The sequence below is a fragment of the Saccoglossus kowalevskii genome, chromosome 20, assembly GCF_978046115.1.
Source record: "Saccoglossus kowalevskii chromosome 20, keSacKowa6.1, whole genome shotgun sequence".
Taxonomy (NCBI): domain Eukaryota; kingdom Metazoa; phylum Hemichordata; class Enteropneusta; family Harrimaniidae; genus Saccoglossus; species Saccoglossus kowalevskii.
Window position 1 is genome coordinate 10947702 of NC_140660.1, and position 72089 is coordinate 11019790.

At 35.4% G+C, this 72089-nt stretch overlaps 3 protein-coding genes and 1 pseudogene across 3 annotated transcripts in view; 2 read left to right on the forward strand and 2 right to left on the reverse strand.

Annotated features, from left to right (window-relative positions):
• Positions 1 to 5509, forward strand: part of LOC102806417 (BMP-binding endothelial regulator protein-like) — a 7480-nt gene extending 1971 nt beyond the window's left edge. The window contains exons 2-7 of the mRNA XM_085494172.1: positions 754 to 844; positions 1587 to 1608; positions 2012 to 2335; positions 3214 to 3449; positions 3551 to 3837; positions 5307 to 5509. Coding sequence (XP_085350298.1) covers positions 785 to 844; positions 1587 to 1608; positions 2012 to 2335; positions 3214 to 3449; positions 3551 to 3837; positions 5307 to 5316 — 939 coding nt within the window. The 5' untranslated portion in view covers positions 754 to 784 and the 3' untranslated portion in view covers positions 5317 to 5509. The remainder of the gene's footprint in view (positions 1 to 753; positions 845 to 1586; positions 1609 to 2011; positions 2336 to 3213; positions 3450 to 3550; positions 3838 to 5306) is intronic.
• A 19018-nt stretch (positions 5510 to 24527) lies between these two features.
• Positions 24528 to 36661, forward strand: LOC100374639 (arylsulfatase B-like). The gene is made up of 14 exons (XM_085494368.1): positions 24528 to 24533; positions 24667 to 24809; positions 28840 to 28891; positions 30785 to 30888; positions 31411 to 31529; positions 32287 to 32363; positions 32486 to 32587; positions 33434 to 33494; positions 33885 to 33982; positions 34098 to 34200; positions 35232 to 35349; positions 35511 to 35590; positions 36040 to 36138; positions 36483 to 36661. Exons 1-14 carry the CDS (start codon positions 24528 to 24530, stop codon positions 36659 to 36661), a joined length of 1341 nt encoding a protein of 446 aa, XP_085350494.1.
• A 10705-nt stretch (positions 36662 to 47366) lies between these two features.
• Positions 47367 to 54852, reverse strand: LOC146729995 (cartilage intermediate layer protein 1-like). Its single transcript, XM_085494369.1, has 7 exons — positions 54690 to 54852; positions 52421 to 52783; positions 51426 to 51542; positions 50963 to 51283; positions 50750 to 50858; positions 50074 to 50231; positions 47367 to 49639 (listed from the first exon to the last, which is right to left on the reverse strand). The coding sequence occupies exons 1-7, from the start codon at positions 54850 to 54852 to the stop codon at positions 47367 to 47369; spliced, it is 3504 nt and encodes a 1167-aa protein (XP_085350495.1).
• Positions 54853 to 69060: 14208 nt separating this feature from the next.
• Positions 69061 to 72089, reverse strand: part of LOC146729996 (cartilage intermediate layer protein 1-like) — a 12609-nt pseudogene continuing 9580 nt past the window's right edge.

The following is a 72089-nucleotide window of genomic DNA, read 5'->3' on the forward strand; positions in this document are numbered from 1 at the left end:
ATTGCCGTTTCCTCATCTGAGTTCTAAGCTCGGTTAAGCTCCTATCTGATTGTAAATACATTGGTTAAATCGGTTAAAATAATTGTAATAATCTGGCAGTACTAAATGTAAGATAAGATAATTCTTAATTACAACCATATTAAAAGGAATTCAATTTAGGTCAATACGATTGTAATAATGCTATTACAATATATTAAAAAAACTAAAGCTATACTTATCATAAAAATACAGGAAAGAAATATTACTGGTAAAGTGTAGCTCATCAGTAGTATTACATTTTGCACATTTTCTATCTTCAACTTTTATTTTTTGTTTTTGGTGTCTTCAAGATTCAATAATTAGTTTATGTGCACTTAGTCTTAGTCTGGAAATGAGGCCAGTATCTTCTTTGGTTTGTACTGTTTTTAAGTATTCGGTAATTTCAATCTTTTTTTTTTAATAATTGATATGTTTATAGTTTAGAGTGTGGATCATTATTGCTCAAGTTTCACTTTGTTTCTTAGTATTCTTTAGTTTTCTATATATATTTTCAATTATATATAAGTCAATGAACGCATCCAAAACAATTAACAGTTGTTGAAGTCAGTTGCATTGCAATATAAATCACTCATACTTCTGGTACACGAGTATATTTTAATGTATACTCATAATCTATTGCTTTGGATTGATATCACTTTATACAATATTATTATTTTTTTCTCGATTTGTAATACAATTTTGAACTGCTAAGATATTTTTTCTGTCTGCCTGTAGAAACTTTCCTAAGATCATTGAGTTAAATAAGATGTTGTGTTTGATAGTAATTATTTCAATAGCCAGCGTCACTTATGCTGTTCCACAGGAGGTAGGTTTTAATCATTAAACAATTATATAAATTACTTAAGATATTAGGCTTATCAATGTAATTATTGCACTTGATTTATCCAAATTATTATTCTGAAGAACTATGTTGGAGCAGGTTAAGTTCTTCTCACACTAAAATTAAAATCTTTAAATACGGCAACATGTAAATTTGATGTGTTGAATTTAAAATATGAAAAATGAAGATTTATTACCATTCAGTTTATTCTTATTTCAAAACCACAAGCATGCACATAGAATATTTAACATTTTTTATTACGAATTTTTTATTACGAGTACGAATCGTGTGAATGTATATACAAACCAACACGGACGTAAAACCTGGTCGTGTGCGAACTCTTCAACTATGACTTCGATGTATTTAAAAGTCGATGTTGTCTACAAAGATTATATTACATATAATCAATTAAAAGAGTACTAATTCAAATTGATCTAATTTCATATGTTCAAACCATCGCAATAACGTTTAACGTTAAAGCTTGATATTTTAAATCTGGAGTTTAATATTTAATCTTAAATGCCCAATTTTTTTTCAAATTTAAAAGCGCATAATGGATGGATTACATATGGCGGTTCATTTAATAATAAGCTTCTATATCTATAATATGTTCGATTTCGTTTATGAATTTCATCATCTGAAGCATCACACACGCCACACAAATACACTGTATGTTTTGTATACATGTTGATATTTACTATTTTATTCTATTATTTATGCTTTCTAGAAGTTGGTTAAAAAACAAGTAGGTATGTATAGTTCTTAAATTATGAACGGTTATTAATTGTTCATATCAAGCAACAATATAAACAACATTACAAGCTTTAGTAATCACCCACCTATGCTTGGTCACACGTGACCTCTTTTTATTTTTATCAATTATCTTAATGAACTACATATATAATGACATGTAATTGCCATTCAAATGGATCATGTCCTTATAAATGAATAGTATCCATAACAACTAGTTGTCAATCATTAATAGCAAATCGTAATTTGTTATTTATGGGTGACCACAGAGGAGAGTAAGTAACACTTTTTCACCCTTACTATTAGTCACTGAACAGTTTTCTATAATAATAGAAATAAGAATCTAGAAATAACAATATATATAATCCATTCACTAATTAAAATGTATATGATTTTTGACAGATACTTGTGGGGAGAACTATAACATAAATGAAGGCCAGGAACAAACAATCACTAGTCCTCATTATCCATCTAATTATGAAGATTATCTCGTCTGTCATTGGACCATCACAACCAATCCTGGAAATAGCCTCGTTGTGAATGTTGTAGATTTTCATACGCAAGAATTATTTGATGTGTTAGAAATCGATGATGGGTCTAATAATATTGGAGAATGGTCTGGTGACTCTGGACCGCCAAACTTTACATCACTTAGCAACGAAGTATCTATAATATTCAAGACTGATTCTATGGTAAATGAAAAGGGATTTAAGATAATTATTACAGGTAAGCTAAGTAAAAAAGAAAATGATTTGTATATTCTTCATATAAAAAGGTCAAATTTATATTTATACCATGTTCGTGTAATCTTAATTACAATCTGATGGTATTCTTGATTTGCATGTGCTTCATTTAGGATATGAAGTTTTTTGGATCTGGTGGCAATAAGATAAACCACCGAGTGAAATATGTGAATAATTAATGATATTCTATATCGTTAAACAAACAATGGACAAGGGCATGTATATGTAGTGTAATGTGCATTCTGTGCCACTATTATTGTATTTATAAAATGCACTGTCGTTTTTAGGTCGTCGGGCATATTTTACACAGCAGTTCTCGAGTTGCATAGCCCCTTCGCACTTATTGTATTTTTCCGGCACATCGCTTGTAATTGATTATGTAATGGCTCTATTCTGACAACTGTTCAGCAGTAAGAGTACTATCACAAAACTCTAATTTTCCAAACCCTATCAAACTAACATTTCTTGGGATATTCGCTCTTATGTATTAACAGAGAATTTAATATTTCAAGTTAGTCAAGTTCACAACAAGTGGTCTCTAACAACTTGTACGTTAATGTTAAATTCGAATAGTAGGCTAAACCAAAGTATAAAAAATTTTGATTTGTGATTTTAAATAACAACATACTAGCTTGTTTTCACATACCTGCGATTTGTGAAGATGTTTGTTAGAAGACAGACTATGACATATACGGGCATACAATGATTTTTGAAGATTAACTAGGAAAACTGTATTTCGTGATTGACAACAACATTTTGTATTGACTGATATATTACAGGTAAAGGTGAACCATGAAATTACCAAATTGTGAATACGATGTTTATATTCATTTACCATTATATATATTATTTACTATATAGTGTCAGGCGGAAGTGGTTCAGGAGACCCTCACATGATAACATTTGATGGTCGTCGATACAGTTTCCAAGGTCAATGCTGGTATACATTCTTCAAAGACTGCAGTGCACACCCCGATTTTGAAGTTATTACTAAGTTTGCACCAAGAGATGATATTAAGGACAAAACAAGAACGGTTTCTTTCAAAGCTACTGTCGGAGACCAATATGCACTCGTTAATGGTCATGATGTTGTTAAAGTAAGTTATATCATATAATTGATTAATCATTCAATTAGTCTGCTAAATCGAACTATTTAAATTTAATAGTGCTCAGAATAATATATTATTATATATTTCAGGGAAGCAAAAGTAATGGACACGTGAACTCCTCTGTCATACATGTGGAAAAAAATAATGACGTCATAACACTGACGTTCACCTCCAAGGTTACAACATTCACTCTTGAATGGACACCAAGAAAGCATCTGCTGAAAGCATCATTCTCTGGCACTGATTACAATGGCAAGCTCTGTGGTTTGCTGGGTAATGCTGATGGTGATACACGTAATGATTTTCAGACGCCCAAAGGTATTGAATTAAAGGACGTTACTGCATTTGGCGAAAGCTGGAAGTTGAACGGAGAAGTGTAAGTTTGCTATTTCTTGTTTTAAAAGTAGTTGTACCGTTATTTATTTAGATCACTGAATCTCAAGGACAGTATTATTATTATTATTATTATTGAGACAGAGTTCATATAAAAATAATTAAGAGAAAGGGAATATAGTACTATTGATTTACAGCCATTAAGTTTTTGCTATATAATCAGAAAGTTCAACGTTAACCTACTGTGACTTCAACCGTATGTCGCTATTAGATATTTCCAAGACAATGCAATTAGTGGAGGTATAAACGCATTAAGTAAATAAAGATACTAACTTTCTCTTAGGCAATGGAATGTTTGTATTCGAATCACAACACACATTGTTGTGTCACTGCAGTCACATTATGGTATCCAAAAAAAAATCCGAAAACTATTTGTATAAGAAAACCTCATGGCACTAAATGTAATCTTTCAAAACAAACACCACTATTGAGAGCAATTAAAATTAACAGTAAGTTTTGAATAGCAATTGCTTAACTTCAGTGCTACAACAGATTAGCACGAACACAAAACAAACGTCTCTTGTGATCAAACTCGTTTTTAGGATCAGGAGTGTTTTTTGACACAAATAATAAAATAACTAAACAAATTCTAATTATTGACTACATAAACATAAGTACGGGTGGTATATTACCCAGTTTATGACGGCCAGGAAAAACAAATATTTTGTGTACATAATGGTATAATAATGTCATGATCGCATATAGCTCATTTGTATTTAAGCGTTTACGTAGGCCTTTGATAGAGAAGCAATGAGACAATGAGACATATGTCGTCTGCATAAATTAAATTATTAACAATTTTGGTGTCAAACTGACAACCACATGAACACATGTTTGAGGGAATTTCCCAATGCACAAGTTCTTTGAACAACGTTCCAAAGATTTACTCTATCGAAAGCCTTGGAAGCATCGAGGAAACGCGTGTTATAATGAGAACAAGAGTACACAAACCAGTTGAGTGTTTCTTCTTAAAGCCGAATTGGTTATCTAGTGTACAATGTAAAATTTATACCGCACAAGCAGTACTTGCTCCAAAACTGATATTATTGAGAGATAATTGTCCTGCTCTTAATTATTGGCACTAAAAGCTTTTAACTACGGACAGCAATATTTGTTGATGGGCTGATTAGTCATTACATTTTAATAACAGCTGAAATTACCTTAGATATATCGCTATTTCTTAGTGACCTTTGACACTACAGTTGATATAATTGAAAATCATGTTTGATCACTTTAATTGTGTCAATAATTGAAAAATCTGCCATTGCTGAATTTTTCATATGATATAATGTTAAAATTACAGTTGAACGTGAGCCTTGTTTGTTTGTTTTATAGAACTTTTGTTCAGATTAAAATTTTTTGGAAATTAATTTTGACCAATTCTACATTTGAAAACACACAATTTTTTTAATTTACAACATATTAAAACAATGCAATTTTTTTACATTACAGGTGTGATTAATAGTCTTCTAATAACAGATTATCGACACAGGCAAAGCATGTAATTTTAATTTTAAATTAATTTGCTGTCGTATTGTTGGCTATTCATGAGTACTATATTAGAAGGGTGGTGGCAAAAAAGGGTTATATAGAAGCAAGCTTCAATTTAATGTTCAGCATAATATTATTGAGAAATAAATGGTGAAAGATTGGAACTCTGAGTAACTTTTTTTCTAAGTATGAGAACGGACTTGATATACACAGCCTAATATCTATTACGATATAATTGATACTATTATATTGCCTTTGCAAAATCATTTCAGTGTTCACTTTGCTCGATATTTGCTGCCATGAACTATTTTGAAAGCTTTCGTAACTTCTATACTGTTTGATCAAAATAAAGGGCAATAATATGCGCCAATGGAGGGGAGATCGCTTAAAAATAAACTGAAGGAATTGGGAAATGTCTGCGATAATGTAAACTCGGATTCAATACTTATTGTCTGTGTGATAATCAAGGGGTGATAAACACCCTTTCAAAACGTTTGTCACCTGATTTACATACTCAACAATAACTTGACGTACTGGAGTATGTGCAATTATAGATTACAGATCGGTGGATGACATCATGGCGTATGGATAATGGCCGTTGTAGCGTAACTGGTATCACGCTGATCAGCACACTGTATTGAGTACACTTCTTATAAACGAAACCATCGTTTGAACAACAAGGTTGTCAGCAAGCAAAAATCAGAGTTCCAACTTAGTGTGACTTTACGAATGGACATTAACTAACTGAAACTTCAAGCGCAGGCACCATATATTGAATGAGCCATATTAATCACTCACTTGGCATACAAGTAATCGAAGTATTAAGTACTTGCCGATTATAAAAAAATGCGATTATGACAACATCAACATATAAAAGCTAGATGCACTCCAGTTTAGTCAAATGTGAGTGCGCTATCGTGGGCTTCCGAAGGAAAATCTGTAAAAGTACTGAGTACCCATTATACAATGTACGTTGCACTTGTGTAAACAGTTTATGTGGCTTCATTTAGACTACACAAAAAACTTGTGACTGTAAGCCTAGCCTGTGTTTCAGCAGTTTAAATGCAAATAACAGACGAAAAACAAATTATAATTTTTTGGGGGGAATTGTTGCTGCTTTTTCATATTTCGCTTTACTTCCAAATTACTAATAGTCAAATGACTTTCTATGTCGGCTACATAATATTGTTGTTTCTCAACAAGTGATCTCTAACAATGTGTACTTTAATGTTATATTCAAAAAGTCGGCTAAGCCCAAAAATAAAACTAAAAATAATAATTTTGGAAGGAGTGTCGCATTTAGAAGTTAAAAGAAATTCTTATCAGTATAATACGTGTAGAGTAACCTAATTAGTGTTCAATTCCTCTATACTAAAAAATTTATTGCAATCATCACATTATATTGAAATGATTTTGTTTTCTGTAGGTGTTTCAGAAGTTGGGATTCAGTATAATTTTTAGCTAAGTTGTATGAAAATGTGGGGTGGCCTACAAAGACAAAACGTCATTTATGGTGGTTCCTGTATCGCTTGCTTCTGAATTTAAATGGCAGTTTATTATACGCACTGTGTTACTTTTACCGGGGTGATTGTGACGTTCATGGCAACCTACTTGCTTCTATTTTCATTCCTGCAAAACGTATGAGTAGTTAAAGTTACATTATAGACGACTGTGGTGGCGCTGTTCATAATTGATTTGATGATGTTATAATGAAATTTGATAACGTCACAATTGGATCCGTGCGTAAATTAGCATAAATGATGACGTCACAATGGAACCCGTGCATAAATTAGCATAAATGACCGTGAAAGGATAATTTGCATAAGGATGATGTGAATGAATTTGCTTCAATGAAAAAAAAATATACAAGGGAGTATGCGATCGTCGTGAATACATTTTCACAAATTACCACAATTCTTTTTTTTTAAATTAGACGAGCATTGACGCAACTAAGGATTTTTTGAATGTATCGTGAAGAGCGTTCACGCAAACACACACACACACACACCCATTCACGCTGCTTACGCTAATACATACACGGCATTTTGAAAACTAACGCAGTTTATAAAAGATTAAAACATGGATGAAATACTTACATGTAGTATACATTTATGGCGTGCTTGAGAATTTTTTCTAACGCCCCGAAATAATTGTTCAGCGTGTAAATGTATAGCATGATTAAATATTTCTTTGTTAACAGCTCGAAAACTATGTAAATAACGTGTATTGGCGTGGTTAAATTTCTTTTTTTACGCCACGAAAAATACGAGTACATAAACGATTCGATTGAGGAACATAGAAAAAAGGGTAGTCAATAATAATCAATGATAAATAAAAAATAATTAATTCTATATATAAATATTTTGTTGTTTTTTATAATTCTTACTTCCTTCCAATGAGTCTGTACACTTTTTTAAAATCCCATCACTCTAATCAGAATCCCTCATTTGTCGTAGAATCAAAAAAGAGAGAGACAGTAATCTTAAAAAACCGATAGTTATATATGGAGGGTATGTCATCTGGTGAAAATGCGGTCACTGAGTTAACATTGAAACGTAACGATTTTCCCCCACGTAGAAAATATATACTAGCCTCTTTGTTGAAGATTCAACAGCGGTACACCAAGCTTGACCTGTCGTGAAGGAATCATCTCATCGACATCTGCACAACGAGTAATGCAGGATGTATTGGCCACATCACATCAAAGTATTTGTTAATTATAGATTCACGAACGAGGATTCTCTTAAATTTCGTGTGATGACTACGTACGAGTCAAAACATTCTTCGTGGTAAGGGTATTTCAGACGTGTTACTCGAACACACTCTCTGTGAATGCCAGTCCGAACTAAATCACAAGATTCAATGTAAGCGCATAAGATTATTTGTAACTCGTTCATTATAAGTGTTCCCACGTAATATGCAATTCACTTCTGTGGTCGAGTGTACGGTAGACCACTAGTTATGTTAACCGGAAGTGAAAGAGAAAGGAGACAGTTTGACTTTCTGGTAGATTCGGAAGAGGCTGCTGGAATGACAGCCACATGCTAGATGAATGGTATGGGACTACTGGCAGGGAAACCAAAACTTATGTTTTTTTATGTCAATGATATGATTGTTAGACTAGCACACAGTCTACTTGTTGGTGTTTTTTTCAATAAGAGAACAGTTATTTGTATTGTAGTGTAGTAAGTTGTACTTTGGTGCATCCAGTCCAATAAAAACGTTTCTATAGCAGCGTTAACTGATTTTATGTTATTCTATTACTTATCACTCTTGCGAAATAGAGTTCATTCAATAGTTGATTTATTCGAGTATAATCAACAATACACACGAATAACAATTCCGTGCACGTTTACACATATCTATGCTCTGCATTCTACATCTTGTCATATGGGTATCACATTTCCAGTTTGTTTGCTTCACAGTCCTGTACTTTGAGTTACATTGAATAAGATAGAAAGCAAGTTCTAACACCATCCAGGTGTCCAATAACCACCGAAATTAGCCGGGTTTCCTCTCGGGTCCATGCCATCTGGAAACCAGTATGGCGGAGCACTCGCTCTATACTCATCGAGGCGCTGCTTCATTTCATTTATAATATCTTGTTTGTCAGGATCATTGAACAGATTATTAGTTTCCAATGGATCCTCTGAAATATGAAATTAAGTCGATTAAGTTAAGAATAGAACTGACAGTAAAGTTGACTGCTTGTCTTTTTTTTCCTTTTCAAATCATATATAATGCTTTGACTCAACATGAAAACATGAGATTGATTTGAAACGTGCATTACATGCATGTACCACATGTTGTTGTTTAGTTCATTTCCTGTTGCACATATTTGTATCAGCTTGAATACTACCCATACAAAAGCTCACCCTTCAAGTTGAACAAATATCTATTGTTTACGTTCTCCGTTACCAATGGTGCGCCTGGTACTGTGACATTCAGACTTTCTGCTGGTGTAAACCACCGATCTGTGAATTTGCAAAATATACTATGTATTACATATGAGTGGGGTGTATGTGTGTGTTTGTGAAAGGTGTAAACCGTGGACATTGTTTTTAATATATACCAACTTACCGAGAACATATACACCAACCAAGAACCTTTTTCATATTCCTCGGTTAACATAATTTTTATGAATAGCTAATTTGATTATTAATATTATTAATACGTTTTGCGTAGCTTAGGTTTAGTGAAGGGGAAGGCATGGTACAGTTTATATTAATATTAATATAAATTTAAGCTTTGCTGACATTTCTATGTTCGGTCTCTGAATATTCAACTTTCATTTAATTAAACATTGTAATTGAGTTTAATTAAAGTCCAACTAAAACGCAACCAGTTTTTATCGAGTTCATATCGCAACTATTTTAAAAGTTAAAGGCAACTATATATTACACGTTAATCAAATGAAGTCGTCGGATCACACAGAATACGAGAATGTATTTAAGTAATGTACTAAACTGATATGACGATAATAAAAAAATAGATAACGAATTTAAAATATCAATGTACTAAAATATATTTTTAGAGACACACCATAAGGACGTTTAGTTCAATACCGTCGAAACACGTGCTACTCAAATGACGTTGAGATGTGTATTAGGAAAATAACTTGCCTGCAAAGGTACGTCTACCTACATCATTCAAGTCAACGCGGTTTTCAAATCCTTTTGGAGCCTGCGATAAAGAATTTGATTCACAGATAAATAAAAAAAGCTGTTTTTTTCATGTTTTACTATACTTCGCGAGATCATTTATATTGAATTAGTTGATTTACAATATGATTTTGTTCCACAAGCGTATGGGTCAAATACCTTCATATTTAGTGGCTTGAAATTGTGTGACGAAAGTTCACGCTCTATTTACCCTAAATCATAAGTTTGCATCTTTGAATTACATTGTTGCATTTCCACAGAGATGCGACTCTAAGTATGCACGAAGACAGTACAGTGGAAGTATCGATCGACGCGCAGCGGTGAGTGCAGATTTTGAGGTGTCCTCGTAATAACCTTATTATTGTACATCTTTTCCTTCAAGGGAATGCCGATATCCAAAATATGTGGAACAGAATCAGTGAATTTCCTTGTGTAGAGTGTGGCCAACCCTGCCATGTCATGTTTATTATTAGAGGACGCTTACGTGCGTAATAATTCCATATTTGGAGTTTCTTAATGCAGTAGGGTGAAAATACGCCTTAAAATACCGCAACATTATGGCATGCTGTAACTTATGGCATTATAGTGACAGTGTTATTTATAGTTTATAGTGTAAATTTGAATTGTCATAAACTACTTGACTTTCAATTATTGCTAAATTGCTAATTAGCCAAATACAAAATGGCTGAAAGCTAAAATGAATATCAAGAAGTAATAACTCATACTCACTTGGAGAGGGAAATGTGGTGCCATGAAGGGAACATAGAGAAAAAGTGGGGATTCTGGGTTATGATTTCTTACAATTCTCTCTGCTCTCTCTGAAAATAACATATATGGTTAAAAAAGAAAAAAAAAATATTTTACTGTCGAGTGAACCTAAACTTCTCTCTTCACGTAAGCTTACATAAAAATAATCCTCTGGTCCTCTGACTGCAAATTTAAAGTCATGGACATCCATTACAAATGCAGGTTTGGCTCATATTTTTGAAGCGTACGTCTTCGATGAAAACAAACATATTTCAAAGTAACAACGTCAATTGTCAATGATTCATTATCAAGGACTACAGCCAAGAAAACATTATTGTTGTTGTTTTTGTTGTTCAAACTTAGTAAGTTTATTATGTTCATTAATATACTAACCCAGTAAAGTGTAATATTGCCCAGATCGGCAATGCAGAAATTGTCATGTTTCACAATTGAATAAAGAGATTGATAAAGTGTTGCTTTGAACCTGCCAAGTATGCAGTAGCGTCACTAATAGATTGAGAGATCATAATATCGCTTGATCACTTACATGGCCAAATAACAACGTGTGATTCATAATCAGCCGTGCCACCTTCGTAGCATCCGTAATGCGAATCAAATCCACGCCACAATGGTGTCACTGACCATTTGCAGTCACCGAGATGCCATCTGTTTTTATACAAATCAATATAAATATTTAAAAAAACTAACGTTAAAATCGTCAAACTATAATATATTGGAAACACGTAACTAAAACGTAAACATAACGTAACTAATTATGTATGGTGCTTCAACATCAACAAAATGACAAAAAAAAAGCATTTTTTAATCCTATTGTTTACTGTATTGATTTTGTTTTAATTTCAGCTGTTATATTTCAGACAAAACATCATTACTGGTAGTGATATTCATCATGGCAATATGCGACAAATCAAAATAATATCAGCATTTGTATAGTTGTCATTCGTGTGTACATGCGTGCATTTTCTATCCCTCAAATAAATAAATATATACCACTTGTCATGTCGAATATACGTACTTTCCAACTATATGATTCATGTATCCTTGCTCTTTTAGTTTATCTGCCAGTGTTGAATAGTTAAGAGGCAAATAGTAGGGCTGCATTGGTAGAATCACGAGATGCTGGAAGAAAAAAAATTGCCATGGTTACAAGTACTGTCAGATAAATATTTTCTCTTCGCCACATTATTCAGTAATAACAATAATAATAACAACAATTCCGACAGCATTTTTACAAAAGTATAAACATCGTCTGTTCCATGAACAACACGCTTATAATGTAGAGAACAGATATAGTTAATAATGTTATATAGACTGGGCAGTTGAACTGAACACTCGACTATTTCATTTTTTTCAAATAGATTACATCATTGGCGCACCTGCATATTGGCTTTTGCTGGATATCTGCCAGTCATTAAAGCAACACGTGACCTATAAAAACATATGTGGTACATGTGATATCAATGTCATTGTCGAACAAAATGTCAGTACAAGTGTCATTTTCTGAAATAAATACATGGAATGATATGAATTGATATGAATGTTATAAATTTCAACTTCAATGGACGATTTCTGAGTTACTAGAACTTAGGGGCTGATTTCTCGCTAGCGGAATTCATTTGCAGGCGTCTTTTAAAATTGTATCATATCGCAAAATATAATATGTAAATTGTTTCAGATCATTCTCACGGTGTGCAAATTGGCTGTGAATACATATTCTTGAAAACAACGCCTTCATTAGCAAGATTATTCAAATTTGGAGTAGGAATAAAATCATTGTGCCAACCAACATCGTTCCAGCCTTTAATATGTAAGTAATTATTAGAAAATGCACTATTTGTTATATGACAAAATTAAAGTCGGCGTTTTTACACATAGTACTTCGTCAGTGATATTTGTACAACTGAAAAACTATAATATTGACAGTGTCGATATTACAAATACATGTACATATTTATCTTGTTATCTTCTCAATACTACAAATGAATTATTAGCATAATCTCATCAAAATTCATAATTTATTTGATGCGGACACTCAGCTGAACATATTAATTGTGATTACGTGCTTTGCTTATAAAAACAAGTTTCACTGTAAAAAGTACAGGTTTCATACCTGCATCGTCAATTAATACAAATACTATATGAGGTGATTTCCCACTAAGATCACATGAATCATCATCATTATCATCATCATCATCATCATCATCATCATCGTCTTTAGTGTTTCCATCTTCATTATCAGAATTGATGCTGTTCTCTTCTGAAATTGAATACTAGAGTGTAAATTTAAATAGGTGATTTTCCGAACAATTGCGAGATCTCGCGAGATGCATGAAAGACGCGCGTCGAACGTCTGCCGCAAAAATCGAACGATTTGATTTTGAACTAGAATTTCTTTATTTCGCAGCTTACATTGACCGGCCGATCTTCGACAGAGGAATATTGCTTCCGAATACCCTCACTTAATCGAAATTGCCTATCATCAAATGTGGACAGCACATTATTAAGCATGGAAATGTCCCCGAAATACTTTCGCGTTTGTCGAATCCCACGCGATGTTTGACGCGACTACGACGCTATGACCTTTGTTTGTCCTGTTTTTACGTTCGATTTCACGCATAACGCGTGATTCTCGCAGTGTACGGAAAATGGTCTATTCCAAAACAACATTCACTGCAAATGTTACATGTTGCCTCAAAATTTGAAAATTATGTCATAGCAGTTTTAACGTTCGAGATCAACAGTATTACCATATATCATGACTGGCATCATCAGAGGATTGCTATGTAACTCTATCTGAAAAACATTTGACACTGATCCCGAGGTGCAATTATATTATAATTTTGAAAGTGTACAACTTAAAATTACTGTACTGCATTATCTTGGGCACATGTATTACATCATGAAAGTATGAAATATATGTGATATGTATATGCCACATTTTAAATAGATTTAGATCGAATCGACACATGTTTTCATACTTACCTCATTACCTTAATATGCACTTGAGCAACTATTATACAGATAATGAGACATTACTAATGAATAAATAAATATGCTAGTATTATAAGTTTAATTACCCGAATTTGTGCCATCCTGTCTTTTCATAACATCTATAAATAATTTATAGATAGTGATTATTATCGCGATGGTAAATAATCCACAGGAGTCTTCTAATACAGTGCCATATGTACATTACTTGACTATATAACTAAAAAAATAACTACCTGGATTATTCACGCCCTTGGAGACTTTCTTTAAATCAAAATGTTTTTTTCCATCAACTTAAAAAGAATAAATATAACATGATCAGTACGGAGTAATTGCATAAATACACAAGCTAATTAAATTAGACCACCAGAGGGCGATTACAGTGAGTAACCATTGCATAATACACTTTACCATGTGTACACTGGTAAGTTATTTCTGACCTACCCTTGGTCGCTTATTGTTACATATACTTATAGAAGCCAAGTTAAATGTCCCAGCTTTGGAATTGGGTATCAAAACTGGTTGCTGGCTGTTCACTTTCAATGCAATCAGATGGGACAGCGATTCTTAAAACCACTCAGTACCACACAGTGATAATAAGGGCGTAATGATAACCTTATACCTGAAAGTATAGAAAGACTACATGGTGGCTGTTTACAGCGGTTAACAATGGATGGCCTCAAGAGCTCAGCAAATGAAGACACACATTCCAACACTGTTTTTTTTAATGTACTTGCTTACAGTCACCTTTGAGATATTTAAAGACTATTCTTGAACTTAATTTTGCATTTTAGTAGTGACGTGATGAATGTAGTCACCACATGAGAACTACTTGTACCTATAAAAAGCGTTTACCTGTTCTGAACATGTATCAAACAGGAAAATCACTTGATGTTGTACCTACCCCAAAAACTCTGCAAATTGATTACAGGAAATGTGTAAGTTTGTCCCACATATTGAACAAATAACACCTTTTGGTCACGTGAGTCAGTTGTCATTGTGAATACATTGACCTACATTTGTAATATATAATATAGCCCAACAACTATTCTTTTACTCCATTGTTACTGGTTCGATTTTATTCGTCTAATATTCTACCTACTTGCTTATTTGTATCGTTTTGATTTACACTATCCACTTATTTGAAACTTGTTATGTAAATTTTCCAATTATATGATTCCAATTCAATTTCTGGACACCGATTGAACTTCTTATTCACATTCTATTAGGCTTGTATCCGGGTTGGAAATTCAATTTAAGATTGCAGATTCAGCTTCCGTGTCAAAACTTGATTACTAATTCAGCTGTTATTCCTTTAATGAGATATTCATAACATATGTTTTAATCGGTATGTCAGAAAGATATTAGCTGTGCCAGATGTTCTTTGCAGATTCAGCTTCCGTGTCAAAACTTGATTACTGATTCAGCTGTTATTCCTTTAATGAGATATTCAGAATATCTGTTATAATCGGTAAGTCAGAAAGATATTAGCTGTGCCAGATGTTCTTTGAGGGATGTTGCTAGACATTAATTAGTCAGAACAAAACAAAATAGCTATATTTTGCTTTTGTATATATCCTGCTGATATGTCCCAGTATAATGACTGTGTTATGAATTTCGACAGTAAACCAGACTAATTTAGTATTGGCCATTATTCAAAGTGTGCACTATGTACAACAGCAATGTACCGAGCTGGCAACATAAAAATTAAACTGTCATGGCCAGCCCAACACAATTTGTTAGCATAGAATAATCGCCCATATGTTTACTAAAATAATGGCTGTGCCAGATTGGGTCACGTCATAGAAGATGTGCGCTATGCATTATACAGCTATGTGCTAGGCCGGCACAGGATTATTGACCGTGGTGCAGTTCAAATCTAAATACCTATATGTTGAACTGACGAGAGAATGGTAAAACGATTTTGCAAAGATCGAATTACAACACAATACAAGTATACTTTTACTTCAATCTCTTCTCTGGGATTATACGTGTCTATATTTCGACCACATGCTTATCAGCAAAGCTTTTTCACGCTTTTATACATACGAGAAATGGAACTAATATTTGTCAGATGACACAGTAGTAATGAAAGAGCGTTTTCCACAGAATTCCTTTTCACCGAATTTTAGCCGACTTTTTTCACAAAAATTGTGCCCATCAATATGAACTTTGCATATAATTACTCTAGGTACATTCATTTCAATTGGTATATCTACACAATAGGCTCATTGTAAGCCCTTATAAAATAAATCTAAAAGACCTCAGATATATTGCTGCGACTCACACGTACAAAGGTTTGTTCTTTCTGATAGAATGCATTGAAGTGACCGACTACCTGCCAGGTTACCCAAATCCGAAGCTGAAATTACAGATTCCAATCATATTACATATGTTTCTCAGTCAAATCCGTTTGAACAGAAAATTTTACCAACTAATAATAACTTATTTGGAGCAAAATCCTGCTTACCAGAATCAGCAATCACCAATAGAAACAAACAGATCATTCCAACTATAACCATTGTGCCTATCACGGTATTGGGCTTTTCGTGTCTTTCCTACAAAACAAGAACGGTGTGTCTATATATGGTTGATTTTTCTTTGCAATTCATTATGTATGAACCCTGTTTATTGTTTCTTATATACAAGATTACATAAATGAACATTCACTGAATGTAATGCAATTTTTTTTAAATATAAAAATTATGACATTTTCATTCAATGTCACTGATAAAATAAATGAAAATATATTCATGAATAAATTAAAATGACAATATTCGTTTATCATTTTGAACATTAGATTTTGACAAATTGTTAGGTGATAATATGTTTAAAGGCATTAAACCATAACAATGAAAGCATGAAAAAATTATAATGACAAGTTTGTCAGAATGCCTTTAATTTGGATATAATGCGAGTGACATTACTTGTCTGAATAATGAATAAAATTGCAGGAATGTAACATCACGTTTTTATCAGACTGAATATATAAACTGTGCAGAAACGTCACCGAAAAAATCGTATAATTTGATTTTGAAGCTCAATTTTTTTTATAGTTCAATATCAGACACGAATATGACGCCAGCATTCACATCAGCAAAATTGAAACAATAGTTCTGCATATCTCATAATTGAGCATCAAAATGCTCCAAATAATAATTTAGCGTTTTTCGAATCCTTCGCGAAGTTTTGACGTTACTACGGCGCTATGTTTGTTTCGTTTTCACGTTCGATTGCACGCATAACAATACTGATGAAAATACACTGTGCGTATCACACAGGCTTGTCAATGTTCGAGTAAATACGTTTTGTTTAGGTCACTTGCCTTCATATTTCCCTCGTCGTGAAATTATTAACAGCAGAAAATAAATTCTTCATATACGTTCACCTATCGAAATGCGTAATACAAATTAATAATTAAAACACATCCAAACACGAAATATAACTTGGAAAGAATTGATAACAGATATGAATCATCCCGGGCACAGAACAACAAAAAGGGTCTAAAACTGAAAAAAATAATGCATGTGAAGAATAAAATCAGGCAGATAGGTGATTTTCCGTACAATTGCGAGTTCTCGCGAGATGGATGAAAGACGCGCGACGAACGTCTGCCTTAAAAATCGAACGATTTGATTTTGAACTAGAATTTCTTTATTTCGTAGCTTACATTGACCGGCCGATCTTCGACGTAGGAATATTGCTTCCGAATACCCTTACTTAATCGAAATTGCCTATCATCAAATGTGGACAACACATTATTAAGCATGGAAATGTCCCCGAAATACTTTCGCGTTTGTCGAATCCCACGCGATGTTTGACGCGACTACGACGCTATGACCTTTGTTTGTCCTGTTTTTACGTTCGATTTCACGCATAACGCGTGATTCTCGCAGTGAACGGAAAATGGTCTATTGATTCGCAGTATGAATTATTGATATATAATTATCATATTATTAATTATATGAACATTCAATAACAGTAATTTCAGTTCAGACATTTTAGTATGATTACGGTTTAATGTCTATAAATATAAAAGAGATCACTATGAACCATTAGATTACCAGCAACTAACATGTACTGTGTTCAGCTTTGTACCTAAACAACAGTATAAGGCAGACATAGAACAATTGAACATATCAAAAATAATCCACTTACAAGAGCTGTTTTTAATTATTAACTGATCGTCATGAATTCGAATTGATGTTCACACTGTGTGTTTATTTATTTCACTGCACTTTGAATGTCAAATGGGAAATGAAAACATCGTGATATGCCAGCGTGTATCCGTTCTTATTGTCGTGGATACTTATCCACTTGTGTTTTTCCTCATTGATTCATATTTGTTCTTGTTTATTCAGTTTTATTATTTTGTATTCGCAATTTAGTTATATTATTAGATCATGTTTTGCTATTCGTCTATTCGTCTTTATTTTGTTCAATTACATGCTATATTAGCAGAGATACAACAATCGAAAGTTGTTACATGCCTGAAACTATACCGTAATGCATGTATCTCTATTGTAAAGAAACACAGATTCGGTTTACATAAGCCATTTAGTAATAACTACTTGCAGCACGAACGCAATAGGAATCAGTTGCAAGGTCGATTTTAAGCTGATGTGCCAATATTGAAATCCAATCACTGTGTTTCCCTCATATTTTAATCCATAGGTGTGAATCCGGCTCAACCCTATAAAAAGGGCATTCTATCGTGTATTTATCAGTTGCCTTCTTGTTACATTGTAGTTTCTTTGTTGTAACATTGTCATAATAAACAGTGTATTGTTTAAATGTACATTACGCTTCCTTTTCACTACGATCCAATGCATGCAGTTTGAACCTGATCGAATGTGAGCGAATATCATCCACACTTATCTACCATTCTTATTTTATACATACATTCATTACCACTAATAAAAATTTAAACGCAGAATTAGAAGTTGTTTAAAACAGTTTATACGTAAAAGTGAAAAATACAAATCATCCAGTTCCGACTACAATTGCAAATAAAAGTCACGTGATTCAATATTAGTTATTAGTTTTGCCATGGGCAGTAAAGTAATGCATTTTTGTGCACAAAATAAACAGCTGAAGAAGATTGCATTCATTTATCCGTGGTTACAACTAAACAATAATACATTAATACGAGGCTCTGATCTATGAATGTGGGAGTAAATCCAAAACAAGCTTACCTGCATACATGCAGTTTAACTCCGCGTGAACATTTGTTTAATTGAATTATGCTCACAACATGTTCGGATTGAATTTTTATCAGAGTACAATATCAAATCCACTATGTAAATAGATGCTGCATTTACTAATAAATTCGAACGTCGTTGATATATCCTATTACATTATTATTAATCTTCCTCTCAATCATTTGTTAGGGTCAACTTTCGTCCAATATATGTACCAATACAGAAGTATATCACAATCTTACAAGCTTATTGGAGGCAAATTGTATCTGTACTAGGGCATGTCTCACATAGATCTACCTCTACCGGCATTGTCTACATTGTCCAAGTCAAGGGTTTCTTACAGCCGATTTGCCGCAAAGTTGCTTGACGCATAGCGTGCCTCTCACGTCAACCATACATCAAGTGAAACTTTTTACGCAATATATAATTCATTACGATATATATTGGAATACAATTCGTTCCATATATGTATAGTTGGGAATACTCACTTATACCTGCTATCAAAGTATAGTATTAAAGTCGAGTTTTCATATGCATATGGAAATCCCACACACAATTGATGTCTAATTAACATATCTTCACTTCACGGTTTATGGCACTGCCAACACAATAACACAATGTGTAAGGGTGTTTTATACATCATTTCGTCGATGGAATGCTCTCGAACTTCAACCGGATGTTTTTTTTTTCATTATGTGAATGTGTATTACAGAAACGTATTAACTAACATATAAATATAAGACTAATCAATGATATATGTTCAGCGCATTGATGTAAATATTACAACCTTTGTAAAGACCATGACATACCTGTTTTGTAAATGTTCTACAAATGACGATTACAATGCTATTGCATTGACATCCGGCTGGCAAATGGTCTGGAGTGCACAGCTGCTAAAAGTGCATAGTTGACCGAACCAATTACAAATGTCGGTGTAAATATAATCCATATAGAAAAAGCAATGTTGGATTATTTTGGATTAATTTCATGTAATCAAGATTAAAATATTTTTACCAAATTATTTATTGCTGTTGTAACGAATTACACAGCAGTAAAGGAACAATGGTATATTTCTTTTAGTCTAAATTACTAATAAATATCGGTATATATATTGTATATATTCTCTAAAACAGCACAGAAACACTGATGTCATTGAAAATCAAGACTCTCCTCTTTTGCATCTAGACCATGTTTTTTTTCAAATTAGCTTAATGATGTTATCAATTGATATTTTTTACCCAGCCGTGCATCCGCTTGCCCTGTCGACTGTTCGTTTTTTTGGACCGTTATGTGTTGTTACAACCCATTAACTCAGGGTGCTCACCCATTCCTTGTGATTAGAATACCGAAACTATAACCGCCATCACAGACGCAATAAAACTTTTACTACACAAACTTTTCTTATTAGAAAGCTTTTGCGCTGTTTTCTTACTGCTGGTAAACAAAATTTAAAAGTGTAGCTGATCATGAGTCATTTGTAAACGCAACGAAGAAGTTGTAAATTACAAAAAATTAATAATTTTACAATGGAATAACGGTTACTAAGGTATTATCAACGGACCGTTCGTGCGATTTCCAGGCAACGAAATATAAACGGATCGTCCCACTGCTCACTCTGATTTTGCTGCATGAAATACAGATAAGTATCTCAATTTGAAAACACTCAGAATCTACAAATATCGCTTGTGCTTTCAGGGGACATCTTTAAAAGAAGTACCACTATGCCGCCTAGCAAAACACCTAATAGGCAATGAAACAAAACACATTGGAATACTTAAGACGGATATGTTATAGCAAGTAAAGACAGTTGCACAGTTCTCCTCTAAATGACCCAGCTTTTAATATTCATTTCATGTGTGTATCGGATGTATGTTCTACAATGCACAACCACTAATATTCTGTCCATGTAATGTAGGATAAATCATCAAAACACATATTGATTTTGAGATAATCCAAAGTGTTAACATTTGTGTTTGTCGGTGTCCTGTGAAATCTACCGAGTCATGCAAATATGGATTATAGTATTGGCAATAAGGTGTGACCAGAGGTTGTGTATCTCCGCAGTTGTGTGATTGGATTATGGTCAGCAACACGTAGCAACACCCAACACGCAGTGAGTAATATATTTCACATTATTAGTAACCTGCACATGATATTGATATGTATTGTCATGCAATCATTTCCTTTATGGCGATTCGCGTCCGTCATCTGTGAAACTATGAAACATACACATATGCGTACAAGCTCGTGTTATGAGCCAGTAACTTACACGTACGACGTAAATATCACCAAACATAAACAGAGAGAGATGTTAAAAATCACTCGTCAAGGACAGGCTCCAGGTTGATTTTGAAATCATTCTGTACTGGCGTCAAGTGCGCAGTTTGGGATAAACTCTTCCGGCGTTAAAACATGATAAAGGGCTATATATAGAATATCAGATCATAATGATAGTATGTTGGTTCCATCAGTTGAATTGAGTTGGTAGCAAAATAATAATTGCCATATATAGTACAGGGAATGTTTACACTTTCTGAGCAACTGGTCTCAAGCCCGTTTTTTTTTGTGTTCCTTAATAAAATATCAGATACGTATTTGTATTATTTTTCTGACTTCAGTGTTGACCAGATTTTGGGGTTCTGTTTTATGGTTTGTTGCTGTTGGGCATAGGTATAAATAAACCACATATAATTGTAATTGAAAAAAAAAGTTATATTGCATCTTAGACAAGAGGGATGATTTGTTCCTATTTGTTGAATCATTACACTGCTTGTTCAGGGAATAGTCAAGCAAACTGGCGCAAATTGATGTTGCACGTCATATAAATAAGGTAATGAAGCCTCCTGAAAAATAATGTAAAAAAAAGTGATGTTGTTGTCAAGTACGGACATTTTCTTTTATAAATTCCACATTTAAATGTATATAACTAGCAATTGTTAATTAATGAATGTATGGCATCATTAATAGCTATATGTTTCAACTATAAAACTTTCCTGGTTGTCATCATTGTCATGGTAACATAAACATGATGTTTTATTTTACATGCCTTGTGGAACGGTATGCTAAATATGTTGGTTTGTAATAACTTCATGGGCAAACTTGGGTGTTCGATTTCACATTTATACCACACGCAATATAGTCTAGCACTTGTTAAGTTGTCTTCGTAATTATTATAAACGTGAAGTTGTAACGTTGAGTTTTGTTTATAATTGAAATAAACTTTCCTACTAATTATCAAATAAGAACAAAATTTTAGTCGGATTAATGGGCAAATTTCACGTTATATCTCTATCGGTAGGTTTCCGTGTGGGAATGGGAGGTGGATTTTGTGAATCCAGAAGTTTATTCGCTAGTTGCCTTGGTTCCCCATGTTAAAGAACAACTACGCGATATGACAAAATTCGCTGATAGAATTAATTTAAAAGTCAATTTTACGAATGTGTTTCTAAAACCGGAAATATATTGATTTCCTCATTAATAAATGAATTGTTTAGCGGTGGCTATACAGTATATAACAAAACGAGTGTATAAGATAAATAACATCTTCAGTTTCGTACCGTGTGATACTGGATTGAATGTATATATTTAATCACGGTGTAGGTATGGAATTTGTGAATTGGTCCTCCCTAATTAATGCGTGTTGGTTTTATTCCCTTTGTATGTCCAAATGTCAAATACAACTAATCTGAAACTACTTACTGTTACAATAACTATGACCTGACACAATACAGTTATCTCAACTATAATTGAACAGAAATAACACTTGTGTGTACCTTGTCTACAGTTTCTTATGTGTATAATGGATTGTTTTTGTAACATGATGGTACTATTTATATGCGTTGGTAAATATTGTTATGTCACAATAACATGAACCGTATCGCAAATAGATTATGACGTTGATTTGATTTATTCAATAGTGTTCAGCAAAACACAGATAAAACTATTGTTTATACTACAAACATTATTGTATGCGTGCCATTTGCATATAAATGTTTCTCAACACAATATGTCACTAGGTTAGTTTGCTTCAATGTTTTGATCTAATTAAGAATGAGTCAATCCCTCCTCATGTGCTTTTAAATCAGGCATCTGACATATTTATTTAGTTATGTAATTCATCTTGATTTTTACACATTTGAGTGTGTTGCAAACCTTCCACAACTTGCAAAATAGGAATTGACACGTTATTTTAAATATAATAGTTCAAGTCAAGTGTTCAACATTATCGGTGTCTGAAAGATTAAGCTTTCTTAACTGATTTTTCCATTAGCTCCATAAATGTTTACTCTTTTTACTGATTTGACTTTGTTGTTTAATGTACTTGTCAGTTAATTGTTTTGTTCTTGTAGTTTTTTTTTATTGTCAGTCATTTGTTTTGTACTCTTAAACTTTTAAATTTTCTTATTTTAAGCGATTTATAATTTGGTATGTTTTTTTTTCTATTTTTTCTATTAAATTAGCAGTGGCATATATTAATTTGGCAACGTTCTACCTGCAACCTTGGAAAATGTGTTGTGCTATTTTGATACAATAATTCATCTATCATTCATCATATGTTTTGATGTTCTTTCTACGCTCTATATTGAGATTTCAGTTGGCATCATAATTTGCTCCTACTGTGCATTACTTCTGTTTTGACCCCACTTCTTTACATAAAAAAATTGAACCATAGTTTGTATAACTAAAACACACAACAGTCCTATCGTAAAGATGTATTTTACAGAATGTGCTATGACGCCAAACTTATTTTAAAAATAGTAAATAAATAAATACTGATCAGACCAATAGACATGATATATAGTAGATCGATAACGAGCAATTGCTCGATACGTCTAGATATTTTCAAATAGATACTTAGGACAAAGTGGTAAGTGCGTCCTCATGTAGTGGCGAGGCGCTACGCCATGTACCAGAGTTCAAATCCTTGATGCGTGAAGTTATGTGAATATTTACCTGCCTGCAAATTATTTACATTTCCGCAGCTGATTGTCTCTGCTTGTCGACATTATTTGTCCAGGGGATAAGTTGAGTGGTTCATATTTTATCGTGAATACTAAGCTTTATGTGTGTGTAGTAATTTCATGAATTATTTGTGTTGTCCGGAATTCTACCTGCCTATTTTTATCTAGTCGTTGTGAGGGCGTATTAACACTGAGGGCAATTTCGAGCTGACTTGATTGGTTTGGTTAGGATGGTTGAGTGGTTAGCTTTTCTGTCCGCAACAATGAGGTCCTATTAAGTGTCAGCAACTTTGAATTTTGTGCTGTCTCTTTTATATGAATGTTCTTTCGCCTTTAATTATACTTCGGTACATATCCACCATTCAAATGTAAATACAACTGTGATTGATTAAACGTCTAAATGGTGTTTGAAGAAATCGCATACGAGTAATCGCCACATTAGCAAAACCAATGTACTTTGTAAAACCCGCTTGTCAATGAATTTATATATTCATAAACAAATCTTAGTGTAATATATAACATTACAGTACTCATTACAGGTTTATTTACAAGAACCACATACAAGTACTCATCTTCTGAAGCTCTCTAGTGTACCTCGAGAAGATGCAGGTGAGTCACTTAAACAAATCAGTATGTCTACTCTTTTATTCTGATGTAAATGCACTAGTTTGTATAGAAGACTAAATGTATGTAAATCATTTTATCTTCAGGGTATTAATCATTAACTATATTTTTGTTACAGGAAAAGCCTGAGAAATGGGACGATGCTACAAAACGTGAATTCATTGGAAGTGCTTTTGAGAATGGGTATTGCAAGAAAAAGTGTAGTTTATTGGTTCTGATTGCAATGATTTGCATCATTATTCTGACGGATTTCTGCTTCTGGTGAGTAGCGGTTGCGTTGAGCAATTAATTTCATTGAAATTGGAGATAAGTTTATCACAATGATACCGATAATGCTAGTCATATCATGTCATAAAATATTCAATTTTCAGTCGATGGTAAAACACTGGGCGACATGAAAAACTTCAATGGAATGACTAAAACAGGTAGATATCATTTATTTATAATACAGTCATGTATGAAAACAAATATCTTATATTAATATCATTTTATTGGCAAAAGACAAAACCAAAAATTGTATTCATTTGCGTAAAAGTGGGTATTACGTCAAATGTACATCTTGAAACGATTCATGTATATGTAGCAATAAATTTGATGACCATGAATTTGACATACTGCTCTCGTATTTATAACTGTTTACCACTGTAGGTGTATTGAAGAGAGAAGATGTCACAACAGGTATTGAGATTTAGTTTAAAATAACATTGATGTTATTGCCACACCCTCTCTGATTTTGATAAAGAAATCAAATGATCAACACTTAGCTGCTACAGCATGCTGAACTGTTAAAACCTTACCTTGACACCCCCACATAATCATCACAATCAACACAGTGACACAGTCAAATTGTCTCCCTCTATTGGGAAGATGGGCAATTAAATCTGAAAGTGCTATTCGTAAATTATACTGCATTGAATGAAGTACTATTAACACGTTATGTAGTAACTATTCAGCAGCAATGTGCTTAGTGCATTATCATAAATGATGTAATACACCAACTACTGTTCAGAATACATATATTATTTATAATAAAAACATATCATGGATGAGTGGATATTGGGATAATATGGTAATTGGATGAATACTATCTATACTATTTTTGTAACAGCTATCTCACTACTATTCATTTATTAGTATATTATTGTTTACAGAAAGGAATGACATATCTGATGATGATGATGATGATGATGATGATGATGATGATGATGATGATGATGATGATGATGATGATGATGATGATGATGATGATGATGATGATGATGATGATGATGATGAAGATGATGATGATGATGATGATGATGATGATGATGATGATGATGATGATGATGACGATGATGATGATGATTCGTGTAATATCGAAGGAAAGCAACCTCACATTGTGGTCGTAGTAATTGATGATGCCGGTGAGTTAACTAATGCCGTACTTATGTCCAATTGTTGAATTATGTTGAACTGTTTATTTAATTACTGAAATTGTGTGACATGCATGTTGGTATTGATTATAATATCGCGTCCTGCTCAATATGGGATGTTTACACGTACTAAACGCATGTAAAATACAATATTTACATGAAATTTAAGCCCGCGCTGCATGACAAACACCGCCCTTTAAATCTGCGTTACTATAAATATATGTTTAAAAAGGCCAAAAAAGGTGAAATGCGTTACACATATTAGTACTTTCATGGTGCTATTTCATTTTTAAGGTTGGAATGATGTTGGGTGGCACAATGATTTTATGCCAACTCCGAACCTAAATACACTAGCCCGGGAAGGTGTTATTCTTGACAATATGTACTCTCAGCCGATTTGTACACCGTAAGTATGAGCATCGTGTGTAAAGAATTGTAATTTATGTCATTGTAATGTCTCAATAAAGTATAATCACTTGCCAGATCCAATACATAGTGAAATGGAACATACACGTGCACAGATACCACGCCGATTACCGACTTAATTAACACTGTGATTAGGACTTTCCGTTTTCAACTTATTTTTTATACAAACAAATGCAGTATTTACAATTAAATTTATTAAAGTTATTGTTCATACATGATTTATTGAACACACTACATACTTTGTAATTTCATTCAGCTTCTTTCAGTCATAATTCAAGACAGATAAAAGGCAAAATGTATAGAGAATATAGCAAATTATCCTTTTTTCTGTAATATTCTTGTGTACCGGTTATTATTAAAATTATTTATGGGTGCATAGGAAATACATTTCTTTATGAGGTATTCGGGTTTTTTGATACCAAAATACCAAAGAATGTCATGATCACGAAAAAGGAAAGTCTTTGTCCTATTGTTATTTAGTCTAATCTGAATGACTTATAGTTTTATTTTGAATTGGCGACGATTGACGCTTATATAACAAATACCAAACCAATTCTATCAAAAACGTTGATGAATTACAAGGAAGTACCGGAACGTCGAAATATATAACTATACAATGATACCTTCGTAGACATTTTTGGAGCAGGACCGCTCTCAACACCACCAACAATATGTGTCCTAAACTAAAGTTCCTGGTTTGTTTTTGATTTTTTTTTCATTTTCTGGAGGGTAGTTGAACTCCATAACTCCAAGTTTTAGTTATTAGTCCCCGTTCGGACGTAGTCCGAAAACGGGGACTTATGGTTAGCCCTGTATCTCGAACATGCATGGACCGATTAGGTTCAAACTTCACTTATACATCACACATTATATGAGACATATGGACATTTTTTTCATGATCCGATTAACGATAGCCGAACAGCGGCCATTTTAAGACCGAAAATGCATCAAAATCGCACATTTTCACCATTCCAGACCCGGATCTCTGTTATGCATGGACGGATTTTGTTCAAATTTGGTACATACATTAAACATAATAGGACCTTGATGCACGTCATTTTTTGTTGGATCGGGTTTGAAATGGCCGACTGGCGGTCATTTCGTTTTAAAGAATTCAGTTCTGGATCCGTATCTGAGACATGCCTGGATTGATCGAGTTCAAACTTCACACACACAAGGTACATCATGTCACAAATATGTATGTGCATTTGTTTCATGATCTCATTAACGATAGCCAAATGGCGGCCGCTTTAAGGCCGAAAATGCATTGAAATCGCACATTATCACCATTCCGGACCCGGATCTCAGTTATGCATGGACGGATTTTGTTCAAATTTGGTACATACATTAAACATAATAAGACATTGATGCACGTCATTTTTTTCCGCATCAAGTTCGAAATGGCCGACTGGTTTTGTTTTAATGAATTCAGTTCTGGATCCGTATCCGAGACATGTTTGGATTGATCAAGTTCAAACTTCACACACCCATGGTACATCATGTCACAAATACATATGTGCATTTGTTTCATGATCCGCTTAACAATAGCTGAATGAAGGCCATTTTAAGGCCGAAAATGCATCAAAATCACGTATTTTCACAATTCCGGAACCGGATCTCAGTCATGCATGGATGGATTTTGTTCAGATTTAGTGCATATATTAAACATAATATAAGCTTTATGCACACCAATTTTTCGTTGGATCAAGTTCAAAATGGCCGACTGGCGGCCATTTTGTTTTAAGGAATTTAGTTTTCGATCGATCTCGGACATGCCTGGACAGATCAAGTTCAAACTTCACATACACATCATACATTATATCATACATATGCCTGTGCATTTGGGCCAGTCCTTTTAAGGTCAAAAATTCGTCAAAATTGCACATATTCACCATGGGTGAATTTAGTTCACACTTCATGCATACATTGTACATTATGGTACCTTGAATCACGTTGTTTTGTTTTCCAAATCGGGTTTTAACTGAATACAGTTCAGCATCCATATCTCAGGCATGCCTGAACCGATCAAGACCACACTTCACACACATCATACAATGTGTTGTACATATGGAGGTGCATTTCGGATCAGACCACTGAAAGTGGTCTGAGATTTCGGTCATGATCTACTTTGAATGTATATGTCACTCAAATATGAACGGAACGGGGACGTGTCATTGACAATGACTTGTGTTAATACTAATAGAGCAATATTCCAACAATTTAAAACTTGCTGGTACTTTTGATATGCTATTCATCTATAATTTAATGCAATAGCCATCTCTTTGAATTCATCCAATACAACGGTTTATCTGTAAAAGTTCACTTTTTCTAACCGCCATTGTGAATACGATTCAGATACAACGAATACCTTTCTATTGTCTAGTATACAACTTTCGTATTGTTGTGGTCATATTTTCTCATCTATATCACTTCGTTTACTTCCTTGTTCACAGGTCACGTGTAGCCTTTATGACTGGAAAGTATCCTGCTAAAGTTGGAATGCAGGTACGGTAGTGATATTAAGATGTTCAGTGATAGAAATGTTGGGAAATGTTATTTTAATATGATATGATTTGATATTCAATAACGGATTACCGAGATATTTCATATTATATGTTAAAAAACCCATACATGTTGTTTGAATATTCACCATTAACCTTTTTAGTTTCAAGGTTTTCTTTGTCACATCCACAAGTTTTTAACCCACAGATTGATTTGTTTGATATATTTTGATTTGTTATAAGTTGTAGCCGATAGAAATAATTATTCCCATCTTGGCTAAAATTGACAGAAAAATATATAAATACAGAATTAAAAAACGGCGAAATGTTGCATAGAGAGATATGGCGCCAACATGGTTAATGAATGGTATAATGTTGGACAAAAAAATTAGAGAAGTGTGGCAATCACATTACAACTGCGTATATGTATTTGTTTGTATATTTGTTCAAGCAATACATAATTATCAACGCTCACTATTAACTTGCTTTACAGATGAGTGGAATTAGACATTATTTTTATTTATTTATTTTTTAAATGTTTGTGTGCCAGGCGACAGTTCCGGACAATAAATGTCACTGTTGTCTCTCCTGTCTTTTTTTTGTAAGTGCAAATTGCAAGTGCTAGTCATTTCCTATTTGGGAGTACATGACAGGGCTGTGTGGCCATCTCCCTATCGAATGACAATTTTAATTCTGGCGTCAACCAGGCTCTATCGAACACAAGCATCTGCGGACCTGAACGTTACCCCAAAGTTGCATTCGCCAGTGGAATTGGCCTTCCCATGAAGTCTGCGGCACACTCACCCAGGGTAGGGGTCGACCTTTCGATGTTCAGCCTAAGGTAGGATTTAAACTTGGGTCTACCGATCATGAGCCTGATGCGACAACCACTATGCTACCAGTGGCTGGTAGGAATTGCACATTGATACATTGGTGATATCAAGTTCCATTGCACACCATTGAATAATTCTCCTGATAAGCTGCCAACCGCCATAAACTTGTAAACTGCATTTCACAATATTTTGTACGTCGATGCGCTCGCATACGTTGATATGTACCAACAAACTTTTACTGTAAACAAACTTGCTATACAACAAATAAATAAACATATTGAGGCCCATCATTGTCATAAATTTAATTGACAAATTTCTTCAAGTATAATCAACCCTCAGTATGTATCATGGCATATCCTCAGGGGCGGACATCCAGACATTTTCTACCGCCTGGCAACCCTCGCGGTGAAAACAAAGACCAAAAACTCGCAGAAAACGGTACTTTGCGATGGTTGTTGAGATTCCCCTGAACGGTGTAACAAGATTAGCCCTACGTGTGTAACATATATAAATTTGGTTGTTCGGGATTACTTCAAAGTTGAGTTTGTGTTGTTTTCTCGAATTTTCACCGGCTCGACCTGCGTTCCACAGCAGCGCGCAAAGAGCCCATAAAAATGCATGTACAGTGGTGCGCGTCGTAGCAACGTGGAACGTCTGTGACGTAGCTCCGCCCCCGAGGATTGGCAAAGGTACAAACAAATATTTGTTTAAAATATCCAGTATGGACAAGGCAGGATCGTTATCAACAAACATGATTTGAAATAAAACAAACGCCCTCACCGTCAGACAATCAATCTCGCATTCTTGCTATGTAACTTGATAATATAATAAAGGCGTTTGAAATACAGCTGCTGACTGGACGAGAATGTTTTAAATTAAGGCCCTTGATAGATCATCGCCATTTGCTTACTAATTTGTAGTACAGAACAATCGGATAGCTAGAACTTTCGTTGAGAGGGTTCATGGTGTGCACAACATATGTTTGACGATAACAAATGAACGAATATACTACTTCGCCAATATACTACTGTAATAGTAGACGGTGGTATATTACTTTATTTCAGCACTTTGTTGTGCTACCAATGCGACCTTACTATTTACCTGGTAACTATACAACACTGGCAGAAAAACTGAAAGAGCAAGGCTATACAAACCACATTGTAGGAAAGTAAGTATATAACTTGTGTGTAATTGCACAATAACTAGCGCGGGTGCATATATTAGAATATTGATGAGTTCATTAAAATGATAAACCTAAATGTATTAAAAATGGTCCGAAAACGTGGTAATCTATTCTTCTCATAAGGATCAAAATATAAGTATGGCTTCTATTTGTCATCCGTCATGTCACTAAATATAACGTTGCCATACAAAATGATTCTACAATAATTCAACTTGCAGTATATGAGCTACTATGTGTCATCTGCCATCCCACTAAATATAACGTTGTCATTGTACAATATTTCATCTAGCACTACATGATATTTGCAGATATAAAGTTATGATGTGTATTACATAAGTAATATGCATCAACTTATTGTCCTGTGTATTTGGATAAATGCAATGGTGAAGTGTGTAGTTTTGTAATGATATAGACATTCGGAATTTACTATGAGTTGAATGTGGCTAAAGCTTATTAATATGTATAACTTGGACATTGTGTATGACATTTTTTTTAATTGTATTTTAGGTGGCATCTTGGTTCATGTGATTGGAAGTATACACCGATGTGGCGTGGATTCGATTCGCACTATGGTTGCCATGAAGGAGTGACGTCAAACTTTGAGACGCATATGCTGACATGGCCGCGTAAGTTGTGTGTCGGATAATGTCTGGCTTGTTGATATACTTGCAGAGTACATGCTGTTCATTTTGAATTATTTAAAAAAACAATTAAACAAAGAAAACGCTATTTTAAAAGACAATACATGAGAACCATTTTATAATCACCAATTATAAAGTCTCAATTCTGTATACGTATATGGTGAGTTGTGGTGTGTTGCTATCTTCGGAGGCGCAGCTACATTACAAGATGTTCCACGTTTCTAAGACGTTATCCACTGCACCATGTATTCATATTAGCTCTGCACGAGCTGATGTGGAAAGCCGGTCGAAATGCCCGTGTAAATAGCTAAATTCAAATGTATATATGTTGCACACGTAGGGATAATCTTGTTACACTGTTCACGGGAGTCTCAACAACCATTCCAAAGTACTGGTTTTTGAGAGTTTTTGGCCTTTGTTTTCACCGTGATGGTTGCCAGGCAGTGAAAATGTCCGGATGTCTTCCGCGAGAATATGTACTTATTTATACCTAATCTTATGTGATAAACTAGCGTGCATAAGTGTTCATCCATAATGTTACCACTTGACGTCATAAAATAAAAAATACGTCTTCAAATTTCAACCCAATTTTTGCTATTATTAAGCGCATAGGAGCTAGGTGATCGTAGAAAACGAAATCCATCAATTTATCGGTTTAACCAGCTTGTCTAAACAAATAATTAGTATATCACCTATTTAACCACCACCATTAAATTGTTTAATCTGTTCATATGTACTACAGCCGTTGTTGGGGTCTCAGGACGCGATTTGCGAGACAACACAGGATTGGTCACGCATGAAAATGGAACACACAACACGGTATGGATTATATGGTTTGTTATGAACTAAGTTTATGAATACCATTACATAAAGAGAATAATAGTGTATACATGATCATATCTATTCGAAATAACAAATTACGTCACTGTTGATTTTGACAGATGTTATTTTCTGAAAGAGCTGAGAGGATCGTTAAGAACCACAACCCGGAATCTCCACTGTTTCTCTACGTTCCGTATATGGCGCCACACTTCCCTCTTCAGGTAAGTACTACGGTTTAGTAGATGTGACATGCCTTTTAAATATCACTCAGCGTTTCGAAAAAAAAAACATTTCAAAAAATAATCCGCCCAGAACATATGTGGCTGTTATTAATACATCTCAACAGTATATCTAATAAAATTGCAATGTCTTACATTGATTTACAACATCAGAAGTTTCTCGGACCCCATAAAGAAACATGCAAAGTTGAAAGTTGCAAACCTATTTTTAAAAATCTTCGAAATTTTCAATTTTTTTTACCATTTTAATCATTTGGTATTTTGTTAAATAAGTAGGACATATATGATAATTTCTTCAAGCATGACACAATACACCATTTTCCGTTCACTGCGAGAATCACGCGTTATGCGTGAAATCGAACGAAAAAACAGGACAACCAAAGGTCATAGCGTCGTAGTGGCTTCCGAACATCGCGTGGGATTCGACAAACGCGAAAGTATTTTTGTGTATTTTCCCGCTTAATACTGTGCTATATACATTTGATGATGATTAAAGCTAAGGGTATCTTAACACAATATTCTCCCCTCACGTATCTCCATTACGACATTGAGCTATGAATAAAAGAAACATAAATTCAAAATCGAATCATTCTATCTTTGAGACAGACGCGCGGTCCGTGCCTTTCGCGCAATACGCGAGATTTCGCAGTTGAACAGAGAATCAACCAATATCATCGGGAAATCGCTATTAGTGAGTATTTACACTAAGAACGAGCTACTTCGATTGTTGTTATCACATACAGCAGCCTACTTATTAATAAAACCATCGGAATTGCAACCATTAAGCTTTGCTATCAACCTCGGTGTCGCAATTTTATTTTTCTGTAGGCTCCACAAGGATTCGAAGAAGCTGTACAACTTGATGATACAGATAGGCGTACATTTGCAGGCAAGCTTTTTTCCATGTGTTCGGTTTGTTTTCTCAGGCCTATGTTATATATTGTGTTTCGTGTGTTTTTTTGTTTTTACTCCCATGCGTCACATGGAAGTAATGTGAGTTGCCATGGACTTATTCAGTCTTGTATGTTTTCATTTATCATGAGTTCGTTTTTGCTAAGTCTTGTGTATTCTATTACATGTCAATTTTAGTTAACAGTTCTTACTTAGAGAAACACGTAAATGAAAATCATCGTTAACATCTATACATTCGAGTCTCGAACAGTGGACGAAATTTACTGACGCTAACAGTGGATCGCTTGTGCAATGTACGCTTTACTTGTGGCAGCATTTCTTGCAATCTTGTAATGTTCCTATATTCTATGAATTTGTACGATCTTAGGAATGATGGCAGCCATGGACCAAGGTGTGGGTAATATCACACAAGCATTAAAAGATAAGGGTATGTGGGACGACACACTCTTCGTGTTTCTCAGTGATGTAAGTTGAATATTACATATTATATACGCACACAATTCTTTATGTTTTGCAATTCCTATTTGTGATATCTACAAATTGGTTTTGAATCTCTATATTCCTAACTTAATATTCACAGAATGGCGGCGATAAGATGTTTGCTGGCTCTAACTACCCGTACAGGGGAAACAAGGCGACAATGTGGGAGGGCGGTGTTAAAGTGCCTGCATTTATTCGCGGCAGTATGTTGAAAACATCCGGGACTGTTAACAATGAGTGGGTATTGTAGTGCCTATCTGTCTTCTGAACCATTATATTTTTTTTCAAAAATCATGAACCCACTTTGTCAGTCACTTCCGCCACGGAATTCTGTCAAATGTTACGTGCACATTAATTTAATCTGGACACTGTTGTAAATATTTAGTGATTATATATTAACTATAATAATTAGTGTTATAATTAGTATTTACAGTTGAATTAAATTTCAAATATTTGTTCATTTCATTAATAAAATAGAGAGGGCTCTGTCCAAATATTTTACAATGCATGTTACTCCTTTATACAATCAAATTAAAATTGAAGTATCAGTGGTATGTTTCATATCACCAACGGATGAATATGATATTTTGTATTATTGATTTGGCCATATGAAAGACCCGTAAGTGATACTTTCTGGAGGGTAACTTAATAATCTACGTCAATTTGTGCAATTGTCACTGTTTTTAAGCTTTTGGGGGGACAAAATTGTAGATATTCATTGATAATGAATTTGCACTGCCGAAAACTATCAAAATGCTGAACCTCTCTATTTATATAATCCATGCCGAGAAATCATTGCTGTTCGTCATTGCAGGCTATACCATTTCACTGACATTTTCGCAACATTGCTGAAAGTTGCCGGAGGAACTCCAGGTTTGTTGGTCATCTATTTATTTTTTTCTGGAAATGCATACTGATAGAAAGAAGCTAATAGGTCGTATAATAACATATAAATTAGATTATGGCATCACGTTTTGCAATGTATTACCTTTAAATTTGTAAGTCCGTATATTAAATACATGTATCGATTCATACCAGTGTGAATGGGAAGACATTATGTCTTTAACATATATGACTTTCACCAGTTTAATGTACACCGTTTATATAACACTAATAGTCATTGGCTCTTGCAGATGAAATGTCCGCATGTATCCAATATAATGACAATAATGATGAAATAAATAACTCGAATATGGTAAAAATGAAAATAGAAAACCTGTTTGCGATTTTTCAGATGAGGATATTGATGGCAAGAATCAGTGGGACAGCTTCTGTAAAGGTAAACCATCCAAACGTTCGGAAATTCTTCTTCATCTCGATGAACACCCGGTAACCAACGGTGCTGCACTGAGGTGAGATATTTTTCAATCGTGGACATTAATGGATAAACCATGTGGTATTATCCTTTCGGCTTCATTCAGTGTGTAGATTCATCAGAATCACAAAAGATGGTATCCACCAGATAGTTGTTTAATAGCCTTTGAAATTATTCATTTATGTGTTTTGATTTCAGAATGGGCGACTATAAGTATATGGAAGGAGTCACAATTAACGTCCCTATGTTACTCCCTCGGAATGACATTGAACATTTTGGTAAGTTCTAATATTCCCCAAAAGGCCGCAATGCATATGCACGTTACGACAGTTTTACGTGTTTCACTATGAGCATGGCTAAAGATAAAGTATATGGTCAACGGACTATAGCGTGTATTGCGACGAACAGCAGGAAGTTGATAACCACGTCATGAAACCTGCAGAATGCATTTATAATTGATTATTATTGTATCATTGGATTAGGCTCTATGTGGATTATGAGGCAACTGTTATCTATTGTGGAAAAATATATTTCTCTAAACTGCTCACATGATTTTGATTATTACACAATATATAGATATGTCATCATGTTATGTTATTTTAGAGACATTCCGCTAAATGGGGAACGTCACAACCATATGATTCGTACACGTGTATTTATTTGTATACACTTGTCTGCCATACTATTACGTTGTTCATCCAAAGCCCTGTACTTCCTCAACCCACAGATCAGTGGTTTACGCCAGCGGAAAACCCAGATGCTTCAACACCTGACGTACCACCGATAACGGAAAACGTTAACAATAGATATTTGTTCAACATTAAAGGTAATTGAAATGGAGAAGTGTGTGTTTGTCGATTGCGGTGTTAGTCGGGTGTTTTAGATTCAATGATTAAATGGCAGTTTCCAGTACGCTTATCTCGAGAACTTTTCCCACGCCATGCAGCACAGCGTTAGTATTGTGATCAGTATTCGCCCGTTAAAATTAGCGTTTTTGTACAGATTTGTATTGTTACAAAACAATTCCCATTCTGATTTGTATTTTAGAAGACGTTGCCTATCTACTTAATTGTATGCTGCTTTACGCGCTCCCCTATTTGCTATTGAGTTTATAATACAGTTGTTACTTATTAAAGTTATTAAAATCAAGTTGATTACTTCAAATTTCAGATGACCCCCTGGAAACTAATAATTTATACAACGATCCTGCCAACCAAGATATTATCATTGAAATGAAGCAGCGCCTTGATGAGTATAGAGCAAGTGTACCTCCATTCTGGTTCCCCGGAGAAGATGAAAGTGGTAACCCAGATAATTTCGGCGGTGCGTGGACACCTGGCTGGTGTTAGACTTTGCTTTGGATTATACAATCGATCGTCACAGTAAAACTAGTTAAACTATATACGGACGGGTGTTGAAATAAATTACCCTGGGGAACGTATTATTTCTGGGGCTGGTTATAATGGATACTTTTTCCGAAACATGCAATAGAGGAAACCCTAAAATAACGTTTTGTTACACATAAATACATTTATTATCTCGTCTTTGGAAGGTTCATGTAATTCAAGATTGTTATTCATTTCAAGATCTATATAGTATTGTTAATATAAGATGACGTAATCTATCAATTTTAGAATAAAGTTAGTAATTCTGTTCCATTGATATATCTAGTTGAACTTGCTTCATACCTCGATCAGCGCCTTAAACTCGACTGTGGAGTCAGCTTTCTGCCAGAATGTATGACAGTAACCCTGACGACAATGAAAAATGAGGGTCAGTGGCCTCCTATGTATTTAACGATAGATAGTTTTCTTCGTGCAATGATATTATGCTATGATTACGTCACACAAAATTCAGACAAGTCTGAACACCGCGAATCCCCAACCACCATGAAGAATATTCTTGAAAAACGGTTCAGATCACACACAACAAATTATGTTTGCAGTTCTACATGCTGCGTTAAATTTTGTGAAAGGGAACAGTATTTTATTTTATTTACTCCTCCGACGGTTACGTTACACAATGTTGTGAATCGTCGTACATATTTTGGTCTGGGGGAACTGTAAGGGGGATAAAATAGTAGGTAGATATCTACTAAACTTTTTTCAACATGAATACACAACTTACTTGAGTCATCAAACGTTCCCTGTATAGTATTTATGAGCAGATATGTTTCATACTAATAATTATAGTGATGTATATTTGTTAATTTGTGATGATGTAAAGTATGTGCATGTTCGTTGTGTGATCGTCATGAATGTGGTAGCGGTTTGGAGTTAGCAGCGATTTACCTTGCTTCTCCCCGTGGAGTCTACATATGATGTTGCGAATCACGGAACCTTGTTGCATGTGGTCGAAACTGTATTGTTTGTGAAAGCTAATGATAATGTTCTTGGTGTATTATAACTATTATAGGTCGTCCATGCAATTCAGCATCCAAGGGTTTTTATTTAGTGGTAATTCGCTGAATAATGTAACCTAAGCCAAGAGAAGGAGATAATTAGACGTGTTGATGATTATTGAAGGTAATACCTGAAAGCTAGAAGTATTACTTAAAGTGGGTGGGTCGTCACCTGCGCACGCGTGAGAATTGAGTCCCAAACGACGATAAACAATACACGCTACAAACCCAAAGGCTCATCGATAGACGCTTGTTTGTAAACAATGACACGCTATGGCCATCTCACGCATGCGCAGGTGACGACTCCCCCGTTTCAATTGCGCCTGTTATTTATTATATTGTGCTAGGGAGCCCGACCTCATTAGCATAACATGCGGACCTCATTGTAACCTGAGGCGAAGTTACTCACATACGTAACGGATGTTTATTGACCCTGCTAAATATCATCATCACACAGTTCATCAACGGTTTTCATTTGTTCAAAGAAATATGGTGTTGCTGTCCGTAGTCATTAGATATGCTGCTATCACGTCGTGTGTATGCAAATGGACGCACGCGGATGTGAACGTCGAGCCCTACAATATAAGTATTGTCCTAAATCAGGGCAAGTCTGATACGGCGACCATGAACTGCGCTCTTTGGAGTACGTGGTTCGCAGACGGGTGGACTCTAAACTGGATGAAAAACGGAGATGCAATAAGCACGAACGAAGAGCTACATACGACATCGCCAATCATCGACGTCACTCGGTATTCTTTACAAAACGTCTCTGCTGGATTGCCAGAATGTAATTTACGCATTACAAACATATCACCAACGACGGCGGCTTTTGACAGCGGTCATTACTGGTACGTGCTATATGATGAAAAGGGCGTAGTTGTCTTTACGTCCAGGGAGGCGTATTTATACATATACGCAGAACCGAGCCAGTATGGCCCCAATTGTCAGCTGCCCGGAGGCAACGGAGTTGAAGTCGGTGATACTGTGCGGTTGGCGTGCCTCAGTGAGTCGACTGGTTATCCCCAGGTTTCTCAGCAATGGTTCATAAATGGAACAGATGAGAATGACATTTATTTGCATGCGGAAGATGCGGAGGTCAGTAAGAATGGAACAGTCTCTACCGAATATATATGGAAAGTAGAAGATGCAGATCGCGATATCGGGTTTTACTGTGAAGCATCGAATCCAAGGTGGCCTATGAACTATACTTGCAATATCGAGGTGGTGATATCATCTGGGAATTCCCGCTTTTTAAGTCGAATGACCTATTTCTACTCATTCATAGAGTGGGGTCTACCGATTTTTGCATACAAATTATTGTTGTAAATTATTCTTGGTTAGTGTTATGGTGTTTATTTCATAATGTTTAGGCAACACATTTCCGTCACTTGTCTTTTAGTAGTGCTTTATTTTTCAATACTTTAATATTAAAGGCGCACCGTTGGTTTTTGAAAAAGTTCTTTACTATTATCATTTCATAAAATGCAGGATTGACTATTATACAAGCTGGAAGAGATAATGTGCAAAAACAAAAACAAAAATATGTAGGTAAAGAAACAGAACAAATTTATTATAAAAATACATACTAGATAGAAAAAGCAAAAAAAATACATCAATATAATCATGACAAAAATGAAGCTCAAAACAAGGGTAAAAACCCAATAATTTGCGCAGTATTTTTCAACCATGCTTTATATTGGTCAACCTGTAATCAACTAGATTCACTCCTTAAATAGTATTGCTTTCATGAGCTGAGAATGAAACAAGAAGTCGCTTGTTGAAGGTTTTATTATTTAACAATAAATGCAAATTGGGAAGAGTAATAATTTATGTGTGGCAATACAGCGCTTATACCTTAACAATCACTGAATCAGTTGATCAGAAACTAGAGAACAGAAATATTCAACGTTAACAGCATTCTATATTTAAGGCAACTCACCAATTTTATTTGCATTGGTGAATTAGTTCATTTTCAAAAAAATATTACTTTCCCATTAGGTGGCTAATTTTTCATGTATATTACTGTTTTAAAAAACAATGTATTTTAACCAAACACGAATAATACAAATAATAACAAAGTATAAACATTAGCAACATTAATCGGGTTTTCTTTTTAGCATAGGAAGGCACTCATTGTGTCTCGAGTAGGTAGATGTCACGTGGTATCAATGCTTCGATATTTCAAAACATCTTTATCTCATAATTAGCACAAAAACTTGAATAGTGAGGCATAAACACTAAAAAAAGGTGAAATGTGAAACAATGACGTAATACATGTAAACATATAGATATTGTTGAAAATTTACGTTTTAATTCCTTCGGGTGGAGCAGCAGTCAGTTATTCGGTTATTTTGTCACGTAATTAACCACGGGTATAACTAAAAATGTGTCCGCATCGATGTAAAAATAATCTGATTTACATTCCGTAACCAAAATAATCTGTCTGAGGGAATATTCTGCATATTGTGAGAAATGATGGTATAGATTCACACTGGACGTACTACTGTAAATGCATTAATTATTCACTCGAGTCTTAATTTCGTATTTTGCGCTGATAAGTGAAATCAGCTAAATTAAATTAACATGAACGTAAAATGACAATAAAACTCATTGTTCTCTTGACAAATTCGTGAAACTAAAACACTGAATATGCTCAAAGCTTTGAAATTAAATGTCAGTAAAAATAAATGGTTTTACAGTAACTGGTTTACATTGTTATATGAGATGGTAATTGTTCACAATATAACATTATTATTATTAGGGTAATTTTTATGTTGATGTTTAAACTATTAATTATTCATTTAATCTGCATAGAGTGATTATATGTATTTATACATTTAAGTTATGATAATCATAGCATTTATTGTACATGTTACGTTTCATAAATGTGAATAAATGATTTGAGTATCATTCCACTGTCTCTATCATTGTTAATTTGCATAGTTATTCGTATGAATAGCCGTGCTGTATAACAGCCACTCTTATGGTCATCAACTTGCAAATGCCACGTCGCCAAAGATGCAATTAATGACTAATGCTACAACAGTCCAACGAAAATTCGAAATACATTTAGACACTGCTTCGATTCATAGCTGTGCATAAACACAAACACAATTCAGTGTATTGTCGTGCATATTACGGTGGTGGCATGTAATTTTCCATGTGGGCGAGATCTGCCCACCATCCCACGCGCCGAAGGTGCTACCTTATTTGGGAGGCCTTGGGCATGTTCCCCCGAAACATTTTGAAATATAAACCTTCTGAAACGTTATTTCCTGCATTTTGAGGAGCAAGTTATGCTGTGCTGACACAATGGGTTTCAGCTTGATTTCCGGTGTCGCCACCACTGAACATGTGTATAGCCAATTCCTTCAACCAAATTCCTCATAGAGTAGGTGGTATAGGTACTGGCTATCAATACGAAAGCCAATATTTGAGAAAAAATTAACCTCACAAATTAAAAATCCTAAAATCTGGCCAAACTCTAAATTTAGAAATGCCTGACACTAACATATGTGAGAATTGAATAACTGCATGTGCATAAACTGAAACTGTTGTTATTCATCGTATGAATATGAAGCAATGTGGCGATTACTAACCCGTGTTGTTTTGAGTTACAGAAATAAAAATACGAGTTACAGAAATAAACGCACGACCGGAACAACGGGTTATGGTTCCAATTGTGAAATCGACTAAACAATTTCAAAATGCAAATAAACATGTTAGTCATTAAAAACGTGACACTTTTCAAAAGGTATTGTCTTGACGCTCCTCGCATGACCAAGAATGGAAAAACGCTATATATATTTTGTTCTCACATTCTCATATCACCATCTGCAACGCAACGCAACCCCTTGTCATAGAGAGTTGTTATGAAACATAGGTCACATGGCAAATTTCAAACGTCTGCTATAGAATTACATATTTCCGATAGGCCGGCAAAACTGTTATTTAAAACAACACAGTCTGAAAAAAAATGATATTTTCTGCCATATATGATACAATGTAGTTTTTATATGCTAGAAAAGTGGCAGCAGTATTTTTTGGATCGCCTCGCTAGTGAGAAAAAGTGGGTTAACAAAGCGTTTTTTTTGTTATTCATTCGACCATATCATCGCACGTAGATGGCCAGGTATATAAGTAAGATATTTTTAGAAAACGACGATTTTCTCACAGATCGCTATATTTATACAAACAAATACAAATCATCATTTTCTTGTACTCCAGATATTGTATTTATACCATGATTTCACGATATATTTAAGCAATAACCCCCGCCGAAGTTGGGTATACCACTTGATATTGCACAATTCACGACATATATGCACGAGCCGCAGGCGAGTGCATATATGGAGTGAATTGTGCAATATCTCGTGGTATACCCGCCTTCGGCGGGGGTTATTGCTATTATATTATACCAGTATATTGACAATTCGATAAAACTTGTACTTTCATCTACTAAAAGATCATGATTATGGCCCTTGAACATGAATATTTATAAGAATAGTATGTAGTTGTACGCTGAATGCATACAAAAATTACATGCGCAACACAGTTCAAATTGAATACAAACTAATTTTTATTCCACATGAAAAAAAACATATCCACGTTGAATAGAGCAGCGTAAACACACAAATTAGCATAACAAAGGATGACCTTTCTGACCTTTTACTGACGCACAACGCGATTTGAAATACAGGGTCGTGTACAGTTTGGATCATTTAAACAACGGATTTTCCACGTTTTCATTCCGGTTTTTGTACAATTTGGACTGTAATTTGCCCATTGAAAGTACAGTTGTGAAATAAACCGGTTTTGTGACTCATCATACTACTTGTAACTGTGGATATTTGACGTTCAGCGGGACGCGGCGGGACGCGGCGGGACGCGGTGTATCATGTACGGCGACCGGCACAGCGACCTCAGTTCCAACATCTGACCTGGATATCTTTGGTATAACCAAAGTTTTGTGACAGTATGACTGACAAGTTTTGTCGTTGTTCTGGGGTAAGTTTGATGGTGTAAGATCGGATTTTCGCATCAATTTTGTGACACGTACATGATATGCCTTATCTCAACTCCGGCCGAAAGACTTTGCACGCCGTCGCTAATACAGTGGTTGGTGTACACTCGGCACAAATCTGTAGCTTTCGAAATTACCTTCATCATCTCATGTAATTTATTTACACATAGTGAAGAATTACAATACCATATATCGTCGTCGAATCCTGCGTTGTCCCGTGTTTATTGAAACAGATGGCAATTACCCGGGTGCACTGCAATTTTGTCAGCTGCCGCTACCGGACACCGGTTGTTATTGGTGGCATACATTTTTGCCTGTGACTCATAGTTTTTTTGCATTTTTATGTCAATAAATCCCACAATTATATCTTGTACTTAAAGATCATGTTTTCTTTGTTGGAAGTTCGCATTCCATCTCAAAGTAACAACACTGAGAACATAGCGTTCTGGCGTTCGTGTAGGCACCTCACGGTGTTAAGGGACGGTGGTTTAGGTTTGTGTGGCGAACGACAATCACCCAACGACCGACGCTCACAACTTGGATCCCAACATTTACTAAAAGCAATATTATAGTTATATAACTTTTCAGATGTTTTTTTAATTCAGTATTTTTTTCAATATTCTTCTAAAATTCAACCACTATATTTCCCTAAAAATCAAATAATACCGGTTTTATGTATTTCCGTATTAAACCTGTAGTCAATTCATGTTCCAGGGCCACTTGGTTTAGCCATGCATTATCAGCCAATATACCATGGATTGCATATGCAAATTTTGTGTTTGGACCAATCAAATCAATGGATTAACACCATCAATATACTGGTATAATATAATGTACTATATATCTCTTTTTCACTGATTCGTCAATTGTTTTTGTCGATTGCTGTCAGACCTATGTTTGTTTTTTCTCTCTACACGATTGGATATGTTTTTTTCCACTTCAAGGAACATGCCGATTGTTCAATAGTATGAGCGGTAAGACTGTGTTTTGTATTGAATTTTGTTTGGGTGGCAATATGAAAAAAAATTCAGCAGATCTTTAGGTTTGTTTTTTTTGGTCAAGGTGTTATGTTCTTATAAACTGTCAGTGTATTTTGTAACATAACGCAGTAACATAAATATATTCAATTCCATTCAATAAGACGTTACCAACTATATAAAATGTTGTTGCCCGGGAACAGTATGATGATCATTAAACCAAACATCAAAACTTGAAATCACAACCATGTGGAAATATCGCCGAATAAACATGAATTAAGGTAGAGATGCAAGTTCGTGGGCACTTAGGAGTGAATTTTTTTTCTTTGCATTTATTATCCAAACAGTCTTGGCTATAGACTGTTACAATGTTGTACAATTGTGAATAGTGATTTTAAAATATATAGATAACAGGTACAAACATTCTCTCTTGTTAATGCTTAGCAAGGTTTGGCAAGGCTGTACATAAATAATAAAAAACAAACATTTTGAAACCTAGAAATGACGGGATCTCCATATTATGCACTATATTTAACTTTTAACAAAACGATAATACATTTAAATTTGGAACTGTTACAGCCATTTTAATTATGAGCATTAGCAAACTTCTTACCGAGTGAATTGTTATGCAAATTAGCAATTATCTCAGCTTCTTTTTAGTGCACATCCCAGAACTTTAAAAAAATAGCTCCTAGACGCTTTGACCTTTTGTTTTGAAATTTTCATAAATGATTGACAATGTGCTTATCTTCAAAACGCCGTCGGGGCATTGTTTTTGGTTGAACAGTGTTCCAAAAATCGTACAAACAACTGGGTGTTAATTTATGCATAAACTTGAAGTAGTGAAATTTGAGCTGCCGCCCTGCAAAATTGACAACTGGTAGATAGTTTTCAAGACGGCACTTTCTTCATAGTAAACAGATGTACCCATAAACCAATTTTTACAGGAAACAGAGGCGTGGTTTAGAAGCTAATTTGTTTTAAGTCACTTTTGACCAAAAAAGCACATTTTATGCATATTTCAAACTACAGTCTTCATAAAAAAACTACTAACACAATTTTTAAATTCATACAATAAGCTTTTCGAAAATATATAGTTTTGTGGACAAGGGAGGTCATCTTGGTTTCCTAATTAACTAATTAAAATACCTGTCAGGTAAACTGCATCTCTGCCTTAATTGGACAGCATAACTGAACTATTGTGCAAGACTACTGACATACTCTCTCTGCAATGTAACCAACACACATTCCTCGTCAAACGGCGACACGATTGTAACAAAAAAGAAGATTAGTGTTAAAATTACGTAGAAGGCCTTGAATATTATAATTAATATTATAACCGTAATACTATTACAATTACAACGAGCAATAGACAACAACAACATTTATAATAAAACGATAAAATCAACGATAAAATTCAAAGTATCCTCTAGTGTAATGGGTTAAATAATATGACATTTAAAAATGATTAGGGGGTTTATTTCGAAATAAAATTCGCCCTGCCAAAGGATTTGTTAGGACGAAAACTGTAAAGTACAGATTTTTTCGACATTACATTGGTAAATGTTCAAATACTAACCCTGTTTTTATGGATTTCTTTGAACTTTACATATACTCATAACAAGAGTATAGCAGAGGTGTTGAAAACAAGTACACCGATATCATCAACGTGGTATCATAACAACACATTACGATTGGTAGGCACTACTGCTTTCTTCGGTTAAAGGTTTAGATTAAAGTCGGCGAAAAAATGGCCAAAGTGGTTTCTCATCCACCCCTGTATATATGCCAATACTGCAACGCCCAATGAGTGTCGAAATAATATTTTTATTTTAAATTATAATTATAATAATATTTTTGTTCTAATCAAAACAGAAAATGTTTAATTTAATGTTTTGAATTTTAAAGGTGAACACAGGATCACTGTAAAGTTGATGATATTTTAAACCGTATATTGATTTGAGATCAGTGTTGTAATTCATTACAATTTTTGCCCGAGTTTCGAAAAAAAACACAAAAGGAAATACCGCGAGAACATACCACATCACTTACGCATGTATCTAAAACCTTGTTTTCGCTCCAATGGTGGCGCTACTCAAGTCTAATAATAGCGCTCAATATGAGGTCAAAACTATCGCTGAGAAAGCAGCTTTGCCTGATGCGAGTTTTATTTTCCAAAAACCACACAGTAACTATAATAACTCACCAATAAATGAAACCGCTGCTCTATTATCTCAGTTTGGCTTTCAGTATAGTTGTGAGCCCAAAACAACCTACGAGTATCGGTAGTTAGGTTGTCTGGCATCAATGCAGATTCAAACTATAGAGAAAATGGTATCTATGTAGTTATGTACATGCATGGTTGAGGGGGCTGTTCATTTGTCAGTCTCATACTGAAGTTATATGTGACAATCAACCCTTGGTGGCGCTATCTGATTTGCTCAGGTCACTTTCACTTATAGTCAGTGGATGGCGTTATATACGTTTGTGGTGTGGCGATCATTAACAAACATTTTTGAATGACGCACTCTTGGTAAACAATTATGAATTTCTGTCACTGGTTCGGGCCTTAAGGAGAAAATATTCCCTTGTGGGTTTTCCCTCTAATCAAGCATAAGAGTGACCAACATCTCACGTTTCACAATAAGTTTAATTATAATTACACATTCGGAAGTCGCACCTAATGCCATTCAGTGCTCCAATTCCCAGTTTCGTGATTGCTACATTTCTGAACGCGTTACTGTCCACGGGTTCGTTCGTTCGTTCGTTCGAAGGTATAATGACATTTAGTGATATATTGATTGTTAACATGGTGATCAGAATAAAAACTTGTCCTTGTACGTTTTTGCACAGCACTCACGCTGTATGGGGAAAAATTATTCCACTGCGTTCCGCTCATTATTGAATATATGGTCCTTGCGCGTCGTCGTCAATAACAATAAAGACAGTTTTGTTTAAACTTCAGGCATCATTTATGCACAATAAAATTTGAATCATTCATCAACATTGAAAACATACTGTTTGAACATGTCATTTTCTCACAGCCAATGGTGTAAATGTTTCACCCAAATTATTCGTTGCAAAATAATTATTGTTCGGCAACACACATACAACTGTTAATATAGTACTTCAAAACGAACGAGGCTCATATCAATCAACATATCAATCGAACTTGAAACCCGCAAATCAACAAGTATTACGATGGATTTATTACTTGCTATAAACAAAATACAACAATTCGCATTAAACAACGCGTCTAATATACCAAACGATGAAAAAACAATCAAATTTTAAAAAGAATATGTTTGTTACTGTTTTTGAAAGCGTTGTGGAAAAATGTGACACCATTGAAATATTATACAAAACATGTAACTTAAAGTTATATAATCATATAGGCTTAAATCAAATATATTTCACATTATTACTGATATATAAGTGTACTATAGTATATGACGAAATTATAATTTCGATGTCATGTATGAATGTACATGCACGCTGTAAAAAATATGAAATATACACATGTAAAATACATTTACAAAAAGCTGAAAGTAGGTTATTAATTCAAATTGTGGTACCTGTGATACCATACCTGTCTAATGTAGATGGTCTCTAAACATATAGACATTATTATTGGAATACTATTTATAAACATTCTATGTGGGACATTCATAATGTAAAGCCCAATTCTTCTCTGGGTTGTCACCAGAATCTGATATATAATCGTTCCCTTCATTACATTTTTTGAACGCTTCATCATAGCCTGTATTTCTCTCACCGCGTGCTTCGTAAATGCCTCGAAATGCCCCGAAATCCTCAAATGAGACAAGCGGGATGCTAAAGTGAATGACAGACGCCCCTTTATATGTTACATCGACGAAGTTTTCCAACTCTGGATTAACGCCTGCAGTTTTCAGGAAACAGCTGTTCGAGGTTTCATCGGGTATGACTTTAACTGTCGTTAAATCTTGTGCAATCATCCCATCAGTGGCGCTAGGATTGCCACTTACTCGAACATAATCACTACATTTGAATTCAATGCAAACAGCGGATTTTGCACTAAATGCATTTATCTGGTTTTCTGGTGTTGATGCCACTCTGAATCCATATTCATCGCAACCAACATCATCATTTTCTGGGTTTTTCGCACTAACGATTCTGAATCTGCTGACGTTCGGTCCATCAACCAAGATCTTAATGAAACATACTCTTTTACGCTGACCTTCAAATGGATACCAAGAACATGAAACCCTGGACTGCAAATAACTGGCTTCATTGAAAGTATATGTCTGAGTGTTGAACACGAAGAGATTATTTGTATTCTGCTTTTGATTTTTCTTGAATATTAAATGATTATCAGTGTAGTCAGCGGCATTACATCGGTTTTCTGCATCGCACATACCGGACCAGGTTTGTTGGGCTGATGAGTATATTGGGCCATCAGCATTTGGATTCTTCCTTCCAGACATTGTAATGAATCCTGTGTCGTCCCAAATATCTGGAGAAGAATAAGAGTCTACTATTTCGATCGGCCACACGTTTGGATGGGCAATTACTGAAGCATTGAGTGGGCTCACTGGAGTGCAGACTTTGTCATCGTATTTAGCACGCACATTCAGGTAAAATTTCGAGCCATTTGAATTGCAGAATACTCGTAGACATGTTCGACCAACTTGTGTTACTTTTTTGTCAAAAAAATTGAACTTTCCCCCGGAATACCTGAGTCCTCTGTTTGTTCTTGCATACCTTATATCCAGATCATTGGTTATTGCAGTTACTTCGACATTGTCCATGGGAATTGTGAGCTGTTCATCATCGTACACCCTCACTTTAAGAAAACACACTTGATCCAGCCTTTCTATGCTGTCAATGTTGCACCAAATGTTGTTTATGCTTATACCTGTGACTTCAATATCTCCCACAATGAACACTTCTTCAATATCACGTTTCCGTCTTTTACTACTCTCCAAACGTAACCCACCTATATCTTCCCATTCCCCATTCTCTGCATTCAGGATCCACAGCCTCGGTAACATATTCTCATCTATTTCTGTTATGTTCAGATTTGCTTTTTCTGCGTCAACGTATATTTTGATGCTACCGTCGACATCAAGGGGGTCGCCACTGTCATCTTCGAAAATCATCGACACCATACCAAATGTATTCAAATTTCGAACATTGCCTTCGACATCACGTGTACTTAGATCGCTTTGGATTGTGTCAACAATCTGTGAATCCCTCGGGTCGATAAAGTTGACACTAGCTGTAACATTGCCTGTGTATAAGGTACCATTTCCAGTGCGAATTGACATTGGCGGAATCTCTAGTTCTATCGAAGGCTTTGTGGCATTTCCCACATCAAGTATGGTAGTTTCCGATGCATTGAATGTCACAGTTGGTGCTCTACGTTGGAGAAATACAACGGTATAGTATTTTATAGTGTCCGTTATGGTAATCACCTTCGTTGCATCAGCAAACACTTTGCTGCCATCACGAAATGTTACCGACAGTCGTTGCCTACCCTCTGGGACGCTAAAAATGAACTCGCCATTAAAGGTCGTTTTCCGGACAAAATCATTTCCTATGAAAATGTCACCATAAGCTAATGGTTCTTTCGTATCGGCGGACAATGCTTGACCTGACACAACCTTTGTAGGATTGCTACACAATTCACATTTGCATCCAGTGACAACAATTATAGAAATTGTAAAATCTCTGCATGTGAGTTGTCTTTGTTCCATGTTAGATTCAATGCAACAATACTTTTCTGTATCTGTACATTTGTCTGCACCGTTTCCTGGATCGCCAGAGCATTCGGATCGACTACACATTCCTGTATCATACCGGCTGGTTCCATTAGATTCTGCGCATCCATCTGGAAGCTGAATATAATTGGGCCTTAGGCTGTTGCTACATGTGTCTGTCGTATCTAAAGTGAATTAAACACATATATTATTTATATGTGAGATAACCGTTGTAAATACAGGAAACGTTCAAACGTATAAGCCAATTATTTAGTACATAAGTCATGAGACCGAATCATCTATGTCACGCCTTACGTTGTCCTGAATGCAATTGCTGTAGAAGGAAAAAAGTAGTCAATATTATCGAGGAATGTATGTGTGCTTATGTTTTTGTTGCATTTGTTTATTAACTTGTTTATTACAATATTATATTTATCAAATGATATTATGAACTAAAGGTTTTCTACATTAAAGTACATTGTTTAATTCATTTTGATTGAATATGTCCCAACACAAAACATATTGATTGTATATGATGATTGTTTTTAGCTTCACAGAGAAAATTTTTGACAACCGAGTAAAATGTTACGATGGCGTCAGAATATATACCATATCTTACCATATATTTGAAGTACAGCCGGGATGGAGAATGCTGCTCCTGCATCACTGTTCACTCTACATGTATATGTACCAGCATCAGACATGTTCAGATCATTCAGTATCAATGACTTATTGGAGCTGTACGACCAATCTTCCAGGATATCATAATCTTTAAACCTGCAGTTGAAATATAATGCGGATTCTTTAAAAGAGAGAGAGGACGTATTTTATATTGTGTTACAATTTTTCACTTCGTTCAACAACAAATGAACGCAAATATACTAGGTATGTGCGTGTGAGCGAGCCTGTGTGAACGTATTTATGTAAGACTGAGCAAGAATATTCATACACGTGTGTCATGTATGTTTGAATTAGGAGGATGAGCATGTGTTCTGAAGATCACCGCAGCCAGTTGGATACAAAAAAATATGAAACAAGTATAGTTCGCCTGCAGCATACAGTGTACGATTCTATGGGTGATTGTTTCTTGAAATGAAGTAATCAGTGCATTAGTGAAGTAACAGTGTGGCGTATCGGATCTAATTTTTTCTAGTCACATTTATTACACCTTTTCCTTATTTCTTACTTCATGTGCCTGATTGTGCAATAACAATATTGGTAGGACAATTAATGTTTTCACTACAGAAACATTCTCTCAAAGCTATATAATTAAAATATTTCACAAATAGACATACCATTCGTAGTAACTTGGATTAGGGGTGCCATAACCATTACAGCATAACATAACACTTTGTCCGACTGATCTTACTTTGCTCTCGGGATTGACTGTGATTATAGGCGGAACTAATTGCACATGGAGAAGTAAATATGTTAACAGTCAGAAGGAATTTTCGATTTTCATTAAAAAGTACAAAATTTGATTATTAGATGAAAATGTATGAACTCACCAATTTTTTGCAATACAATCTTAATATTTGAATAATTGGCGATGTTGTTCGACACTGCTGGGAGTTTGAAGGTTTTCGTACCAAATTTTGACTTTTGAATTATCAGACCTGAACCACGAATGCAAAGACCACGAATGTTAAAACTACCATCGACGAGCGACCTCGCGATTGGCACCAATGGGTATTCCTCTCTAAATATAGATGCATTATATAGCGGCCTGGCAGCAACATCAACTACGTAACCATCCAGTACATCATTATCACAAACGCAATATAAGCAATTAGAGTCCATTTCACCATATTCACAGGATTTTGAGCAATCTGGAAACACAAGAATCATACATTTGTTCGAAAAAATTATGCGTATTTGATTTCGACGAAATGTAAGCTTTAGTAATTTTGACGAAGTTATTCTCACCTGGGCAATTCCATGATGCGCATGTGCGTGATTGGACAGAACTACCTGTGCATGTAATATCAATTTCTGTAGTAAAACAATCTCGGGATCTTAACTGGTTACCACCGCCGCATGTCACACCGCATATGCCCCATTCACCCCAGGTGAGCCAGGACGTTTCCGCTGAAAAAAATGTCATAATTGTATTTACTACATAATTTATAACAAAAGATGTTAGACTAAAGACACTTTTTGTACCCACGTATATGGTCGTTGTGGGCTGTGAAACTCTTTTACAAGTAGGAATTATATTTTGAATTTAATTTCACTCTAAATACGTGATACCGATTGTCCCTGGTCAGTAAGTCGGGGTTGCAAACACAGTTCTAACATAAAGCATCTCCATGAACTGAATTGAGTCAATCGATACATTACAATTGTCTGAGCGTTTTTATGGAAAATTATTACTTAATCACTAGCCAGTATTAATCATTCTTTGTTGGCGCAATTTGTTGTGCAAACATGAGCATAATCAAGCACAGACTAAACAGTTTAAAGTGAAAAAATACAATAAAATGAGAAAATTTTCTTTTTTGTGTTTTTTAGAATTGTTTTTTTTTTTTTTTTTTGTGGCACTGTTTTGTGAACCATTAGAAACTTATGAAAGTATTTGAAAATAATCTTGAATTCAAGGAGTCTGTACTATAGCCACACAAAAAATACTTTAGCCAAACATTTCTATGGCAATGTAGCTCGTTTGTCTTTGCCGCGAGGCATTTCTTGACTACGGAATTAATGAAAGTGAATAACTTGAAAAGAATCCCGAACTACAAGCGTGCTGATTTGTGCATTATGTAAGACAAACGCGTACTATGGCTCCGTCTCGTAGACAATTATTTGCAGTAGTAATTTGCATGTCAATCAGTCAACTTTTCCTGACTGTTCAAATCATACTTCTAATATGTTGATTTAATTAGCATTAACGTCTCCCTTACATGATTCAAATTGTACTGACACTTAAAATGATGAGCAATTCTGTATTCACGGAGCTTGCACATTACCTTGGAGATACGGCGGAGGCGCCATTGTAGATATGTGTATGTTTCGTGTGGTTGATGGAACAGTTGTTATGGTCGTTGTTGTTTGTTTTGATGTGCCCGATGATGTAGTCAAACCCGGAAAACCAGTAGTAGGGGCATATTTGGGTGATGTGAGCATGACGACAGTGCCAGTTGTAGTTGATATATCAACTGTGCTTGCAGACTCAGTTGTGTCAACGTCTGTGGTAGGTGAGTTCAAATTAGAGCTGTGATCTGGAGTAACGACAGTCGGTGTCGTACGTCGCCCATCAATTGTTGGGTTTGTTTCAATTTGTGCAGATGTTGTAACCACTTGAGTTGTGTCTGCTGGTCCATCCTGTAAATCTACGAAAAAAGAGAACTAAAATTGAAATTAACGAAACTAATGAAGTTCAAATTCAGTTCATATTCTCTATTATCGAATATATAATGTTTTCGAATGTACTTAGATATCTAGACAATTAGTCAATATCTACCAAGGTCCCACACGTATAACACTAGATGAAATATATAGTAAATGTAGGTATGTGCGCTCAAACAAACTGAATAACGACGAGTGTTTGCAGGTGTGTATTGCTGGTTTTGTTTGGTTTAGATGGATTAATAAAATGATGAGAATAGTTTGTGTCCGATTAAGATTACATTTTATATAACTGTTACTTAAGCAGAATTTCATTAATTTTTCATAGGTACGTCTCTGATACAAGTGTTTTGGTTCAATTAGTGCACGTAGGAGCTCAGCACTAAACACAGCCTGGGTTTTTTGATCGTGTTATAATCTAAATTCCGCGTAGAAGTGTTGTAAGTAGAATATGTCATGAGAATATGTTAAAGTGCATGGCTCATCGCTGCGCATTAAATCATACGCTGTTGCGCGAAAAATCTTTCTTGTGAAGCAGGTTAGTCATATTTCTGAATAATGTGTAGAATATTTAAATAAATAATAAATAAGAAGGCGGATAATATTCCAGTTATGCCTCTACAAGCAACGAATGAGGAGGTCGTTTAAATTGTATGCACAGATAAGTGTGCAGTCTGTCAACGATATTATTTCCGGGATCACGTGATGTCATTTTTTATAAACTCGTAAGCTATTCATACTTATATATGTAAAAGTCCAACGTGTTTATAGTATATCAACCCGTTTTCAACGATTCCAAATCCTATCCGTGGTCTTGGGTTTCATCGGTATGTTTCTACTATCTCGAAACTACTTCACAGAAGACTTTAATTAAACTCCTACCATGAACGATTGATTCACGTAAAATGTACGGTGACGCATTATAATCTTTACTGGTGTTCAAATTGGGTAGACTGTAAAATGATTTCCAGTGTATGGATAGACAAAAATTGACTCCGTCTATACCGTTCGTTATTTCATAAGCGGCGGATTAACCACGAAATGCACACAGCCCGATTACGTCCGAAATAACCACGAGTAGTACCACGACATTTTGAACAGAATATTTGCTAATGTGACGGTGGTTTATTATTAAAGTTTTTACCCGTGTGTGTACTCTGTTTCAATACATTCACCCATTGCATTGCCTTAAATTCTAAATTGGTCATGTGAGCAGCTATCTTGTTCTACTACTGTAATATATAGATGTATAGTAGTGACCTGCGAAAAGTGTTCGTTGTCTATATGCAATTAAACAGTCCTGTTATTTTTTATAAATATATTTAGACACTCGTCGTTGATGCATACTAGTATACAGATTAGGGAATCGCTATGCACGTCAATTTCCATATGCATTATCATGTAGATATGTAAGCGACCAAGAATTTCTGGATTTAAAAAGCTTGGAAAAATGGAAACCTTAATAATTGTCTGTGATCGTCTAAAACAATTAAAGACAATGGTTGCAATGATCTATGAATAATTATTACAATAAAATAATTATGAAAATTTAGGTGAGCTGTATAACTCGTATAATTACACGTGAATAGCAAACTCATTAAAATATAACACTTTATCAAGTTACTATTTTATTTACTGTAGTTCCTAAAATCACCCCTTGATCAATCAGCATGGCGTTTCAGAATATGAGAGATGACAGTCGTACTTATTTACTGAATTTGCTTATAAATAATGTCGTAAATACAAGAACTAAAGAAAACAACAAAATAAAATATCGTATTTAACCACTTCACTCTGGTTTATACCTCATTTTAACATTCAATATTCCAACAAGACGCCAGGAGTATATTGACAATCGTTGATGGCATTCATATGTAATTTAAACCTCACCTGTGTTCTCAAAATCAGTCCGTTGCTCGATGAGTTTACGATATGCGACTAATCCGACTCCCAAAAAAGCAGCAAGAAGTACAAAACAAGCTATCCCCATGAAATAGTGTCTCCCTTTCGGGGACGTATTTCTCCTATCTACCATGCCATCCGTCGCCTCCATGGATATTTAGTAGTTACCTGCGGTGCGGGTCTTGGCACCAAATACTGTTTTCGCTCCTACACAAGCTATTTATATGTGCGCATGAAAAACGCCCAGTAAAAAGTGACAATCCAATTGTATGTATGTTTACTTTCAGTCGAGTATGTAATAACAGAAATGTTCAAGTCAGCCCAATTTGTGCCAAGTCATGAAAATACGCATAGGCTATTTGTGTATGTGTCAGTATATTTGTCACATAATGGATGATCTTATTTATCAAAATAGCATGGTATTTTACAGGTAAACTCTATTCGACGCTCAAACATAGTGAGCTGTGGTCTGTTATATGAAAACAACACTACCACGAGGAATTTAAATTATAAACGATATAAATCCTATTTTAAGCCTCCAAACTTTATTTTCTGTTTAGTGCTAAGCTCGCTGATAAGTACAACAGCAAATATTATGTCAGGTCATTGACCAATGCATATGCAGTTCTTCCAATATCGAGATTTAGTATCTGTTGATACGAATTTTATTTCGATTAACATGCTGGACTGTGGGAGAGTTACACAATTTACTGTTGTTTCAGTTCGGCGGATTATTTGAAGCGACATAACATTTTAATACCGACACATAAATGATAAAATAAACAATCAGAACAGCATTGAAGTATGACTAAAGGCAAGTGAACTGCAGTTACAACCCCTTTTTTTAAAAAACAGTGCTTAACACCTTTTCTCACAGGCAGTATTGTCCAACATCAAGTCCTAACTCCGCTCTCTCGACTGAAGATCTGAGTTGAAAAGTAATCATTTGTTTTTGCAATGTACGCAATACGAGGAACGAGGGAGGTTGTCCAAAGAGGGAACAGTCAACACGCCTTTACGAGGGAAACGTGATCACTCAAGGGGTTATTTACGTTGTTACTTATTAGGTTGAAGTACTCTGAATAAATATACCTATGCATTATTCAATTTTCCAATACTTAACCCAGTCAACACCTTAGCCACTCTATTTACATTGGCTGCCTATTCTGTTGATTTAGCTCTTGACTAACAAGAAATAATGTTTAGTTTTTCCGGGATCATGTGAGGTTAAGATTGTAAAAAAATACCAAACCTGTTAAACTGTTAAAGTAGCACTTTGATGAATGTTAATCTGCTGTCAACTAAACGAAAATCACAACTGCTCAACACATATGAACTCCCTAGTTTGGGTTGTAATTGGAAAAATGGTTATGAGTTCCGATACTATTTCAGTTAATTTCTCTTTAACAATATATATTGTGAAAAACACTCTTTAAAGTTTATCATATCGAAAACGTATGTGATTTAGTGTATGGCAAAAATCGTCTCGCATTGTATAAGATACAATGTTTAAACAGGTCTGACGTAATGTCTATATGGTAAATATGATGTCAAGTAATGAACTGGACCAGGGCTACAGGCCCAAGTGAAGTACGATATCTGAACGATGAACGTCACAAGTGCATTATCTGATAATACCTCAACCCACCTGGATATTGTACTGGCCAACAACGTTCAAATGATTCTCTTGGTTGAAATGTATTCTCGTATTTCATGCTGTGTTTCTATTGCTCTCGTAACATTATATTTAAAATATCCGAGGTGAAATTATGAATAGTTATGACTACATTTTTAACGTGACAGGCTTCGAAAGCCCGCCACTGACATCTCCTAAAATATCTAAAGACATAATTTCTGGCTTTGAGGTTGGAGTTGCGTGTTTGAGCCCCGTAGGGGCGTTGCGTTTCCGGGATCATGTAAGGTCATTATTCATAAACGAATTTCCAACCCGATTCCCTCACATCAAAAGAACTATTGCCGTTGACAGGGAGCTCATTGGTAAATATAGCGAATACATCGAATAAGTTACGCACGTGCTGGCAAGTTAGCTGAAGGCACAGCAGCATTTTAAAAACCAGTGATTCACATCTTCTATTTCAGGCTGCGTTGTCCAACATCAATTCAAACGGCGCTTTCCCGACTGAATATCTGTTTTGAAAAGCGATGTACGCAAGACGAGGAAGTGTTATGTTTTTAAAAGCAAAGGAAACTTTAACGATCAACCCCAAGACGTTATAATTTAGTTAATCTCAATGGTAAAAATCCGAGGGTTAGAAGGCGAACAGACAATGTTTAAATAATGCCCCCTGGGCAGGTCTGTAAATTATCTATATAATGAAAGCAACTACACCGACTACACGAAAGAATATTATGGACATTATGAACAATGAGCAATGGCCCGCTGTTTTGATATGAGAAACTTGGAAAAGTGATTTCCACAACAACATTATCAGAAAAAAAATAACACCTTAGCTACTCTATTTAAATTGTCTGTCTATTCTGTTGATTTATCTCTTGAATAACAATGATGACATTGTTGACGACAGTGTCTGCAATGCTTACAAGTGCAAACCTCATTTACGACTTTGCATCTAGATGGCTTCCGGTGATGCAATACATAATGCACGAGTGACAGGACAATATCTGAATATTGCACTGCTAAGAATGCAATCGTACAGATAATGCCTTCGAGACCGAGAAGTCAAAAAACAAAAGGGTTCATATCAAGGCCAAAAGACGGTCTCTAAAATTGACTCGACTAGTGTCGTTGTGGCTAGAGGGCGAACAGACAATATCTAAATAATGTCCCGCGGGCAGGTCTATAAATTACCAAGATAATGAAAGTAAATAACACAGAATACTCGAAAGGATAAATATTAAAATCTCTGTGGATATTGAAATTAATATCATGGATTGTGGTAGTCGCGTCACGCATGTAGATTTCACATGAACAACGATGGTGACTTTTAGAGGTTGCACAGACAGAAGAATACAGATTGCGACGTTACAAAGATTTACATTTGTAATTTCTTTGGTTATTGGAATATATCGAAGGAGCATTGGCGGTAATTAGTGTACGTCGCGACATGATGACGACAACCCTTTGAGAGAACTATTCTCTGTTCGAAAATTCTTACGCTTCTGGCTTGCAGTCCTCTGCGAATCTAAACCTGACTGATTTTCGGTGTCAATGGTTTTATGTTAGTTATTCTTAATCCCGCGCCTCCATTTGAACTCTGCTCTCAATTCAGTTAGATATTTACGTCAATTTATTATTCAATATAGTGGCAGAAATACAGACTAGTTTCAGATATAATACATTGCCTCATATCCGCCAATCAACCATGTTAAACATGTTAAACTTACTGTGTCGTCATTACAAGCAACGCGTTTTGTTTGTAATCACAGTTTCGTGAAATTGGGCAGGTTGTCTACAATAGATGTCATTTCCGGGATCATGTGAGGTCATTATTTATAAAGGAACTACCAATCCGCTTCGCTCTTGTCATTAGGACTACCGCCGGTGACTGGGAGCTCATTGTTAACTGAAACGATTACACTGAATAAGGTACGTTCGTGTTGGGTTTCAGTGTGTTTTGGATCTATAAAAGAATTCTCAACCCGATGCGCGCTGGTCAATATAACTATGGCCGGGTAACTGGGAGTTAATTATTAACTAAGGAGAATACACTGAATGAGGGTACGTTCGTGTTGGGTTTCAGTGGTTTACATATAAATCAAGAATTGTACCGATGTACTAAACGATATCTAACAGTCTTCATACGGTCTAATGTGCTTGAAACTAGGTCACGGCGTGACACGCGCGGAAGACATCATTCGACACTCACACAATCACAATAACAAAATAAAACAGTTATATGCCAGCATATTACGGCGTAGCAAATCTGGGAAACAAAATAACGCCTAATAAAAACGCCGAGGCTTCGAATCACATTAAATAAAGAATCACTGGATTCAAAACAGTAATTTTGGCTTACCCAATCAATATTAAAGTAGTTTGCAAAATGAATACCACTCAACGACAAGCGTCGTGGTGTGATACATACACAGATAAGCATTCTACCTAGGTAAAACATAATTAGGTTCAAAAGGCAGTGTGTTCGAAGGCCGTCATCAAAAACGTAATACAAATAACTTATATTACAATAAAAAATTAACAAAGAATGTCATGAAACAATAGTATGCAAAACAACTATCTTTCGAATTAACCTGACGACTTTGTTCAACAAAGACCAAATCGTTTACAAAAAAGTAACAGAAGACCCAATGCAAGTTTTGCTAGATATTGTCACGATGCCGTACACTATGTTAATTTAGAAAACATATCCTCTGTATATCCCCTGTGCAGTAGTGGTACTGTCTGTGGATTTGTTGGGTTCAAATTCAGCAGTTTCTTTAGGAAGTTTCACAATGAAGTCAAATGTCTCAAGATACCAGTTTATTTATTACATTATTCAACAATTTGCCATGGTGGAAATTAATTAAATGAGAGTTGTTTACAACAAAATAAGTCCCAAATAATTATCGAGACATTTATTTATCTTAATTTAACAACTTGTAATGGTGGAAATTAATTAAACGAGGATTGTTTACTCCTAAATACATGGCCAATATTTGACAAGATATTTATTGCCAAAATTTGCCAACAATCAGGAAATGAGTGATATTTGGCAGTATTGGGGATGGGGTTGATTGAAATATAGTTTACACATACGGATAACACCAAATTTGAAATAGTGTCTGCCCCGAGGTAGACATGAATGTGTCTTGGCATTAGGGTTAGGGTCGGGTCAGGTTGCACTCTATATTTAGGCACTATGTTATACATACTCACTCCGTTAATATTCTAGTAGTAAAAACTGAAATAACACAAGAAGTGTTCATAATGTGATACAAGCATGAACATTGCACGACGTGTAATTTGTTTTCAATAAAAGTAGGGCACTCGTGATATATGCAGATTATGCCAGGTTAAGAAGGTTTAATATTTGTTTTGAGAACACTAAACTAAAAACATACATCAATTAAATGTATCGCATTTATATATATGAAGGGGAAATCGTTATGTATTTGTTCCTTCATCTTAGTCAGCCTGCAATAACTTCCAGGTAAATTGAAAGCGGGTTCACAAACTTTCTAAAATGAAATAATTATGAAGAAGTCCAAGAAATAACAGGTCATATATTTTGGAAGGGGCACATCAACCATGACGGCCGAATCATTAGAACTAGAAACAGATTGAGCTTTATTTTCTTCATTCAGATATCTACTGATGACTAACTTATGAACACTGGAAAAACTACAAGTACAAGGCTCCTGCCTGGTAAAAATGATCTTTTATTGATACGTAAAGCTATAAACTCTACTACTTGTATAAGGTGGGTATTTCGGGAGAAAACTTTACAGCGAGAACTGACACAGATTTATCGATGTGCTAGGTTTCTGAATTATTAACACAGAATTTATTAAACAAGAGGAAAAGCCTTCTGCTTTCTTCTGTTTGTCATAACAATCTTTTTATATTATATAAATGCCGTTGCACTGTGACTGTAGCTGTTCACTTGCCAAATTGCAAGGTCTGCTTTTCCATAGCCATTTACAAAATATGCTACAATTACGTAGCTAAGACAATGCTGTTTTACAAAATATACCAAATTTATTTGTAGCTATTACAATTAGCATATGAGTGCAACTGTAGAAATTACATAGCATGTGAATACAAGTGTAGCCGGTTTACATAAAATCAAAGAGACGGCCAGATCAATAGGTCACATTACCAAGAATAGTATCAATACCTTAACCGTGATTTTGGGTGATAAAAACGTGATTATTCGGCATTGCCTGAATTGACTTTTAACTTGTTCCTATAGATTGTGTAGCCTAGGCGCAGTGAATACATCTACGATATACGTCTCACGTAGTAAATTTGCTTTAGTTCTGAAATTAAATTAAATTATTAAAATTAATTCATTAATATTACAAGCAGTGAGTATCTAGTTATGCTATAATTAGAGAAGGTATACAATTCACTCACCTGTAAACATACTATGGCATGACTTATAACTTGTTCCCATAGATTTGATAGCCTAGGCGCAGTGAATACATCTACGATATACGTCTCAGATATTGAATTTGCTTTAGTTCTGAAATTATAGAATTTTATAGAAGAACCTTCCCAAATAAAGAAAATTCTAAAATTTAAAAATATAAGAGGTAGTCACTAAACCATGTACTTTCACACTCAAGCAAGAGAATAGACATGTTGGTGAACTAGCCTTGCACTGTGAGTGTTTTATTGTTTACACTCCATTTTTTTTTCACAAATAAAAAAATTAAAAAAAAAGAACTGCAGACCACACTTCTTTATATTTTTTAGTGGGCAAGCCATGTTTCCACATACAAAAATATACATAGTATTTCTATTTAATTTATTTTATTTAAAAAAAAAATATTTTAGAAGAATAACAATACAACGACTAGATGTGGTGTCACAGTTTGCTCCCAATTCATACTGGAATATTGCCAGCAATAATTAATAAAACTGCAGGGTGTCTAAACAATGACTCAACAAACAATAAACACATCTCCCACCCACCACACAAATTTTAGCCAAAATTGAACAACCAAGAAAGCAACAAATATCAGGCTGCATCTTGAAAACAACGAGATACCGCATTGCAACCAGTCATTACAAACTTGAAATCCTCCACCCCTCCCAGTACACCCTACAGCATTAATGGTTCCTATACTCATTTGCATCTATGTACAACAAGCTTAGCCAATAGATGCACCTGACTCATCAAACTTTTGACCAACCACTCATTCTAAATATTGTTGAGTGAGGGCGCTATTTAGTAATGAGAGGAATCTTTTAAACGAATTAAACAGATATATATATTTAAAAACCTAAGTATAGCCCTCTAGCGCACAAACTGGACCGCCATGGTTTACATAATCACCACGTGACAACAAAAATGGCGAACCTTGTAAAAATTACTAAATCTGCGATTGCGAGAACACATTGCGGAATTTCCGGGTTGAATTTGTGCCATTCATTAATTGTAATCAAGTCCATTAGTGACTGTTACTCGGTAACAAAGCATTTTCTTCAAGAACCCAGACGTATTTCGCACCGTCATTATCTTGTGAACGTGAAGTGCGAGGTTGAATGTCCTAGCCCGAAGGCGCTCTATTTTTCGGCGGTCCCAATGAGCCGTACTGAATCAAAACGTAATAACCACTGATATCATAGAACGCATTACGTCTGTCATTACGAATAATTTCAAGCGCGAGTGTGAACATTGAAGAAAACAGCTGGCATTTTGAATCCCGTACTGCTGGAGCGTTCGGGACACGTGGATTTCATTGTTATTCAGCCGCACCAACGAGGGATAAACCTCCGACAAACATTACTGTTCCATTGTACGCGCCGACTATTTACAAACAAGCTAATCCTTCAAGTGCCTCTGACAAGAGCTCTAATAAAATGCGACTAAGTATCACTAAGTTACGGATTTTTCATGGGTAACAGAGCGATTATCGCGTTCGCAAAATTAGTATGAAGTTCACAGTATTTCTATTGACACGTTCACTATTTTTGAGTATGCTATATCGATGTTACGTTTTTTCTTTATCAATAGCAAGTAAAATTTGTTATGACGGATCTTGACAAACTGTATCTAGGCAATCAACTAATACTATTTTGTAAGAAACGTAAAGCTGTCTGAATAAATTGAAACGACTGCTGATGATAGACAACTAAAATGGCATTGTCAAAGGGAAATTATATGGGCGCACGCTCTCTGTGTATATAAAAACGATGGCATTGTTTTTTCGACTGATAACGGCGAGCAACATGTTTCGTGTGGACGCGGATAGTTCAAACTTATCGTTCCTTTGGAACCATTCGCAAGGTTGGTCATAATATGACTCCTGCGTCACTGGCTCGCAGAATTTTCGTTGTCTCGTCTGTCATCGGCGTTTTCGCTTTCTTTCTTTTCCTCGTCATTGCGTTAGTAAAATGGTGTTGGTAAAATAAAATATTTACTTTTAAAAAGTTGAGAGAAGGATGCGCATGATCATGTTTCGTTGACAAAGTAGTGACTATTGTCGAAAATACCGTTAGATAAACACGTATTGCTTTATCGTCCATTATATCAGAATCGTCAACAGTATACAGATAAAAAGCTACCATTTAAACCGTCTCACAGATAAGAATTATGCAAACATCCACGACACGCAGTTGTATTTTTTGTGCCAGCGTAACTTGTTGTAAGACCTTGCCACTCGTTTCACTAATCTGCTAATCACCACGGCGTTTAGGAATACGAGAGATGACATTCATACTTATTCACCGGTTTTGCTTTCAAATACTTTCGTACTCATTTGGGTAGTGTTTACAAGTAAGCCAAAAAATGACAAATATAATATCATTCTTTACCCTTTCCAATTTTTACGTACAATATCCCCACAAGGCACCGGTAGCATTATTCATTTGCAGAATAAATCTCACCTGTGTTTTCTGCATCAGTCCGCTGTTCGACCATTATATTATATGTAACTAATCCGACTCCCACAAATACACCCAGTAGTACAAGAGAAGCAATTATACCTTTCTTGGTAGTTTTTCCCATCTCTACCAAGCCATTCGTCGCTTCCATGCCTGGGTTGACACTTACCAGTTGCTTGCGATTTAGGTCTAGGCGTCAAATACTGTTTTCGCCCCTGCACACGCTATTTATATGTGCGCATGAAAAAAAGCCAGTAAAAAGTAAAATTCCAATTTTATCTATGTTTACTTTTTCTCGAGTATGTAATAATAGATAGGTTCAAGGCAGCCCAATCTGAGCTAAGGCATTAAAATACATATTAGCTTGTACATGTATATGTGTCAGTACGTTTATCACGTAATGGATTATCCTATTTGTCAACAATAGCATGGCATGTTTTACAGATAAAACTGTAGTCGACGATTACCAACTAATTATAAAGAGCTGTGGACATTCATATGAAAATTACTTCTTACAACCAGCCCTTCCAAAAGGGGATTTCGAACACGATCTAAATTCTACTTTAAGCCAATAAACTGGCCTTTGTCTTTAATGCTAAGCTCGTTTGCTAAGCACAACAGTAAATATTCTGTTGGCGATTATGAGCAATCAAGTGGTTGGACAATGCATGTGCAGCTCTTCCAATATCATTGAGAAGAGCGTTTTGCATTATTTTATTTCCAAATACTTAACCCATTTTATATAGATAGCCACTCTATTGAAATTTGGCCATTATGAGTTCCGATATAACTTTTAATTCATTTTTTCTTTTGTTGAAAGCGCTCTTCAAAGTTGATCATAAAAATAGATCATGTGATTTAAAGTATGAGTATGATTTAGAGCATAATCATAATGAACGACACCAGGGCAACGGGCGTGAGTGAAATTCAACATTTAAGTGATGCACGACACGAGTGCATTACCTGACAAGACATCAACCACGCTTGGATATTGTGCTGGCCAAACACGGTCATCTGATTCTATAGGTATAAATTCGTTGCGTGATTGCTATCATTTGACACATCTTTGATTCCATTAGTTTGGACTGACTAATCTTGTTCGAATGAATGATTCAGTGTCAATGTTTTCACATGTTTTGCGCTATTAGGTTGTTGCACCTGAATGAGTTACACTGCATAATTAGGTTATGAATCTTTATTCCTACACTGTACATAATCCGACCACTGCCATCGAATTCATGGTAGACTTTCAGCTTGTATTTACTAGTTCAAACCTAACCAGTGGTCATGCTTTTACAAACATAACTTAAAAAATGGATTTTTTCTAAAATACATTCACTTCTTTGTATAGAGATGGCTTTTGGTGGTGCAATGTTCATATAATGCAATAGTGGAGATACAATTATTGAGTATTGTACTACTGAAAATGCAATCGTACAGGCAATGCCCCTGAAACAGAGAGGTCAAATAACAAGAGAGTTGTACAAAATATAACAAAGTTACAGGACAGCGCCACGGTCTCTAGAATTGACACGAGTTTTGACTTTATAGCTATATGGCGAATGAGCGGTATGTATACTCGCTTCGGACAGCGACATCGAACACTGGTGTCAATAGTTCTGTCATTTAATCTTGCTCAGCGCTTATGTTTTGAACTATGCTCTCAACTCAGTTAGATATTTATGTCAGTTTGTTATTCAATAGAGGGACAGGAATACAGGCACACTAGTGTCAGATATAATACACTGCCTCAGTCATTCAACTATGTTATAAAATATATTTGCGTGCGGTATACACATAAATTGAATAACACGTACAATATATTATAGACGATTAGCTTACTAAGCCGTCACTCAAAAAAAAATCGTGATTCAAGCAACGAGTTTAACTGTGCTCGAAAGCGTCGTGATATGCCGCTACAAGCAACGTGTTGGAACACGTAGGTCGTTTTCATGTGCAGTGACGCTAAATAGATCTCTTCCCGGGATCATGTGAGGTCATTGTTGACAAAAGAATTTTCAATTCGATCAATATAAGTATCAGCGGTGACTGGAAGTTAATTGTTAACTAAAGCCAACCCGCTGGTGTTTGGTCTCGGTGTGTCTCGTGTGTATCAAGGACCGTTCCGAAGTACGTGATATACCTAACAGCCTCTATTCGGTATAATGGGTTTGCATCGTAACTTCTAATTTATGCATATGTGTATGTGTAACGGTTGTAAGTGTATACAGTTTATGATTCGGATAATAACACGATATAAATCCTACTTTAAGCGAAGAAACGGACTTTTGACTTTAGTGCTGAGTACAGCAAATATTATGTCGGTGTTTATGAGCAATCAAGCGACCGGCCAATGCATGTGCTGATCTTTCAATACCGTAATTCACTCTCTGTTAATATCGCCATGGCAACAAACAAAATTACACCAGAGTAATGTAAGTGTATACAGTTGTAAGTGTATACAGTTTATGATTCGAATAATAACACGATATAAATCCTACTTTAAGCGAAGAAACTTACCTTTGACTTTAGTGCTGAGTACAGCAAATATTATGTCGGTGTTTATGAGCAATCAAGCGACCGGCCAATGCATGTGCTGATTTTCCAATACCGTAATTCACTTTCTCTTAATATCGCCATGGCGACAAAATAAATTACACCAGAGTAATGTGCAAACAACTATTAGGCACTAGAACCACTAAGACCCATTCCTGGATGTGATAATTTGGTTCATCTCAATGATCCGTCGTCTAAGCTCAAAATGATCACAACGTAATCGGCATTCATTTTCCTTTATCACCAAGCCACACCCCGGACGATTGGCCTCGATGTATTTGCTATCCCTCACTCTCGTTTGAACGTTGACGATAATATTGAGACGTCTGCGGGTGCACTGTGGCCCGCGCCGTGGGCTTCCTGATTGTAATGATATATGGTAGTGCTAGACCAACTCTCACAAGAAAACAAATAAAATACCCGTACATTACTCAATTGATTCTGGATTCATCGACCTGATTGATTTAGCTTATGAGCTAACTAATAACATACAGTCAAAACGTGGACACAATAGCCAAAAAGAGCACATTTCGTACAGATTAAGAAAATATTTGTAAGCAGAACTTTTCGAAAGAATCGTTCTTTAAAGAGTCTGAGCAAGTTGGTCGTTTTATTCGTACACAGTGGGACAGACTGGTAAAAATAAATATCACACGTACTGTAGATCTAGATCAGGCATATCTGATTTAAATGGCGGTGGTCGTCGGGCAGAGAGTGTTCGAATTCCAAGTAAACAAAAAATATATTTGACATACATTGTGTGCGCCACAATGGGCCCCCTGTCGATCAGGATGCTGCGCAATGCACATCTTTTTAAGTACACCTTTCAAAAAAGAGGAGGTCAATATCAAATGTTTTGAAATTTATTAAATTTATTCTACAACGCATATTGACAGAAAAAGTAGCTAACATACGAACATTTTGTTACATTACATCAGATAAACTACAAGACGATATTAATCATACTTTTAGTCACATACTGTTTTGATATGAGAAACTTGGAAAAGTGATTACCACAACGACATTATCAGAAAAAAAAGTTGACGACAGTGTTTGCAATGCTTACAAGTGCAAACCGCATTCACAACTTTGTATCTAGATGGCTTCTGGTGATGCAATACATAATGCACTAGTGACAGAACAATATCTGAATATTGCACTGCTAAGAATGCAATCGTACAGATAATGCCTTCCGCGGGCAGGTCTAGAAATTACCTAGATAATGAAAGTAAATAGCACCAAATACTCGAAAGAATAAATATTAAAAACTGTGTGGATATTGAAATTAATATTATGGATTGTGGTCGTCGCGTCACGCATGGACGATGTAGATCTCACATGACGAAGATGGTGACTTTCAGATGTTGCACAGACGGAAGAATACAGAATGCGACGTTACAAAGATTTACTATCGTAATTTCTTTGGTTATTTAATATATCGAAGGAGCATTGGCGGTAGTTAGTGTACGTCGCGACATGACGACGACAACCCTTTGAGAGAACTATCCTCCGTTCGAATATTCTCACGATATACTCGCTTCTGGTGAAAAAATACACTGAAACCCCCCAACGTGACCCCAAAACACCACATTACGATTGGTAAGTACTACTCTGGTTCAGATTTAATATATATATATATATATATATATATATATAACATATAACTAAAAACTATGGTTTTCTGGTAAGATGCTGATAATAAAAATTTGCAAAGTAGTCAGCACGTGACTAATATTATAATATCTAACCGAATTGCCCCCCCCCCCTTCCTACGACAGTATATATACATGACAGATTTGTGGATTGTTATAGGTGTTCTAATCTGCCAAAAAGACGACGAAGAGATGTTGTCGTAATCAGGTTACAAACTCGGTTGGTTTTTTATGAATTCTTTATAATTTATGAATGATTGTTAAAAACGTGTCCCTACTTCCAGTACGGATGTTCACTGCATTTTGCACGGGTTCCAATCCAAAATTGTTGGCGATCCGACCCGCTCAAAACAAACAACATCTTTTCAGCTGTTGCCATGATCTTGAATCCTCGGCTTATCACTAAAATCGGACCCCTCTACAAATTCTCAAAGAGCATTCTGTCTTCAGAAATCACACTAATACTAGCACGTATTCTGCTGTCATAATTATTATTTCCGGGCGTTTTGTGATATTTTCTAGATTCTTTGATTGAACGATGCATTGACAGTTCATTTAAAGTGCAAAGTTGAGTTTGGATTCCGATCACTTAATACAGTGTTTTAATGTCGGTACCGGTGATCTCTGTTCGTGCGCAAATTAGCCAAAACAAAAAGCCAGATCATTTGAAATCACAAGACTGGTAGGAGGTAATACATTTTGGGCGAAATATTCAAAAATCAGTTTTTCGGTTGTTGTCTTGTCAGCGATGGGCCAGGATTTTGTTTTCCAATTAGTGACGGTATGACCTGCATGCCAATATGAAAATTACAGACGAGGTAAAAAGCCGTTACTGGTGAGAGGTTACCCAACTTTGAGGACAACTTTATCGGTAATGTAAAAAGGACATAAAAACAAATAGAAACACTTAAGTCGAGTAGAATAAGCCATGTCTGAGCTTTTTAATCCTAGAATTGTAGGGTGATATACATTTGGCGTGAAGGGTGGGTGTTGTTATGCCTATAATGAACCAGAAATGCTTGTCGGATTGTATTTAATAACTAAGGTAGGGTGTGACCTGCCTGCCTAGTTTGAGCGAAATCTTCCCTGCCCTAAACATCACAGAAGAAGTAATACGTGGAATCACACATACCATCGTCTGTTACACAATTTATGCACCAAACTACTCTTGTATGAACAAACAACACAAATTAATTAACAGCTTGCTGTCAAAAGGTTTTGTTAGTATTTATGACTATGGGTGAAAATGAACCCCAAACTTTATCAGGTCATAAATCAATTTTAATTCAAATGATGCGACAGAAACTAGCTCTGTATAAGATTATATGCTTACGTAATTACTATTAATATAAAAGTGTGCAGTGTTATATGACGTAATTGCGTTATTAGCACAATAATTACGTCATATAACACGCCACAGTTATATATCAATGTCATGTATGATTGTACATATACGTTGTTAATAACTCATCTGATATCTGGAATATACCGAAAACAGTTCAAGTAGCTTATAAATTCAAGTTGAATATACATGAACTTCATTATTATAAACAGATCTAAATCTATTAGGGACATTCATAATTTAAAGCCCAATTCTTCTCAGGGTTGTCACCAGATCCGCTTAAAATATCTTTACCTTCGTTACATTTGGCCAACGCATCATCATAGCCTGTCTTTTCCTTACCACTTGCTTCATACATGCCCCTAAGCCCCTAAATGCCCCGATATATGGGACGAGTGGAACTCTGAAATGAATGACAGACGCCCCTTTATACGTTACATCGACAAAGTCTTCAAACGCTGTATTAACGCCCACAGTTTTCAGGAAACAGTTGTTCGAGGTTGCATCAGGTATAACTTTAACTGTCGTCAAATCTAATGCAATGATTCCATCAATGACGCCGTCCAAAGGTTCGGCATTGGTACTCTCTCGAACATCACCACTACATTTGAATTCAATACAAGCAGCAGATTTTGTACCGAATGCATTTATCTGGTTTTCTCCTGTTGATGACACTCGAAATCCGTATTCGTTGCAATCAACGTTGACATTCCCTGGGTCTTTAGAACTAACGACTCTGAATCTACTGGCGTTGGGTCCATCAACCAAAATCTTAATGAAACAGACTCTCTTTAACTGACCTTCAGTTGGATACCAAGAGCATGGAACCCTGGACTGCGAATAACCAGCTTCACTGAAAGTATATGTCTGAGTGTTGAACACGAAGAGATTATTTATATTTTGTTCTTGATTGTTCTTGAATATTAAATGATTATCAGTGTAGTCAGCAGCATTACATCGGTTTTCTGCATCGCGCATACCGGACCAGGTTTGTTGGGCTGATGAGTATATTGGTCCATCAGCATTTGGATTCTTCCTTCCAGACATTGTAATGAATCCTGGGTCGTCCCAAATATCTGGGGAAGAATAAGAGTCTACTATTTCGCTCGGCCACGTGTTTGGATGGGCAATTACTGAAGCATTGAGTGGGCTCACTGGAGTGCAGACTTTGCCATCGTATTTAGCACGTACATTCAGGTAAAATTTCGAGCCATTTGAATTGCAGAATACTCGTAGACATGTTCGACCAACTTGTGTTACTTTTTTGTCAAAAAAATTGAACTTTCCCCCGGAATATCTTAGTCCTCTGTTTGTTCTTGCATACCTTATATCCAGATTATTGGTTATTGCAGTTACTTCGACATTGTCAATGGGAATTGTGAGGTGTTCATCATCGTACACCCTCACTTTAAGAAAACACACTTGATCAAGCCTTTCTATGCTGTCAATGTTGCACCAAATGCTGTTTATGCTTATATCTGTGACTTCCATATCTCCCACAATAAACACTTCTTCAATATCACGTTTCCGTCGTTTACTACTTTCCAAACGTAGCCCACCTATATCTTCCCATTCGCCGCTCTCTACATTGAGAAGCCACAGTCGCAGTAACATATTCTCATCTATTTCTGTTATGTTCAGATTTGCTTTTTCTGAGTTAACATATATTTTGATGCTACCATCGACATCAAGGGGTTCGCCACTGTCATCTTCGAAATTCATCGACACCATACCAAATGTATTCAAATTTCGAACATTGCCTTCAACGTCACGTGTACTCAGATCGCTTTGGATTGTGTCAACAATCTGTGAATCCCTCGGGTCGATAAAGTTGACACTGACTGTAACATTGCCTGTGTATGAAGTACCATTTACAGTACGAATTGCCAGTGGCGGAATCTCTAGTTCTATAGAAGGCTGCGTGGCATTTCCCACAGCAAGTACGGTAGTTTCCAATGCATTGAACATCACAGTTGGTGCTCGACGTTGGAGCAACACTATCATATAGTATTTGATAGTGTTGGTTATAGTAATCACTTTCGTAGTATCAGCAAGCACTTTTCTGCCATCACGGAATGTTACTGGCAGTCGCTTCCTACCCCCTGGAACGCTAAAAATGAACTCACCATTAGAGGTTGTTTTCCGGACAAACACATAACCTATGAAAACGTCACCATAGGCTAATGGTTCTTTTGTATCGGCGCACAATGCTTGACCTGACACAACCTTCGTAGGATTGCTACACAATTCACATTTGCATCCAGTTACAACAATTATAGAAATGGTAAAATCTCTGCATGTGAGTTGTCTTTGTTCCGTGTTAGATACAATGCAACAATACTTTTCTGTATCTGTGCATTTGTCTGCACCGTTTCCCGGATCGCCAGAGCATTCGGATCGACTGCACATTCCTGTATCATACTGGTTGGTTCCATTAGGTCCTTCGCATCCATCTGGAAGCTGAATATAATTGGGTCTCAGGCTGCTGCTACATGTGTCTGCCGTATCTAAAGTGGATTAAAGACATATATTATTTATATGTGAGACAACTGTTGTAAATACAGGAAACGTTCAAACGTATAAGCCAATTATTTAGTACATGAGTCATGAGACCGAATCATCTATGTCACGCCTTACGTTGTCCTGACTGCAATTGCTGTGGAAGGAAAAAGTAGTCAATATTATCGAGGATTGTATGTGTGCTTATGTTTTTGTTGTATTTGTTTATTAACTTGTTTATTACAATATTATATTTATCAAATGATATTATGAACTAAAGGTTTTCTACATTAAAGTACATTGTTTAATTCATTTTGATTGAATATGTCCCAACACAAAACATATTGATTGTATATGATGATTGTTTTTAGCTTCACAGAGAAAATTGTTGACAACCGAGTAAAATGTTACGATGGCGTCAGAATAAATACCATATCTTACCATATATTTGAAGTACAGCCGGGATGGAGAATGCTGCTCCTGCATCACTGTTCACTCTACATGTATATGTACCACCATCAGACATGTTCAGATCATTCAGTATCAATTACTTATTCGAGCTGTACGACTAATCTTCCAGGATATCATAATCTTTAAACCTGCAGTTGAAATATAATGCGGATTCTTTAAAAGAGAGAGAGGACGTATTTTATATTGTGTTACAATTTTTCACTTCGTTCAACAACAAATGAACGCAAATATACTAGGTATGTGCGTGTGAGCGAGCCTGTGTGAACGTATTTATGTAAGACTGAGCAAGAATATTCATACACGTGTGTTATGTATGTTTGAATTAGGAGGATAAGCAT

What these genes read in the sequence shown, in the direction of transcription:
- LOC100374639 (XM_085494368.1), top strand. An exon ending in ACAAACCACATTGTAGGAAA is followed by an intron (nt 30,889 to 31,410) that starts GTAAGTATATAA and finishes ATTGTATTTTAG; the next exon opens with GTGGCATCTTGGTTCATGTG. An exon ending in ACCAACGGTGCTGCACTGAG is followed by an intron (nt 35,350 to 35,510) that starts GTGAGATATTTT and finishes TTTTGATTTCAG; the next exon opens with AATGGGCGACTATAAGTATA.
- LOC146729995 (XM_085494369.1), bottom strand. Translation starts at nt 54,852, where the DNA reads ATGGAGGCGACGGATGGCATGGTAGATAGGAGAAATACGTCCCCGAAA. An exon ending in AATCCAAGTTACTACGAATG is followed by an intron (nt 50,232 to 50,749) that starts GTATGTCTATTT and finishes TTTCAACTGCAG; the next exon opens with GTTTAAAGATTATGATATCC. An exon ending in GGCTGTACTTCAAATATATG is followed by an intron (nt 49,640 to 50,073) that starts GTAAGATATGGT and finishes AATTCACTTTAG; the next exon opens with ATACGACAGACACATGTAGC.